A 72,089-nucleotide genomic window follows, 5' to 3' on the forward strand; every position below is an offset into this window, starting at 1 on the left:
CAGACTGTTAAATTTTATGTCCTGGTTTCAGCTGGGATAGAGTTGTTTTTTTTTTTCCTTCTAGTAGCTGACATAGTGCTGTGTTTTGGATTTAGGATGAGAATAATGCTGATAACACACTGATGTTTTAGTTGTTGCTAGGTAGTGCTTATGCTAGTCAAGGACTTTTCAGCTTCCCATGCTCTGACAGCGAGAAGCTGGGAAGGGGCACAGCCAGTACAGCTGACCCAAACTGGCCAAGGGGATCTTCCATACCATATGACATCATGCTCAGGATATATACTGGGGAGAGTTGGCCAGGGGGTGAACTGCTGCTCAAGAACTGGCTGGGCATCAGTCAGCAGGTGGTGAGCAATTGCATTGTGTATCACTTGTATATTATTATTATTATTATTATTATTATTATTATTATTATTATTATTATTGCTTCCTTTTCTGTCCTATTAAACTCTATTTATCTCAACATATGAATCTTACTTTTCCTACTGGGGGAGGGGGAGTGAGTGAACGGCTGTGTGGTGTTTAGCTGTCTGCCAGGTTAAACCACAACATTTCATTACATGCATATTATTTAATTGGTCTACATTATTATGCTTGAATTAAGAGTTTTGCTTCATTTTGGTTTTAATTTTGATGAAGTCTTGTTTGACTGAAACACAGTTACAGAAAAGAAGAATGTGAATATGGGATTTTTTTTTTGTTTTCCAGAGTGGTTTTATCTAATGCTTAAATGTAATTAAAAGCTACTCTAAACCAAATATTACTTCCATTTTTCTTTACAAAAGTCACAAAGACATCCTTAAAAAATCCATTTTATTTAGAAATAGCAGAAGTATAATACCAAAGTGAAATAGGAAATGTCATTATAAAGGTTTCTTCTTATAAGCTTTGTTCTTTCATAATAAAGTCTAATTGTCCTGGTTTTGGCTGGGATAGAGTTAATTTTCTTCCTAGTAGCTGGCATAGTGCTGTGGTTTGGATTTAGCATGAGAATAATGCTGATAACACACTGATGTTTCAGTTGTTGCTAGGTAGTGCTTACACCAGTCAAGGACTTTTCAGCTTCCCATGCTCTGCCAGGGGCACAAGAAACTGGGAGGGGGCACAGCCAGAGGAGTTGATCCATACTGACCAAAGGGCTATTCCATACCATATGACATCATGCTCAGTATATAAGCTGTGGGGAGCTGGCTGGGGGGCAGCAATCACTGCTCAGGGACTGGCTGGACGTCGTTTGGTAGGTGGTGAACAGATGCATCACTTACTTTTTTTTCCCCTGGGTTTTGTTTCTCTCTCTCATTGTTCTCCTTTTCATTACAATTTTTATTACTACTATTATTATTATTACTACTACTACTATTATTATTTTATTCCAATTACTAAACTCTTATCTCAACTCATGAGTTTTCTTACTTTTGCCCTTCCGATTCTCTCCTCCATGCCGCTGTGGGCGGAGGGTGAGCAGCTGGGTGGTGCTTGGTTGCTGACAGGGGCTAAACCACGACAATAATCCATCTTTCAAATGTATATATATTATGCATTATATTTATACATGTACACCATAATATACATTAACATGTCTGTTACTAAGTCAGAGAAAATGTCTGTTTATTCCAGTACTTCTCTGGCAGTGGCCTTTGACAGATATTTAAAAGAATACAGGAGTGGGGAAATGTACAGTGAAACTTCCCCCATTATACTCTTCTAGCTTCCACAAACTTGGAGCTTAGGGACCTCCCCAGAGGGTTTTTTTGTTAATAGCCCTTGGAGCTTTTCACCAGTGCATTGTCTAATTGTTTCCTGCAGTTATCCACAAAGCTGGCATTAGAAATCTAATACAGTGCTGGATTACATAGTTTAATGATGCATTATGTGAAAAGCAGTGTTTTAGAACTTCCTGGTAATTCAGTATGATTCCACTTACTTCTCACCATTATACCAGATTTATGTAGATAATTATCCATATTCCTACTCCTTCTTTTCACTATAGTTTCTCCTGTTGAAGTTGTTTACTTACCTATTGAGAATAATTTAATCCATTAAATCCTAGTATTAATAATTAGAGAATTTCATCCCTTTAATACCTGTAGAACATTTTTATGAATAAAATACAAAGATAGCAACTTCTTTTTTCAGTTTATAAGGTTATTCTCAAAACTTTTCAGCTGACACTTCAGTCTGAGACATTTGCTCTGATTTGTCTTTCATGGAGAATGGCACCACTGTGGGAACTTTCTTAACACCTGAACACATGTGCAAAGAATTGATTTAGCTTGACGGCTATGGCTTTACTTTCCTGGAAGGCTCCTTTTGCACACTAATCATTGCTTCTGCATGGGTGTTTTGTCATATTTCCTGTTTCTGTTGTGTTTTATTACTGGTTTAAATACCTTTAATAAGTTGTTTCTCTAAATTTGCTGACCCATCTTTTTGTGGCTATCCATTATCTTGTCAGAGTTTCCTAATTTCTACCTTGTCAAGGATATGTTCTGATAAATAATATACGTTAAATATGACCTTTTAACATAGCATCCTTAAACAGCTTTGTACTACCTGAAAGTATTATGTCCTTTTGCAAGTTTTTTTAATCTTCCCTCTAAAAGAAAGAAAGAAAGAAACAAAAAACTCCCAAACAAATAAACACAAAGGGGTTGTTTAGTGGTTTTTTTGTATTATACTGATTTTGAAGTTAGGTGTTACTGGGACAGATTTTTTTTAGGGCAGCTTTTCTTGTAACTATCACTAGATTATCTTCAGTATTACAGAGTGCAACAGTCACTTTTGAACCACGTTCCAGGCACTCCTCAGAAATAAATATTTTGTTTTCCTTTTGTTTGTATGTTTTCTGAATGGTTGCTCCAGCTGCTGTGACTTAAAAATCTGCTTTTTCATTATGATGTTGTTCCAGGCTACCAACAGGTTTCTGAAAGGCAATGATTTCTGCCCTCATTACACTGAATCTGCCATAGCCCTTTGTTGGTTACAGTGCCTGTGGTACCTTAGATGGACAACGACATGATGTTCATACCATGTATTTTTAAAGTTTTTCTTTTTAGTGTTTAACACAATCCATATTGCAGTTTCAGTATGCAGACAATCCATCATTTCCTGAAATTCCTCAGCATTTCATTTCTCATGTAATTCCACTTCTTCACTAGTGTATCTGTTTTGCCTTTCCTGTAAAGCATATACCATGTCATATGTGTATTTATGGAATATACCACAAATTGCCTTCCCACGCACTGCCTTGCTTCCACTAGACTTCTGAAATCTCCATTGTGTCTATGTCTTTGTTAGACAAAAGTTATTCCTCCTCTGGTATCTCAGATGGTTATCATTTGTATAAAGCATATAGTTTTTCTTCCTTCATGTAGTTTTAATATGCTTAAAGCAGGATTTGAACCACTGAATATGCTCTCATCTGGTTTTGACCAGAATTTTACCTTTTCAGAAGTCTTTTCTGTGTCTTGAGAACTCAAAATGTCTGTCTTTGCCTTCACTAAATGATTACTTCAAACTCGGTTGCTCTTCTGCATTTGTCTGCTTCTCCTCCAGTTTTCTTTCCAAACACTTAACCAAAAACCTCCTGAGGGGATTCCACCTACCTTTTCACAAGACAGATAGTTTTTCAGGCTTCCACTGGCCTTCAGAAGACACTGTAAATGTGAATCACCTGCCACGAATTGGCATATTATACTGTAGTATAACCATATAAATTACGAGGAGCAGAAATACTTTTTCCTCATCTTAATGACCGATGGCTCACTCCTAGAAAAGATATCATTTTTTCTACTGTTTATAAAATGAGACTAGGGTGACTGTTTCAGGGGCAGATGCACTGTATAGTTATACTTAAAATTTGTTGAGACACTCTCCTCATATCTGAAACACAGCTTTTGTAGAGAAAAACACATTATCTTTTGATCATGCTGGAAATCATATGTTGGGTTGATTCAACAGCTGACCTAAGGTTCACCCTAATTTTTCTTTCTTAATTTCTGAATTTAAGCCAGAAATTCCATCTATCAATGAAAGATGAAGGGGTTTTTTGTTTGATTGTTTCTGTTTTGTTTTCTAATGTGGCAGGTAAATTGCAAAAAATAAAAGCTTGTTTCCTTCTGTGCAAGCCATTGTGCATTTCCCTGATTGTGCTTGCCTTTACATGACTTGATATTGACAGCATGAGCCATCCTGAGTAGGTTGCTCTTCTGCAGCATTTAGTTTAGAAATTATCTTGAGACTCCAGACATTATGAAAATTTTTTGTGGTTCAGTTCTTGAATACTACGTGAAACAAATGGATTACCATTTATTTCCTCAAGAAATTTCATAAACATTTCCACTATCTACTTTAATTAACACATTTCTGACTTCAGGTTGCTTGTCTCCATTACACCCTTCTGAAGGCAGCTTATTAAAGCCCAATAATTTATATTTTGAGAAATTTTATATTCCCAGTCTTCTTACTGATATATATTGATGTATATTGTTATCCTCAACATTTTTCCTTATATTTCTGTCAACATTGTATAAACATCCAATATGATTCCACAGCAAGCAAAAATGGAAAGAGAGAGATTGATCTGAATAATATCTTCCACCCTTGTGTATATTTTTGGTTTTACTGAGTTGCTCCTAGAACTATACTTCTAACTAGGACCACCTAGATATGATATTATATAATCTATTTCTCCAGAAAAAAAAATTTAATGAGCCTGCCTATCTCCCATTAACTTTGCTTTGATTTGTAAGCATCCTGTGATCATCAAGAGATGAGTAATAACATTCACAAATATTCTGCATTTTAGTGGTTAAAACCATAAGAAACTAATCTGTCAACAAGTATAAAAGACATTAACATTTTTTTAAAGTATTTTAAAGGTAACTAATGAGAATTTGAACTCACACAATAATGACAAGTGTTAAATTCTAGAAATGGGGAGCCTTGTTTGTTTTGTTTTCAAAAGAGAATGACAAGATGCTGTCTTCTTCACAATATTCCAACAATTATTACTCTGCTGACTGAATTTTTCTTTTCCGTAATGTCTACCTTATCAGAGCTAATTGCTTTTGTTATGTGGAAAAGATAAAGGCACATAACCTCAGGATGGCCCTCCCACAGAATTTCCCTTAAGTTAAAGATAAATCATTCTAAAGCCTATAAATTTACTTTCATACGAGAGACGTTATTGAAAAGAAGTGACCATTCTTACCTCAGTTAGTCACTAGTGACTTACTTTGTATAACACCGTACCAATTCTAGGGAAATATCTCTGGAAAAAGTATTATTGTCCTAGTAACAGGGCTCACTCGTACAAATCATCAGCATTCCCTGAACATTTTCTATCATTTCTTTTAAAAATGAAAAGAGTGAAATAATAATGTATTTTACTACTTTATGGCAAAAATCTTTGCATATTTCTGTATTAGTAATATTTAAATGTTATTTAATTCTATTTTATTATTTGAGATATTTTAAATTATATTTTCTCATACCTATGCAATAACAGAATCCTAAAGATGAGATCAATCATAAAAGATAACAATATAATAAAATGTTCCATTTACGTTATTAATATACAACACTAGGTTGATTAAAATTGCACCATGACAGTAGAAATGCAATAAGACAAGCCATGTATAATGACATTTTAAAATCCTCAAACTTTCTTTACTGAGACTAAATGAAAAGAGATAAAATATACATATTTAATCAGGTCCTGAGCCTGCTAAGATTTTTGCATGTTTCTAACTTTGTGGCAGTAGTTCCATTCTCTTAAATATGACTGTTGAGCAAAACATTAAACACATGTATAAGCTTTGGCAAGATGAAAGATTAGAAACTGGCTTCCTTGAGATAGTAAGTCCCAGTTTTTCCTTCTGAAATCATGCAAAAAATGGCTGGTAAATATTAGGAGTAAACATTTTTTTTTTTTTTTTCCCACCCCTAAACTAGATGTGATTTAGTGATGGAATGAACAAAGAAAAAATTAACAGTCTTGGGAAATATACTGAGCAGAAGGCAAAGAGCAAGGTGATTAGGTGAAGACCATAACAGGTACAATAGCCTCACAGGCACAATGTAACAACACTTGGATCTTATGTTCTTTGTGTAGTAGTTTGTCTGAATATGAGTAAATTTCCTTTTGTTGTAATAACTCCTTCCAATCTGTGAGCTACAATTATTAATGATTCTGGAGATAAGTGTTTTGGGGGGCACAAATTGTGTGTGTGTGTGTGTGTAGGAAAATTTGATGGGAAGTGTTATTGAAGGAGTTATCTAACTTGCAAGAAAAGTAGCCTTGTGTTCCTTTCATAGTCAAAAGAAGGATGTATTTATTTTTCATGATTTGCATTCAAGAGCCCAGGCTAATTTCTCTCTTGATAAGCGTGTTTTTGGTCAGCATCTAACACTGGGTGGGGTAAATCTGCAACAGAAAGAGGGAAAAAAGAGATCGACATAGTACTGCTGAGGGAAAAAAAGCCTGATGGCCACTGAATGAACACAGCTGCTTCCTAATCTGCAGGAACTTCTGATTTCAAATCTTTTTTCTCTGTTCAGAGTAGTAACTTGGTCTAGCATAAATGTTTGGCTAAATGGGAGCCAATGTGCACACTATAAAATGGTAATATTGTAAGAAAATCACCTTTACCTTGAACTGGTATTAATTGATGCACAGGAGTATGACTTTTTCTTTACTCTCTGATCAGCCCTGAATGCACACGAACACTGCTCACCTTTGTGCATGGGCTCTCATTCTGAAAGGATTTCAGTGCCTTTAGAAGCTGCTGAAAAGTGTAAGCAGAACCAGGTAATTGCTCAATGATCTGTTATAGAGGATCTACAGAGCATGAGATAATTTTGGCAGAAAGGCAGCCAGTGGCTATCAAAAGCTTTTCTTCTCCTTTATCCTAGCTACTTTCTATTCAATGTGAGGATAGAAAGTACCTTCACTATAAATTAATAGGTACAGTCTACCTATAAAGAGTCTATTTGTTCTGAGGACATCTCTGTTAGTTCAATGTTACATCTAGGTATTAGGGTGAATCTTAAAAGACCTCTAGCAAATATCTGGTGAAAATCACTGTAATCCAATGTCTACAGTATGTGGCAGGAGACTTTTATTTATGGAATATTTCCCTACAATGCTTGAAAATGCTAAAGCATATAATTTCCTTGTGAATCTTGTAGTGCTACGTGTTTAATTAAAATAACGGTTCCTGGTGACCAGTAATTACCTGAGAATGTAAAGCAAAGGTATGTATATATAAAAACAGGTAAGTACATACACACATAAATTAGTTTTCAGCTTTCATTACTGCAAGGAAGACCCTAAAAATGTAACCTAGTTTCAACCTGTAGCCTCAAAACCCAAGAGATTAGTAAAACCTTTTCCATGTTATTCACCACTGATTTAAGGACAGCTACGTCCTGGCGGGTGCTACCATACAGCTTGGAGAAATACAGCAAAAGGTTCTTCTACCCCACTTTGGAAAACAGGCACCGGGAAAGCAGTGGCAGCAATGTCTCCTGGGCTGCCCTGGACACCTGGTTTTGCTCTGGTGTATGTCAGTCCCTGGCACACTTCTCCTGTTGTTGCCCTCAGCAGTCAAATTCTTCAAGTCTTTGGCACGCAGAGAAGTAGGGAGGTTATGGCTTTACCTTACCGGGTGTCGACACCCACAGCAGCTCCTTGTTTAGCTGTGTCTGGAGGTGGCCCCGGAGAGGCGGACTTGTGAGTTGCTACGTTTGAGAAACGTTGTGTGCCTGTACGAAAATACGATGTTTGGGCAACTGAAGAGGATTTAATTCTGCATCGATATTAAAACCAAAGCTAGACACATTACTTATGTCTCAGAAACTGTTTCAGATCGTTTGTGTGCATGTACATGACAATGCTCTGTTCTAGCTGCAGAATAGTTGCACAGCTCTGATTCTCACCATGGCAGACATATCACAAAGAGAAAAATGCATAATTTATGCAATTTCTATTGGCCAAATGAAGAAGTAAAAAATTTCATATGATCGGTTTCATCTTGATAAGCTCTATCTATGCCTTCCATATTTTCAAGGCTTTCTATTTTATAGGCTGTCTTTATTCTCACTTCTTACACTATTTTAAAAACATTTTGGATACATGGGTAATTTGTTTGTATTTCAGTAGTGAAGCTGCTTTTGTGTACCACAAAGGCTTAAACATTGACTTATCATTTTTAAGGCCCAACCTAACAATTACATTTTATAATTTGACAGTAACAACCACTGGTTTCTTCTGTTATAGTAGTAATTAAGCAGGCATCTGTCAGTTCTTTCACAAATACACTTCTAGCCCGGGCTTAAAGATAGGAAGTGCATTCTGCCTAAAAATAAATAGCTTGTCAAATTTGAAACAGGTATTTCCATCCTCATAATTTTCCATGGAGTTTCTGGTTTGCTTTTTTAAAAAAATGTTTTATTTAATACTTTCTTTTTTTTTTTAATTAAGGTTTCTTTAATAGACAGTCTTTTATCATTAAGCTAAAAATTGTCTTGACAAAGTGTATTTTCTTTTGTGAATGTCACCTTTTGAAAATGTTTTCCTTTACCTACAGAAAATATAGACAAAAATATCTCTTAATTCTCATACAAAATTTAGTCTTTTGATTTTTTTTTTTTTAAATTATGTTAATATATTAGTCCAACAAAATGTCCCTGAAGCTGCATGGAGGTTTACCTGTAGCTTGGGGAATACAACCACTATGTGAAAAAATCAAATGGCTGAAAAACCAAAATTTTGTGTCTCCTTTATTGTCAACACATTTAGTCTCATATTGACACTCATATTCTAATTATCTATTTTAAAAGTAGTATATTAATAAGAAATACCTGCAGCATCATCAAGTAAAACGTGTCACTATTGAGAAAACACGCTGACTTTATACTAGTAACCACTTTCTTAAAAATATTACAAGTTTGACCAGTAGGAAAAGGAATTAATCTTATTCAACAATAAAATTCAGTTCAGCACAGGAAAAGTCCTCAAGGTACTGTTGATAAATGAAGCATTATGAAAAGATTAAAGCTGTTTGGTACTTGCTGCACAGTGCCTTGAATCATCTGTTTTTCAGCCATCAGCATTAATTTTAATAGGTTTAATACTTTCACAGTGGTTGTAGAAGTAATTACACTAAGAGGGAAATAAAGATTTTTTTTTTTCCTTTTTTTTTTTTTTCCCCCCCTGTGCTTAATTTTCAGGAAGTTTTTCCATGGGTTTCCATTTAACACTTCTTGTGTTTTTTTTTTTTATTTTGTTTTTTTTTTTCCTTTCAACACATTGAAAATCAAATAGCTCTCAAAATGTCACGTAATAATGCTAAGATGGTGATTTGTATATGGAATAAGTGAAATATACATATCAGAAACAGCAGCAGGACCTTAGGAATAAAATATTGTCATAAGTCACTACCGAGAGTATAGTCTCAACCGTAGCAAATTCCTGGATTCCATGCAAATATGAGGAGACTGTTCAAAGGTAAAACAGACACTTTCATTTGGAGAATAACTCAGTTGTTAGAATTTTAGACAGGATTTAAGCAAATCTTCTTTTCCAAACTTCAGCTAAAAGAGTAGCCCCTCCATGTGGGGCAAGACCACATCCCTGGGCGCTGGACGCGCAGCAGCGGGCTGGGTCTGCAGTGGAGCTGTTACGCATGTAGGAGCTGGGCCCGCGGCTGGGACCCAGCAGGTTGAGTGGGCAGAGCAAGAACCCAACTCCCAGGTGTCCAAGTGGCACTGCAGGAGCAGGGCTCTTCACTGGTGTGTGTATGAGCCTGTGTGCACAGGCATGCACGCGTAGGTGAGTTAAGATAGAAATCTTTGGATAGAAATCACTATGCAGCTGAAAAAAACCCATCCTGCTGAGTAATTCCAGTTTACATATTGCTGGACAGTGTGCTGCTGTTCTTGTCGCCCCACCTAAACTTCACCTCGGCAAACAGTGCTGCGTTACAGACTCAGAGATTGTGTCAGACACAGCCCTTTGCATCCTGCTCTACAGCACCAAGCCTTTAACAATATCCACAGTGCTCTCATGAATGGTGAACATAGGATTTTGCTTATAAGATGCAATTTAGATGCTTAAAAGAAGACTGCTGCAGTATTAGACAGAAGGCTATAAAATCTGAATCTGATTGAAATAGTAATTGGACCATACTGATTTAATTATTGGTCCTGTGGTTGGAATTATAGATACACTAATTAAAACCATATTTTCCTGCTTACAACACACCATTCCTTCTTGAACCAGAGACTACTCTTAATGTCTTGAAGAGCAGCCAGTTTAACACATCTGTGCAATTACACTTCTAAAAAGGAGGAATACATTTTATAGCCTTGTCCTGGTTTCGGCTGGGATAGAGTTAATTTTCTTCCTAGCAGCAGGCATAGTGCTGTGTTTTGGATTTAGTAGGAGAAGAATGTTGATAACAGGCTGATGTTTTTAGTTGTTGCTGAGTACTGCTTACGCTAGTCAAGGACTTTTTCAGCTTCCCATGCTCTGCCAGGCGCACAAGAAACTGGGAGGGGGCACAGCCAGAATAGTTGATCCAAACTGACCAAAGGGCTATTCCATACCATATGACGTCATGCTCAGTATAGAAACTGGGGGGGGTTGGCCGGGGAGCAGCGATCGCTGCTCGGGAACTGTCTGGGTATCGGTCGGCGGGTGGTGAGCAATTGCATTGTGCATCACTTGCTTCGTGTATCATTATTATTATTATCATTATTATACTGTTACTATTAGCATTACTATTTTACTTTATTTCAATTATTAAACTGTTCTTATCTCAGCCCAGGAGTGTTTCTCACTCTTACTCCTCCAATTCTCTCCCCCATCCCATCAGGGTAGGGGGAGTGAGCGAGCGGCTGCGTGGTGCTTAGTTGCTGGCTGGGGCTAAACCACGACAGTCCTTTTTGGCGCCCAACGTGGGGCTTGAGATAACAACAGATTAACCAGAGTGTATTAAGGAGTCTGTTAACAGTTGCCGGTCACGATATTAGTTCTTCTGATCTGCACCATGTTCTTTTTTTTGCAGCACGCGTTAAAGCTTGCTGTCAGTTTGTGGAGTGTGCTATGCTCTGCAGTGATTCATGATCTTTTGCTTGGGAGGCTCCTTATCAAAGCCCTGACCTTGAGCATTCTTTGGTATTTGGGTTTCATACAGAAGTCACTACTGTACTTCGGGTACTACCTCATAGAGAGAGTTAGCAATTATACTTCTTACTCTGAGAGGCTTGTTGTGGAGGAAATACAGAATGGCACCTTTGCTGCTTTCTTCTATGATGTTTCCTCCTTCATTACAACAACTTTCCTGTATCTTGAACACCCCTGGGCAGTTAAGATACTTCTATTGATAATTCTTGGGAATGTTGTTTCCATTTTGATAAAGGTCAGTAAGCAGTTTAAAAATACCATCCAGAGATCTACCCCAAGGCTGGATAGTTATGAGTGGCAGGGTGTGTGGGATCATATGCGCAAGTACCTAGGGCAGTGGGGACCTCCAGTGTTTTGGAACTTCACCCCTGAACAAGTGCAGAATCCTGAAGAATTAGTAAAGTATTTGGAAGAAGTATGTTGTCACCCTGGTAGCTCCAGAGAGACACAAATCATTGCAACATGCTGGGGACTGGCCCATGCCTATCGAGCCGTGGTCAACACTAATCAGTACCCTCAAAAGAAAGAGAAGGTCTCTGGATCTGATGACAAAACAACAAGCACTGTGGCTACTCAAACCCCCACTACAGGCCCTGCGGCTACTCCAACCCCCACTACAGGCCTTGCAGCTACTCAAACCCCTGCCCCAGGCACTGTGGCTACTCCAGCCACAGCCATGAGCACTGCGGCTACTCAAACCCCAGTGACAGACACTGTGGCTAAACCAGAGAACCAACCTGCGCCGGTATCAGTTGCCCCTATACAGAAGAAAAAATACACGAGGAAATCAGTTCGTTTAGTAAGGGATGAAGATGAACCAGGGCCATCACGAGAACCAGAGGAGGAAGAACCCATAAATGAGATGGTGACCACCCGATCCCTATCCCTGAGTGAGCTGCGAGATATGCGAAAAGATTTCGGTCGTCATCCAGGCGAGCACATCATCACCTGGCTGCTCCGATGCTGGGATAATGGGGCCAGTAGCCTGGATTTAGAGGGTAGGGAAGCCAAGCAGCTGGGATCCCTTTCCAGGGAAGGGGGCATTGACAAAGCAATTGGAAAAGGGGCAAAACCGCTCAGCCTCTGGAGGCGACTTCTGTCAAGCGTGAAGGAAAGGTATCCCTTCAAGGAGGATGTTTTATACCGCCCAAGCAAATGGACCACCGTAGAGAAAGGTATCCAGTACCTGAGGGAATTAGGCGTGCTGGAGGTGATTTACAGTGACCTGAATGATGAGCGGTTAACCAAAGACCCAGATGAAGTCAGGTGCACACAATCCATGTGGCGGAAGGTGGTACGGAGCGCACCAGCATCGTATTCCAACTCGTTGGCAATACTAGCCTGGAAAGACGACGAGGCACCAACGGTGGATGAAGTGGCTAGACAACTCCGGGACTACGAAGAAAAGCTCTCTTCCTCCCTACGGGCCTGTGTCTCGGCTGTGGAAAAACTGTCTGAAAAAATATGCCAAGAGTTCCAACAACTCAGAGAGGATCTGTCCTACTCCCCACCTGCACGGACCAGTGTCTCAGCCATTAGGAGTCAACGTCCCTATGCTCAAGAGAGAGGATATAGAGGATACACACCACGGGGCACCCTGTGGTTTTACCTGCGTGATTATGGAGAGGACATGAGAAAGTGGGATGGAAAACCCACCTCAACCTTAGAGGCACGGGTGCGTGAGTTGCAAGGAAAAACTATTAGGAAAGGCGGTTCTCCCAGGAAGATTGCAGCTCCAGTTTCCAGTGAGCAGTTCCCGAGACAGAGTAAGAGGGCTAATTTTACTTCCGACCTTGATCAGGGGACTTTTGATTCACATTTACAGGAAGTGAACAGCGAATACTGTGACCAGTGTTAGAGGGGCCCTGCCTCCAGCCAGGTGGAGGAAAGGGACAACCGGGTTTACTGGACTGTGTGGATTCGATGGCCTGGAACGTCAGACCCACAGGAGTATAAGGCTCTAGTGGACACTGGTGCACAGTGCACGCTAATGCCATCAAACTATAGAGGGGCAGAACCCATTTGTATTTCTGGAGTGACAGGGGGATCCCAACAGCTAACTGTACTGGAAGCTGAAGTGAGCCTAACTGGGAATGAGTGGCAAAAGCACCCCATTGTGACTGGCCCAGATGCTCTGTGCATCCTTGGCATAGACTACCTCAGGAGAGGGTATTTCAAGGACCCAAAAGGGTACCGGTGGGCTTTTAGTATAGCTGCTTTGGAGACAGAGGAAATTAAACAGTTGTCCACCTTGCCCGGTCTCTCAGAGGACCCTTCGATTGTAGGGTTGCTGAAGGTTGAGGAACAACAGGTGCCGATTGCTACCACAACTGTGCACAGGCGGCAATATCGCACCAACCGAGACTCCCTGATTCCCATCCATAACCTGATTCGTCGACTGGAGAGCCAGGGAGTGATCAGCAAGACTCGCTCACCCTTTAACAGTCCCATATGGCCAGTGCGAAAGTCTAATGGGGAGTGGAGACTAACAGTGGACTATCGTGGCCTGAACGAAGTTACACCACCGCTGAGTGCTGCCGTGCCAGACATGCTAGAACTTCAATATGAACTGGAGTCAAAGGCAGCCAAGTGGTATGCCACAATTGATATTGCTAATGCATTTTTCTCCATCCCTTTGGCAGCAGAGTGCAGACCCCAGTTTGCTTTTACCTGGAGGGGTGTTCAGTACACCTGGAACCGACTGCCCCAGGGGTGGAAGCACAGCCCCACCATTTGCCATGGACTGATCCAGACAGCACTGGAACAGGGTGAAGCTCCAGAACATCTGCAGTACATTGATGACATCATTGTGTGGGGCAATACAGCAGAAGAAGTTTTTGAGAAGGGAAAGAAAATAGTCCAAATCCTTCTGAAGGCTGGTTTTGCCATAAAACAGAGTAAGGTCAAGGGGCCTGCACAGGAGATCCAGTTTTTAGGAGTAAAATGGCAAGATGGACGTCGTCAGATCCCAATGGATGTGATCAACAAAATAACAGCTATGTCCCCACCAACTAGCAAAAAGGAAACACAAGCTTTCTTAGGCGTTGTGGGGTTTTGGAGAATGCATATTCCAAATTACAGTCAGATCGTAAGCCCTCTCTATCAAGTGACCCGGAAGAAGAACGAATTCAAATGGGGCCCTGAGCAACAACAAGCCTTTGAACAAATTAAACGTGAGAGAGTTCATGCAGTAGCCCTTGGGCCAGTCCGGGCAGGGCAGGATATTAAAAATGTGCTCTACACCGCAGCCGGGGAGAATGGCCCTACCTGGAGCCTCTGGCAGAAAGCACCAGGGGAGACTCGAGGTCGACCCCTAGGGTTTTGGAGTCGGGGATACAGAGGATCCGAAGCCCGCTACACTCCAACTGAGAAAGAGATACTGGCAGCATATGAAGGGGTTCGAGCTGCTTCGGAAGTGGTTGGTACTGAAGCACAGCTCCTGCTGGCACCCCGACTGCCAGTGTTGGGCTGGATGTTCAAAGGGAGGGTCCCCTCTACACATCATGCAACTGATGCTACATGGAGTAAGTGGGTTGCATTGATCACACAACGGGCTCGAATACGAAACCCCAGTCGCCCAGGAATCTTGGAAGTGATCATGGACTGGCCAGAAGGAAAAAACATTAGAATATCACCAGAGGAAGAGGTGACACGTGCTGAAGAGGCCCCACTGTATAATAAATTGCCAGAAAATGAAAAGCAATATGCCCTGTTCACTGATGGGTCCTGTCGTCTCGTGGGAAAGCATCGGAGGTGGAAAGCTGCTGTATGGAGTCCTATACGACAAGTCGCAGAAACTGCTGAAGGAGAAGGGGAGTCGAGTCAGTTTGCAGAGGTGAAAGCCATCCAGCTGGCTTTAGATATTGCTGAAAGAGAAAAGTGGCCAGTCCTTTATCTCTGTACTGACTCATGGATGGTGGCAAATGCCCTGTGGGGGTGGCTGCAGCAATGGAAGCAGAGCAACTGGCAGCGCAGAGGCAAACCAATCTGGGCTGCCGCATTGTGGCAAGATATTGCTGCCCGGGTAGAGAACCTGGTTGTAAAAGTTCGTCATGTAGATGCTCATGTACCTAAGAGTCGGGCCACTGAAGAACATCAAAACAACCAGCAAGTAGATCAGGCTGCTAAGATTGAAGTGGCTCAGGTGGATTTGGACTGGCAACATAAGGGTGAATTATTTATAGCTCGGTGGGCCCATGATGCCTCAGGCCATCAAGGAAGGGATGCAACGTATAAATGGGCTCGTGATCGAGGGGTGGACTTAACTATGGACAGTATTGCACAGGTTATTCATGAGTGTGAAACATGCGCTGCAATCAAGCAAGCCAAGCAGTTCAAGCCCCTTGGGTATAGTGAACGATGGCTAAAATATAAATATGGGGAGGCCTGGCAGATTGATTACATCACGCTCCCACAGACCCGCCAGGGCAAGCGCTATGTGCTCACCATGGTGGAAGCAACCACTGGATGGCTGGAAACATATCCCGTGCCCCATGCCACCGCCCGGAACACCATCCTGGGCCTTGAAAAGCAAGTCCTGGGGCGACATGGCACCCCAGAAAGAATTGAGTCAGACAACGGGACTCATTTCCGAAACAACCTCATAGACACCTGGGCCAAAGAGCATGGCATTGAGTGGGTGTATCACATCCCTTACCATGCACCAGCCTCCGGGAAAATTGAGCGATACAATGGATTGTTAAAGACTACCCTGAGAGCAATGGGTGGTGGGACGTTTAAACATTGGGATACGCATTTAGCAAAAGCCACCTGGTTAGTCAACACCAGGGGATCTGCCAATCGAGCTGGCCCTGCCCAATCAAAGCTTTTACGTACTGTAGAAGGAGATAAAGTTCCTGTAGTGCACATGAAAAATATGCTGGGGAAGACAGTCTGGGTTACTTCCCCCTCTGGCAAAGGCAAACCCATTCGTGGGATTGCTTTTGCTCAAGGACCTGGGTGCACTTGGTGGGTGATGCGAAAGGATGGGGAAGCCCAATGTGTACCTCAAGGGAATTTGATTTTGGGTGAAAATAGCCAATGAACTGAATTGTATAATATTAATTGCTTTATAATACTGTATGTTATCTCTTAACGATATGTTATCTCTTAACTGCATGTTAATATAATAATATAGTAGGTTAATATTAAGTATATAATACTATATATTATGATTGCTATATGCCGCATCAATGGTATTGCAGTAAGAATTGCCCAGCCTAAGGAAAATGAACTTTGATGAAACCATGTTGGAATGAGAACTGACTTCAGCATGCAACAGTCCAACACTGCACACCACCTCTCCTGCTCTGAAAGACTGTGATGACAGATGGAACCCAAAGTCATGGGCTAAATGAACTCAATGGACGTTTTAGAGGGATGGGCCATAGACGAAGGGAATGATATCTGTGTGTATATCAAGATAGGGAAAGGGGTGGTGATTAATTGGAACACATTGGAAAGGGGAGGGCCTGTGCATGACGTAGATGGTATAGAATAAGGGGTGGATACTGTCCTGGTTTCGGCTGGGATAGAGTTAATTTTCTTCCTAGCAGCAGGCATAGTGCTGTGTTTTGGATTTAGTAGGAGAAGAATGTTGATAACAGGCTGATGTTTTTAGTTGTTGCTGAGTACTGCTTACGCTAGTCAAGGACTTTTTCAGCTTCCCATGCTCTGCCAGGCGCACAAGAAACTGGGAGGGGGCACAGCCAGAATAGTTGATCCAAACTGACCAAAGGGCTATTCCATACCATATGACGTCATGCTCAGTATATAAACTGGCGGGGGGGGTTGGCCGGGGAGCAGCGATCGCTGCTCGGGAACTGTCTGGGTATCGGTCGGCGGGTGGTGAGCAATTGCATTGTGCATCACTTGCTTCGTGTATCATTATTATTATTATCATTATTATACTGTTACTATTATCATTACTATTTTACTTTATTTCAATTATTAAACTGTTCTTATCTCAGCCCAGGAGTGTTTCTCACTCTTACTCCTCCAATTCTCTCCCCCATCCCATCGGGGTAGGGGGAGTGAGCGAGCGGCTGCGTGGTGCTTAGTTGCTGGCTGGGGCTAAACCACGACAAGCCTACATGATAAACACATCAATAAGCCTTTCCAAAAACCAACTAGAACAGAATGACAAGCTTTGAGTTAAAAGCTGAACAGACTTAATATAGCAAGTGAAGAATGGATATTATTCACAAAGTGGAAATAAATGGGAAATGCTTTTGTTCAAGTGCAACTGCTAACATCTGAACTGAGGATTTCACAAGCTCCACACTCAAAGCAGAGCTAGAGCATAGCCCATAAGATCATCTGCAAATATTTTTTTGTAGATACTTCAGGAGATTTGAAAAGCATAAAAGCCAGAACATGGATATCCTGCTTACAAAGCAAAGTTCAATTAATTAGACGTGGAGGAAGCCTGCATCTTAATATGTTCTAGGAAAACCTGTATTCCCAAAAACAATTTCAAAGCACTTTCCATTATAGTTTTTATTCCTCTTTTTCATTCCATTAAGAAGAGATGCAAAATAGAGTGGATGGCTTGGATACCTTCTGAGAGATATTATTATAACAGATATGAAGACTGAAGGGGCTGAATGCAGTTAGACAGCATGATAGATGAAAGAAGGATAGAGTATCTTCTTAACACAGAGTACATTTTAAAGGCTCCTTTTCAGATCCTTCTGAAGTATCTCCAGACAAACTTTTACTATCTATGCCTGCTTTTCAAGAAATGAACTTTGTATTTAAGAAAAAAAAAATTAGTAAACCAGAAATATTCTTTAGGGAAATGTAATTATTTTCTGGTCTTTTATCTGATCTTCACAGTCTGATTTATATGTTTGTATGTTTGTTTAGAAAAGAAGAGGAAAAGCGAAATAAGTCTTTGTCCAGTGAGTTAAAATAAGCTACTTGCATATAAAGTGTTTTCATTTTTTTAAGACTCATCAGCCAATGCAAACATGGTGTATCAAAATACACCAAATATTTTTAATTATCTCCTGAGATGTGAATGATGTGGTCCTTTGTAGTAAACAAAACACTTAAATATAAAGTGAATAGAGAGTTCAAACTAAATATCCCTTTGGTGATCAGTAATAAAAAGAACACTAAACACTGAACTATCAAAATGAAGAATCCATTCTCAACCCTGCATAATAACAAATAGATCATCAGAGAAAAAAACCCAATGCTTCCAAATTATTTCCTAGTCAGGCTAAATCCTGAAAATCGTAACCTTTATTATCATATTTTAAATAGCTCTAGTAACAAAGTATGGAGCTTTATTTATTTACTTACTGTAGCAAGTCAACTGCATCAAAGACTTATTGCAATCTGAGCATAATTTACTAACTATTATGAAATAAATCAGAGGAATAAACCAATTCTTAAGGAAAAGGTATGAAATGCCTGTTCTGAAGACTTTCAGGAGGGATTTTTGATTTTTTTCCCCCTAAACATAAAATCAAAATTGTCTAATTGTATATCTGTTTAGATGCAATTTAAGGAAAAGTTTTCAGAAAAGTATATTCATTTGAAAAGTTTTTCAGTTCTTTTTTCTGAATAATTTCACAACAAATGCAGAACACATAAATGGTTAATATTCATGGAAACCTTTTATATATTTTAGTTCTGAAAATATTCTACTCATTTTTACTTATACACATATGTAAATTCTGGTTTTGTACAGGAGGCAACCTGTTTTGCAAGTTCACATCGAGTACTAGTTTACAGATACTAATGCTGGAAAAAAATAACAAAAGGGTATTTGTAATCAATCAGCACTGGAAAAGATAAAATAAATCATCACTGCAGCTCTTAGGATTCATTCATTCATATACAATTCTGACATGCAATCCAGCTTACAATATTTTTTATACACTATTGAAACTATCAGCTATCTCTCTATATGTTCTAACCTACAACAAATACACAACAGGTCACACTTCTTCCACCAATAATGCATTTTAAATCACACTATATTTACCAACTGTCTGCACATAGGCAGCTATTGTGAAGTAGCTGACTTGTCTCTCTGTACGTATGCAGATTTTTACTGTACCTTGAGCACAAGGGACAGATGATATGGTGTACATTGTCATATCTTGTACATTGTCATATCTTATCAGAAGTTACCATACCTGTCTTGTCCCATTGCAGAAAGTAGCTCACACATTTTTGTCCATTATTAAAAGACACCTGACATACCCAAAGCTGTCTGAAAGGACCATGAACCTTACTGAAAGGACATCAAGCCCTGAAATGGTAGAAAATGCAAACATTTCACTTAAATGAGAGAACAGATGAAGCTGGAATAACCTAGCCAATATCGTTTTGTTTTTTCTTAGGAAAGAGAAGCCACTGAAAAAAAAGCCCAAAACAGAGCATTTGCTCAGCTGAACCAACAAATTAGAAATTTTCATAGGACAGTGAGGAAAAATTGTGAGCCAGCTGTATAGCTAAGCACACTGCGTTGAATGCTCAAGAGACAAACAGTGTCTCAGAGGGATGTTATACCTGAGGCACCGTTAACAACAACTCTGATGAAGATAGGCACCTGAACCATAGGGATAGAAGCACCCCCTTTTCAGGTCTGCTGTGCCTGATGTGCCTAAGCAGATGGTGTCAAACATATGGAAGCATCTCCTGCAATGCTCTCAGGTGGCTCTGAATGTGACACTGAGCATAAACACAGCTATCAGTGCAACTCAGCAAATACAGAATCATAGAATCATAGAATCGTTTAGGTTGGAAAAGACCTTTAAGATCATCCAGTCCAACAATCAACCTACACTACCAAGTCCACTCTAAACCAATCAAGGGTAGACTAGACTAAACCATGTCCCAAAGTGCCACATCTACCAATTTTTTGAACACTTCCAGGGATGGGGACTCCACCACCTCTCTGACCCATGATCCAGCCTGATCCATGCGGGGCAGCAGTTTGCACAACCCATACAGCAGCAGAACATTGCACATCTAAAATTTCAGAACTATGCCAAGTTAAAAACCAACCCATACCAGCAACATCTATTCTTCAGCCAAAAGAGCTGAGCTAAAGTAAAAATATTTTCATGTATGTTAAATATATTCTTACAAAACTACACCAGATCATGACATTTGAAAAGCTTAATTTGAAAGCCCTCCAGTATTGCACCATGAAATTTTTTGTGTAACAATGTTTCTGATCTGCTCTGTAGAGTTCTCATCCTAAAACACAAAGCTGAAATTATGCTGTCACTTACTGGTTTTACACAGGAGGAGTCAATTTTTCATGTGGTAATGTAATCTGACAGTCTGACAAAAACACTGAAAAAGGAATTATGTGTTCAGCTCTTGAGACAGTCAGAACCAGTGGAAAAGCAGATACTTTGCAAACTTTTCTAAATGGCAAACCCATTCCCAAGTAACATACTACAGGCTTGTGTCTTTCATAGTCACTGGAATCTCTTCTACCGACTTCCCGTGGCACCATATCAGGCCCAGAGAGGTAACTATATATCGCTTTATGCTATATGTATACCTGCACCAAGAATAGGCTGAGAATAGCAAGCATATTTTCAACTCTGGCCAAAAAGACTCCCCTCCTGTTTCCGAAAGGAAAACTAGTGCATTAATCCACTGTCCTTCATCCATCACCAGGGCTTGTTTTCAATCTTAACTTAATCTTATATACAGACTTCTTCCATAAGGACATATCACCCACTATATAGGTTTTTATTTAGGTACAGTACAGTCAAGTACATAATCTCTTTGGAAAAAGTGACTATGAAGAGTTCAGCACAATTAGATCACTTTATGTTCACTGCCAGTGCTATATTATTAAAAAGTAATTAATAAAATAATAATTTTATGGCAAATTTCAGTTGTTCTAATGGAGATTTAATCAGGTCCCCTATGCTATAAAAAAGAAAGAAATGAGGAAACATGGGATGCTAAGTGTATAGCTACCATCTTTTGACTTTCCCTGTATCTTTGGAAAATTTTCCTTCAAAGTAATGTTTTACAGTACTATCTTATTAACTTCCACTAGGTTAGATCAAACAATATAAAGATGTAAACTTTATATGTATTAGAGCTAAGGGCAGATATTGCAAAGTCAGTTTCACTGCTGTAAATCTAGTAAGGTGATACTTTTGGATTTTTTTATATCATTTCAGTCCATAGGAATGAATAACTCATCCCTACAAATAACAGTCCATACATGTGAATAACAGCTCTTTTACTTGCTGTGGCATTCCCTGACAATGCAGTCCACGAGCTTATTTTTTAAAATAGCTAGATTCCAAAGGTGGAAAGTCTCTGGAGAACTTATTCTATCATACTGTGGTGGATTGTCCCTGGCTGGCAGCTAAGCTCCCACCCAGCTGCTTGATCACTCGCCACAGGCAGGATGAGCGAGAGAATCAGAAGGGCAATGTGAGGGGAAAAACCAAACAATCAATCAATGAATGAAACAAAGGCCCTCAAGAGACTCATGGGCTGAGATAATGGCAGATTAATAAGTGAAAGCGGGTGCGGGGGGGAGGAAAACAAAAAAGTTATTCCAAAAGCAAGCACTTGCCACCAGCAGATGGATGCCCAGTCATTGCCCAAACAATGGCTACTTTGGAAGAACTTCTCCCTCCCTCCCCTTCCAAGTTTTATTCCTTAGCATGACTTTTCAGGAATATCTGTTTGGTCAGCTTCAGTCAGCTGTCCCAGCTGTGCCCCCTCCCAACCTTTTTCTCACCCTCAACCTACTTGCTGTGGGGGCAGCACGAGAACCAGAGCCTTGATGCTGTGCATGCACTGCTTAGCAATAGCTAAAACGTCCCTGTGTTATCAACACTGTTTTGGTAAGCAATTTAAAACACAGCACCATACAGGCTGCTGTGAAGAAATTTAACTTCATCCCAGCCAAACCCAGTACACATACACACTAAAAGAAAAGAAACAAAACAAAACTCACCCTCCCATCCTCCTGCCAAAAAAAGAAGTCTTGCTCAAAAATGAAGTTGTAATTTAGTAAAGTTATAAATCATTTCATATTTCTACAGTTTTTCCTGAAGAGATAGAACAGCAGCTAACAGAAAAGGGAATTATTATTATGATCTACTGAAGGCATATCTGTTCTGAATAATATCAATGCACTAAAACATACATATACATATTTTTGCACATGTTTTATGCCTTATTTGGAGTTCAAATGGACATATTCTTATCTGAATGCAGATATAAATGGAAAACGCAAAGAAATCATATTACTTCTTTACATTTAATACTGATTATTTCTGTAAGACACCATGGACCCTGAATTGTAGGTTATGTCTAGATTTAGAAGTTGGAGGAAAAATTCAGAAACCTCAGCTGGCTTTCAGCTGGACTTTATTTGATTATTTTATAAGGATCTTGTCCAAAGTGTAGCAAGCAGATACATAAAATTCAGTTACTTGTTTCTCTCTTCTCTTAATAAGATCATAATTCTTATTTTCTGCAGATTTCAACCACAAGAAATTATTTATTTTTATATAAAGAAGTGGGAGTGTGTGTGAGGTCTTGTCTCTGTTTTATTCTGCACCATTTTAGAAGTATTTTGGCATTTAATTTTAAAATGTCTATTCAACAGAAACTTTATGAAAGCAATAAAAGTAATTGTTTCTGAAAGTAGAAGGCTTTCTCTCACCTCACATATGCTGAGTAATGACTTCATATAGTCTCATTATAATGTGTAAGAGCAGTAGAAATCAAGGTAGACTGCATACAGAATCAACCATCTGCCATTATGTGTCTTTTGGTGCATTGTACTTTCTTACTGCTATGTGTTCTATCTGAATATATGAAGCACATATTAAAAAGAAAGATCGCAATGTCTTATCAGCCCAATTCAAATGGTAGCTTGACAACATAGAGTTCTTAGTGAAGAAATTATAGAATATAGTGTTGATGTTGGAGAGTTAATGTCATAACATCTTTCCGAATTTTGTTCATGTAGGCAGAGAGTTTACCTTTTGTGAGAATTCTCACAAGTAACTGAATTTAATGTGCAAAACTTCTGTGCCTTCAAGAATTCTTACAATTATATTTTTTTTTCTCCAGTTGCACTTTAAAATGTGTTGTCTGCTTATTAACCCCTCCTCTTTCATTCTCTTTTTAACTTTCTGAAAAAGATCACTTAATGCAGAACAGGAAATTATACAACACTTTCCAATGTTGTAAGGTCTTCCTAGATGTTTTTCATCTGGCCTTTTTCTCAGCCTTGCCATCTTCTGTATCTCCATTTCTACATGCTTAAAATGTGAGTAGTGATACTTCTATTGCAAAGCACCTTGAGAATTACTGATGTACATGATACATATCTGTATTTCTTTTTCTGTGCATTTCCTAAATATATATCTAATACTCATTATCCTAAGTCTTTTATTTAGTGGTTTCTCCTCATTAGGGTCTTAGAAGCATTTTTTTTCCCCACAATTTTATTTTTCTTACATTTTATATCTGAGTTCTCAGATAAGAAACTACGTCAACTATGAAGCCAAGATATTTCTCTTTGGTTTTCATATAAAATGTGTGAGTCTGTACTTGATAATTTTTTCCATACTTACAAGTGTAGAATTTGTTGCTGTAACACTTTTTTTGCCTATGTCAAAACAACACATTTATATAGCAACCTTTTGGATGCCACTTTATATATTTTTCAGCTTGGTCTTACACTAACATGTATTTTGAATCTGGAAATACAATTAGAAAAGGTATAGTGAATTAAGCAACAGCATTTTTAAAAAGGAATAAGCAACAAAGTAAAAAATAAATGAGAAAAGTTCATATTAATATAAAGTTTGTATTTTACTGTGGAGAAACTTTCTAAATTAGAGCTTCTGGGCAAAAATAATTTAAACATTTGAATGATCTGATCTTCATACATAAAAGGAATAAATCAAGAGAAGATCAAAAATCAGAGTAAAGAATATAGAGTGCAAGCCTAAGACAATAATCTCAATGAAAGAAAAGAAGACACAACTGAAAAAAAGTCAGGGGAATTTGCACATAAATTTCAGAGAATAGCAAAAAGTAGTCACTCAAATACAAGACTACTCTAAGACCTAATACTTTCAAAAATGCTATTTACAAGGGGAAAAAAAACTTAATTATTTTCTTTTTATGAATATTTATGTCTAGTTTTATTACAGCAGACCTTTTTTATCTCAAATTTTAGGAAAAAAATATTCATGTTGAAAACTTTCACAGGTATTTTTTGTCCAAAAATATAGTATGGAAGAGAAAGAAATTTTCTTTTTTTAAGATAAAACACTGTATTTTTCTGAAGTTAGTCCAATTTCATTTATTAGGAGAAATATTTTTTTAAAAAGAAAGAAATAGAGTGAACAAAACCAAGATCTTCCTTAGGAGAAGAAAGGAGAGGAGAGAATAATGACTAAACACGTTGGCTTAATCATGCACACAGAAATTTCTGGTTTGTGTTGAGTTTCCTACTCAGAGTTTCTCAGGGGTATTAAATAAGTTCCCATCACTCTTTTAGGAAGGAAGAGGATGTGAAACAGGTAACCTATTGCAGTTTTTCTTCAAGTTTCATGAGGAAAGACTACAGAATCAATCACCATGGAGCAGCTATTGTGGGATGTCCTGTTCCTACTTTGCCAGTCTGCATGTATTCGCTGTCACAAGCAGTAGCTTCCTTCTAAACAGTCTATGACCTTTGCTGGTTTTTAAATGCCTAAAGAGATCATTTTGTACTCAGGAAAGGGCAGTGTTACAAAAATCTTTTATTTGAAGGAGGCTTTATATATAAAAGCTTCTTTTATTTAATATATATAGATTCAGAGTATATATTAAAAAAAGGTTTTCTGGCAGGTGGGTAAAAGCAAGGAGATTTAAAAATCAAATTTAATATACAGCCTTGAAATTCTCAGTTGCAGAGTATGCTACCAGTGTATAAACTGCGCAACCAGCCTGTGAAGTTTTAGTAATATATAAGACAGTGTTTTTCAGCTATAGAATATTTCATTTTCTGAAACACTGCTTTTACTCTTTGCTATATTGCTACCTCTTAAATGGTAAAAAATATTTGAGTCATCTCATTCCTGACACAGTGGGAGAGCTACATTTTATGGCATTTGCTGGAAAGTTTTTGAACTCATCCTGTTTTCTTGCATCAAAAAATTCCATATAGGCTAGTCTGTTTATTGTTGTTTGATATGCTGTGAAGCTCACCTGTTAAAATAATAAACCCCAAATATTCCAGGAAGGAATCAGAATAAAACATTTGAAAACAGGAAGGTGAAAACAGGTAACTACTTGGGCTCTAAGTAAATGCTAATATTCATAGTATAAAGCTGCTTGATGCTCACAGCACTTTAGAAAATTAGAATAATTATGATCTAATGTAAGGGTACTTTTTTTTTTTTTTTTTTTTTTTTTTTTTAATGAGAGGAATAGTCTTGATCACATGATAACACAGCTACACCAAACTAAGTGCTAGGTCACAGACAGCTGAACCTGGGCTATGGTAGTGTTGGAGCACGACAGAAGTGTCGGTCTTTTATGTAGAATAAAATCAGATCAGCAACTCAGGGCTGCTAGTAACTTCACACTTCAAATACTCTTCAGAAACATTTTTTACTGAGTGGCTTCTGGCTTCTAGTTATGATATATCCATATATTTAGATGTGGGTATATGTGTCTAAAAAAGTTCCTGTCTGTTACTGAAAACATTTAGAACTTCACAATTTCAGTACAACAGCCAGTGATGCTCACTTTGCTCATCTGCAAAATACGATACAATCATAGCACAGTACAATCTTTTGGATGGTTACCTTCATAAGTGAGTCTGGAATATTTAGTTTCCTCATTGAATAATTTTCTAGAAGATGCAGTTTCAGACAACATGAAGCTATACATGAGAATCAGCAGTAAAATGTTAATAAAGTAGCATATTGTATTGAATTTAAGGAGGGGAAAAAAAAAAAAACCATGAAATTTTAAATAATTGAACACCTGGCAGCTAGCTGCAAGATTGTCTAGCAGAGCTATGTGCTCTTTAACTTGAAGCAAAAGAGAAGCTAAGATAGACCTACATGCATTAGTTAATCACAGGGCAACTGTGGGCCATAAGTAAGATTTAGGTTATTCCTGGCATCAGTTACAGGATAGCAAAAGAAATTTTCATCTGAAGTATTTTGAAGAGAGAGAGAAAAGTGTTAATGAAATCATACAGGACTTTAATGATAAAATTTTATATGGAACACTCACTGTGAGAAGTTCTGCTCTCTATATTCAGGAAAGATTTTCTCAAACTGAACTTGTGGAAAAAAGGCCTGTGAAGTGACCTTGTTTTGTGAGCAGAGCCTGGAAGAGTTTAACAGAATAATTGAAACCTAGAGGAAACACAGTTTTCTAAATACGAGTAACTATTTTAAGCATCTAAAAGAGACAAAAAAAAGTATTTAAGCTAAAAGAAAATGTTGGTACATCATTGTCCTGGTTCCAGCTGGGATAGAGTTAATTTTCTTCCTAGTAGCGGGCATAGTGCTGTGGTTTGGATTTAGCAGGAGAAGAATGTTGATAACACACTGATGTTTCAGTTGTTGCTGAGTACTGCTTATGCTGGTCAAGGACTTTTTAGCTTCCCATGCTCTGCCAGGTGCACAAGAAACTGGGAGGGGGCACAGCCAGAGGAGTTGATCCAAACTGACCAAAGGGCTATTCCATACCATATGACGTCATGCTCAGTATAGAAACTGGGGGGGGGGGGGGTTGGCCAGGGAGCAGCGATCGCTGCTCAGGAACTGTCTGGGTATCGGTCGGCGGGTGGTGAGCAATTGCATTGTGCATCACTTGCTTCGTATATTATTATTACTGTTGATTATTATATTGTTACTATTACTACTACTATTTTACTTTATTTTATTTCAATTCTTAAACTGTTCTTATCTCAACCCAGGAGTGTTTCTCAGTCTTCCGATTCTGTCCCCCATTCCCACCAGGGCAGGGAGAATGAGTGAGCAGCTGCGTGGTGCTTAGTTGCTGGCTGGGGTTAAACCACGACAATCAATACATTTCTAACTAACAAGGAACATCAAACTAATATGGAATAATTGTAGGTTAATATGGGAATAAAAACAGAAACTTGTCATCAGAAAGCTGAAGTTCTAAGCTTGAAGCAGCTTCTACTGTGTTGGGTAGTTACAAATTTTAATTACTTTGAAGTATATATGCAGAATTATATAATATGATCGTATGACAAAACAGAATGTTTTTCTTGTTGCCCTGCAAAAATCCTTATTGTATATATTCAAATGAAACAGCATTTTCAGAAGTTCTATAATTAATTATTTTGATTTTTACCTTACATTGCTTAGAGAGGATTTACTGAAAAGCACTGGAAACTAATTCCTCAGTGTCTGTTCCCTCTTTAAGAAGCCAGTGAGGGAAAAAAGTTACGTTGATAAAGTCTGATTTACTTCAAGCTGATGTGTCTTTGTCAGGAACATATTAACCCTCTTTAACACTTACAGGATTTTGAAGCACTGTTGACTCATATTTATTAATTCATAAATCTGTTATTATAAAAATAAAACTGTCAGAATAAATGAGAATCATTTAATGGGACATCAAAATAGCATCTTTTTTATCTTAAGAGAACTCATTTAACAAAAAAAAAAAGGTAAAAAAAAAAGTGTCCCATAAGTAAATAGTGAATACTTTTAAAAAAATAAGCTTTTTACAACATGCTAAAGAAGATTTCTGCCTCAGGTTAAAAAACTATGTGAAAGCAATTTAAAAAAAAAAAAAAGGTTTAGTTATTGTATCATTAAGAAAAAGCTGAGTTCTTTTCCAGAGTCTGTAAAACTGATTTTAATTTGGGTAAAAGGCCAAAGAATAGAAAACAGAGAAAATAATTTACATTACACAGTGTTTATTTGAATTAAACCTCTCTCTGGGCATACACATAAATGAGAGAAGAAAATTGAGAAAAATAAACTCATTTAACAAGATATTGATTCTTTTATATAAGGGATTTCAAGGAGAGAACAGTTCACCCCTCATGATAATGTGTTTGTGGTTTCTTTGTAGCCTTCCAGGTCTACATGAACTCATCACTGACATTTCTGGGATTAGCAGCAAGTTTTTCACAGTAAAAAGGCAGTTCAATTCTCACAAGGCAACTCTTGTAGGCTCAAAAGATCATGTATGGTGTCATGAATAGCATGACTAGGAGAAAACAGTGGTACCAAAAAACGTAGCAGAGTTGTTCCCCTGTTTAAGGTATAAATATGTGATCTGCTATGCTGTGGTAAATCTAAAGTAAATCTGCAAGGTCATGTAGTGGTTATCAATATCTATTGATTTGAGCTTCTGAGTCCTTGTAACTGGGCTTGACTTCTACCATTTTATTCAACCTTGGCAAAAGGTAAACAATAATTGTACTTATTATCTCCTTAAGAAAACAGAGATGGGCAGGTAACCAAGAAAGAACTGTAGGCATTGTGGTATTCAGTTCTGCAATTCCTACCATTAATATTCTAGTTTAGGCATAGAATTGCACAATACTTCTATCCTTTCCCTGCTGATTATACTGAAGAAAATAAGGCTTCACAGCACTCAGCATAATGAAGCTTGTTAAAATGGAAGAGAAAAGCCTGTTTCTGAAATTCTGCTTTCACCATAAACTTAGGTAATCTAGATTTCCCTTGTTGTTGCTGGTCTTCACCAAACAGGAGGGCTTCATTATAGTGTAATGAAGCAGGTATGCACATATAGTCCATTAAAGGTGAAAGATAGTTTGAGATCCTTTTTCTTGTTAGTTGTCTTCTGAGAAGTCGTAAATGAGGATGTGTATATCAGTCTTAATTTGTTACAGTATGCAGTTGAACTGTGATGACTTGAGCGCTCAACAGAAATTATTTTCTGATGCTCCAGCATCCTATGTGAGCTGCTGGAGTAAATTTTTTTTAAGGACACGCTAGAACAGACTAGGATCTTTCACACTGTCACTTACAAAGTCTGAGATGGCAGGTTGTAATTAATAGATGAAGGCAAGTAAGAAACGACTTCTTTATGTCTCCCTGCTGAACTGATTCACCTTTACTAAGTGATAATGCAATCAAGGGTGAAAAATTCTGCAACAAGACAGAACACGAATAAATGTTTCCCAGGCCAACAGAAACAAATGATTAACATAGATGAGTTTCAGGCATGACTGCAAGAATGGCAGGATAGCTGGTGCCTGAGACTGGGGTCAATGAAAAGGGGGAAGACCCCAGTGGTACAAACAAGGTACTGCTGCAGCCTGATTCCCAGCAAAGAGCTTGTCTTAAGTAGAAGCTTAATGCAATAAAATTTAGATTTTGATAGCCATAAAAACCATGCTATAGTTTTAATAACCATAGTAACCATATCCAAAATCAGGTAAAGACTTGAAAAATTTCATTCCAACATTTGTTTTCAAGTTAACCTAATTCACATGAACCTGGCTGCAGGCTGAGTCTGAACAAAATGGTATTCTGGTTGAGGTGCAATTTTCATGAACTTTGAATGGTGAGCTTCCTAGTGGGAGTTATTGAAAAAAGATAAAAAGCATTATTTTTATGCACAGATAGACTTTAGGCTACAAAACAGACAAGCCAGAACATGCAAAATAAGTCCATTTGATTTATTCAATGCCTTTATTGACCACTAGACTATGTGTTTTTCACCATTTGAAAATATCTGCTAGAAGCATTCAGGCCCTGTAATATCTAGGGATTTATGAACACAGAAGGTTTTCCTGAGATGTGTACCCCAAATATTCATTTTGCATTTACAGAGTGAGCCACATTCATCATGCTGACAGCCTCATAGAAATTCTGTACTTGTCTTTGGTTTGCTATTTTTTGTTTTGTTTTGGGTTTGGGTTTTCTGTTTGTTTGTGATGTTTTTTGGTTTTTTTTTTAATGTTCTTAGTACAATGATGAAACAAACATCATTGTATAATTTAAGAAATACAGTAGAAAGCTCTAACTGAGTTTGTCACATTTTCCATAAATTACTTGAGACACACAAGAAGGTAATCTGGTCTTGCAGTTTAATGCATGAGAAAGGGGACACAAATGTAAGTAAGATATGTGTCTCAAAGGAAGCAATTAGATAAACCAGACATAGTGTTCTTCTAATCCTATAAGGGACAATATGCATCCTTATCTGGGTCCATGCTGACTGCCAAGGACTTGAACATACAGCTCCCTGCGGCAGAAAAACAAGTTTGCCATTTCTCAGTATCTTGCTCAAAAAATAAATTTTACTGACTTGTTTTTTCTTTCTTTCTCTCTTGAATGATATATAAACTTTTAGTTTGCTCTGTATTAATGTTTCAAAGATCAATATTGTAATCAAAATAAAAAATACTTAAAAACTCAATACAAAACAGTATTTAACAGAAATTTCAGTGATATAGCACACAAACATAGTGAAAAAATATTTACAAAGGAAATGAAGAAAATATCTTTTTCTACCATTTGGAATTGCTTTTGAATTAATCCCAAATATACTCTCAACACTGTAAGATCTTTTTAGGTCCTCCTAAAAGGGAGGTCTCCTGTATCACAGAAACAGGAGAATTTATAAATACAGACTACCTAATGCCTGTTACAAAAAATCACTAAACCTTGCTCCTTGATAATTACCCAAGGAGGGAAGTACAAATAAGAAAAGGAAAGCACAACAATCCCCATTTTATGCTCCTGTCTTTATTCACATACAGAAAAGTTAAACAAAGAGGGGAAAAGAAAAGAAAAAAAAGCAGCAATAAACATACATCTTGCCAACTTCTTCTCTGCCATAGCTATCAGATTTATGTGAACCATAAACCACAATAGATTGTAACCCATATGGCAAATGCAGGAACACTTACATGACAGTTTTGAATTGTGGGTTTACAAAAGTCAATGGGAGAGTTTCAGTTAATTTCCATGAAGCCAGGATTCATCGGGCCACAGAAACATTGGTAGAAAGAGACCTCTGGAGGTCATGGAGTCCAGCCTTTTGCCTGAAGTGGGACTGATCAGATTTCTTACGGTGTGCCAGAGAGATAAAGTGAAGTCAGAAGAAGGTATGAGTGATTCCATTATCATGTATGGAAATATAGATTGTAAATACACATACTAGATGCAAAATGTCAGCATACTACCGGTACAAATTATACGATCATCACCCAGAACCTCCTGACTCATTTTACAACCGTGTTTCAGATATTTAAAAATTTCTTATTTTACTATCTTTTGGAATAAAAGCAAAACTAAGGTATTTACAATGGTCATTTGCTGTAACTGAAATGTAAGTGGATGATTTCCATTGATGATTGCTACTGGCAAACAAATATTTGGAAGTAGTTTTTCAAAAGAACTTAGACATTTACAAGCACTGAAAGTCCATTAGAGCTCCAAAGTTTCTAAATTAAGAGAATGAATTAAAAAAATAATTTTGAATGGAAAATTAATACATAGAAAGTCATCAAAACAAACATGAAAAAAAGAACTAATGACATGCCTAATTATCTTTGTGAACTACACTCAGGATTGGTTCAAAGTTTTAGCTTTTATTCATGACCTGATATTTTAAGTTGGAAATCGGGAGAGCCTAAGAATCTCTATTCTTGTCCATTTTCTCTCTTTCATCATATGCATTTGTTTGCATAATACAGAAGAGCAGCAGGGCAGAGTAATTACGGCAATCATTCTCTGAACTCATTAATCTGCTCTAAACTGCAGGGAGTAAATGATGCAGAAAGAAACCCAGCAGAGAAATATTACTTTTGTTTGTGGCAAATCTCATACCAAGTTTAAATCATGCAAGGGCAACTTGTAATTTATTTCATGGTTGCCTAGCTATCAGCAATTAAAGTACCTGGTAAAAATGTTTGATTTGAAGCGGCTTATAAAGCATTTAGTTTATGTTAGCTAATGAACATGCTATTGTAAACAATAACAAAGACTCCTCTTTGTTTACTTATGTGGAGAATAATTCTTGTTAATCACTATACTCTTCCAATAGACTGTAATTGAAGGTTTCCAATAGCAAATAAGATTTTTGTTTCTCCTTTCATTCCTTTCATTCTTGTTCTTATTTTGATTCTTACTCTCATTTCTTCTAGGTACTCTCCATAAAAATTTCAAGTCACTAAGAGCAAAGCTAAATTCATTTGGGAAAAAACAATACTCAAATCCCACCTACATAGAGATGAAATAATGTACCACTTTCATATCCAGTTGGTGGAATTTCACTGAATTTTCAGTGAAAAAGAGTAAGTGTGGTGGTTTTTTTTTTTTTTTAAATTTCCTTTTCTTTCTTTAAAATTATTTTTTAATTTGAATTTATTTTCATTAAACCTGCAAGAAAGAGATCACAGAAGGAAGAAAAATATTTTATATCAGAGTTAAAGATATAAAAAGTGCCATGAAATTTTTCATTTCATGCCAAACCAAATGACTTTTCAATCTCCCTAGTTCTCTGATTCAATTACAAGGTAACATTAAATTTTTGTGCAATGTTCAACTCTCTGCGCTCTTCAAATATCTCCCGTCTTTAGTTTTGCAGAGAAAATATTGTCCCATTAGTGTGAGGGATTTTGTTTTGTTCATTTTTCTAGAAAAAACCCAGCATATTTTCATAATCCAACAGAGTCATAATCCAACAGATTATGTCATAATAAGTCATAATCCAACAGAGCATTAGGTATAGAATTTTGGTGAGTCAGTGCTGATATTCTGTCCATGGATGCAAAAAGGATATACTTGTGTGCCTAACTTGGGAGAGAGCAACATTCTCTCCCTGCCCCCCATCATTAAAGCTAAATAATCATGTTTCTAATGAAGGAGTAGACCACTGAATGAAACAATAGAATATAGTAAAAGAACATTTAAGGGTTTTTATGCTTTAATGGCCTTTGAATGTACCCTGTGTTTCTAGCTATTTCAGAAATCTGAAAATGCTCACACTGAGCTAGTTATACATACAACTCATGTACAGAGTTACATAGCTTCTAATAAATGGTTTATAATAAGTAGCTTAAAGGAGGTTGAATGCTGTGTGTTCTCTCCTAACAAATCTGAATTTTCATGCTTACTTCACTTTAATTCATATTTTATTAGGGTTTTTTTCTGCATGTAAAGGACTTATGTAAACTATTGTCATGTTTATCATTGTTTTGGAACAATCACTTGATTTCACCCTTCCTCCCAAAGTAAATTGAAACATACAGAATAGGCAATATGCTAACAAAGGAAGACCGTGTCACATTAAACTGATATGTCACTTTGATAAAACAGCTGATTTACTAAACAAAGGAATACCAGTAGTACTATCTAGACTTTACTAAACCATTTGATTCAGTACTGAATGTTAGACTAGAAAGCTTTAGGATTTGCATAATAATTATAATGTATAAAATGAATGAAGAATTAAAAAAAAAAGGAAAGATAAGGTTGGAGAGAGGTTGCTAGTAGAGTTCCTGAAATGAACATAAGCCTTAGAAAAACTTGTAAACAATTCTTAATGACCACAACACTAAAAAGTAACATTATATTACTACATTTGCTGCTGTCATAAGTTTAAAGGAAGTATCATCACTGAAGAATGATACCAGAAAACAAAAAACGGAAAATGGTATGATTGTATTGAGGACTGATCACATAAATGAGAATACTTTTAACAGCAGAAAAAGCAAACTAGAAAAGAAAGTGGTGCTAAACCCAGGAATTCTTAATTTAGAAACAACGGAAGAGAATTTTGTAAGTATATTAGTTAATATTATATATATTATTGAAAACTAATGTAATCCATCTGCAGCCAAGAAAATAATGAATAGATGACATGTCAGGCATAGTACTTTCAGTAGTGAGTGCAAGGCATTAGTAATACATTATCTGTAATGTTTCCCACAGTTCTATCACTTATATATTAAAAAAATCAAGAAAGTGAATGCAGACTACAAATCTAAAAGACCTGCTTTCTCAGGCAGCAAAGACGACAGTGCAGGAATATGATTGCTATATATACATCTATACATCCAGTAGAGTAAATGTGGGAGGAAGAGCTTTGAAGACACAAAATATATTTGTGTTAGAACTTAAAGAATAAAACCTTTCTTAATGGAAAGACAGTTGGGTACTAGAATAGACTGCCTAGGAAAATTCTATCTCCAGCATTAGAGAGTTTTAAGAATAGACTGGCAAAAATCTCTCAAGATGATTTGGGACACCTGAACTTGTCATTGGGCAGGGAAGTGGAGAATATATCATGTCTAGGTCCCTCTTTTGATTCTCTGAAAAACTTGCTTTGAACAGGGTATCTTTTTGTTTCTAACTCTTCGGGTCAACTAACTGAGCCAAAAAAAAAAAGAAGTTCCAGCTTGTTATAACTTGGTTTCATTCACTGTTTATTGCAGCGCTCCTCTAAAACCAAGTTTTACTTCATCAAAACCTCCAACAGTGAAGAATGCAGACCATACACCTCCATCACAGCTTGGTTCATGATCTGCATCCTTCACTATCATTCCCTTACTGTAGATCACTATGCTATGATACAAGACAGTGGGTCTAATGCCACTCAAACCTTTCACATCCTAATGTACAAATTGTGTCATTTCTTTATCAGGATCATGCTTCATCTATCCTCTTTGGTTAATCTGAATTCTGCTTTAATGTGAGGGTAGTGATAAGAACAGTTGGAGTAACTTCCTGGGCTTACCTGAGTCCCAAAAAACACAACACTTGATAAAAACCTTGTTGCCACAGGTCATATTACATGTGACCTTACTGAAGACTCATGACTGAAAGAAGGTATTTGCTCCATTGACAACTGAGTGGAGAAGTCTTAAAAATAATCAAATATAGCCTATGAACTTTGCTATTTGCGTTGTCTTGGCATATAAATAACTTATTAATAATGTTATGAATATAATTCTGAATTTTTAATTCTATGCCCTTATGCATATACTGTTGTATTAAATTAAAAGAAACACAAAAATTCGTATCTAAATGAAACTTCATAGAAAGAGTAAAGTGGCTCTATAAAGGACAAAATGATGGAATGAGGAAAGTTCCTTATGGTTTTGGCAAAGAAAACTCAAGCATACTCAGAAATACCTTGCTATTGACTTTATAAGACCAGAAACATTGGTTACTGTGAAAACCATTGTTCAAAGAAGCTGTTGGGCTCAAAACTCTGCATGCTTCCCTGATACACTCTTACATACCATTGCCTATATAATACCTATAATGCCTATGTAATGCCTCTACCGGTATGTCTCACAAGGGCTGATAATTCAGCCGGGTGGCTGGATGTCACTGGCTCAGCCCTGTGAACAATGCAGGCGACAGACCACTCGCCAGAACTTGTCAGAGCTCTTGGTAAAGCAGTGAGCGGAGAGCAAGTGTTAGACCCGTGCTTCAGGTGTGAGACCAAAGTCACACCTGTGAACTGAAGAGGAAAGACCATAGGAGATACCACACAAAATGCTCAAAGAAAGCCTTCAGCTCTGTCAAGAACTATGTTCAGGGACAGTCTGCTAAAATGGTCAATTTATCAAATTGCTGTTAATGTAAGCATCATTCAAAGGCATTGAGATGAAAATATCAATAACTATAACTGTTTAACATAACAATAAACAAAAAAACTTAAATGGACAGTGCTGTAAGAAAGAGGCACTGGGCAGGGAAGGTGGAAATCTTAAAAATGGAATCTTAAACAAACTGTATAACAATATTTATATGTTAGCCTGCAACAGTCTATGGCTTTAAGATCAGGAATGCTACATCATTTTATCCTGAAAATAGTAATAAGCTGTTAACTGAGCAAAAATAATTGGATCTCAAGCACAAACATTTCAAGAGTGCATTAAACCATCTGTTTGCCATCTCTGAGGAAGTATTAAATAAAATTCTACATTTCCCACACAGAGCAGCTGGTAGCAACAACCAGATATACTAGAGTGTTTTACATCTCCTGTGTGGATGCTTCAGGAAATGGAATCACAAGCCTAAAACATACTTGCTAAAATACTGAGAGATGAACGTGCTGTGAAAACTGACCTTTTACAGTTTACCTAAGGGGAAGCTTAATATTCTCAGTAATGATAGAGCGGCACAGACTGTCTATAGATAGCTATAGATATTTTTCTCATAGAATTACAATAGTAATAATAAAAATGAAGACCATTGACTCATATTTTATTTGTATAGTACATAGTTATACTCTTGCACTTTTTGCAGTTCAGTACTAAGTACTGAAAATCAGTCTTCAGCTTTTTGAGCATGCAGAAATGTATGAAGCTTAAAATTAGGATATCTGCTAGTACAAGTAGCACGTTGAAATCTATGTCTCCTTTTGGGAACTATTTTCACTGCAAGCTGAACATATCTGGTAGCAAAGGCTTGCTATTCTCATCCCTTTTGGATTCTTACTTTCAAGTGGGAGGATAGATTGGATGGATTTTTTTTCCCCCTGGAAAAAGAAATAAGATGGACTTGTTGTAAAGCTGCAAGAAGCAATTGCAGTTGGAAAAGAAATGTCAGAATCAATTAACAACTGAAGAAAGTGAACAGAGCTCTGACTTAGAAGGAGGAAAAAAAAAAAGGATCTCATAGATCTCATATTAGAGAAGAGTGGCCTTTGCAATATTTGAGAAAACGGGAGAAATGAAAGTTGAGTTCTGAAGGTTTTAAATGTATATATGCTGGCTACACAGTGAACTTTAAACTGGGCTTTACAGGTGTAAGTTTTAAGGTACTGCACTTACGGCTGTCCTTTATATAGGAGATTCCTATTCACATTTTGAAGAATAAGGACGTAGTCTTGCACAGGCATGTAAAATTTAGTTTGCAATATGAATGTCCACTGGAAAGCCCATGGACTAGCCAGGGCAGAATTGCAATTTACACCCTATTTCCCAAATGAATAGACAGGACAAAGTATTTCAGTTGCAGACCAAAGAATAAAGGTATCTACTGCTTTGTGCTTTCAGATGAAAGAAACTGTCCAGAGCAGTATATGCTTCAAGCTGTGATACACTGGAGGGTTTTTTCTGTTGTTCTTCATTGGCTTTTCCCCATATTTCCCCATACACTTAAGCACATAATGCCTTCTGATTTCCAAGCACCTTTTAGAAGAAAAATTTCTAATGTTTACAGTAATCATGACAGAACATGATAAACTGTAAAAAGTAAAATAAAAGCACCAAATGAACAAACCTGAAAAGCAGAGACATTTTCTGTTAAGAGTTATGATTTCCTTGCATAGCTGGGAGAAAACATGGAGTATTCTAATCCATAGTTGTGCTTAACAAGACTAGTTTGCTGTGACTGAAAGCAGTTATTTATCTATGCATGATGGAACAGGAATCAGGTTTAGAAGAAAATGGCCTAGCAAAATGTTTCACAGAGATGAGAAACAATGCTAAGCCCAGCTTCAAACTAGGTTTCTGTTGTGTATTTCATTTTCCCACCATTCAAATGTTTGGGAGTTTGGGGATTAAAGGTAGAAGACTTTTAGGCATAGTTATGCTTCATCTCTACCACATATGGTTAATTTCTTATTTAAAGAACCACCACAATAATACAAAGTTATAAAACCATTTTAGATATGGGCCAATGGACACGTGGGCAATTTCTGTTTTCACTTAGTCTGGATTCACAGGATTAAGAGGCAACCTTTCAAACTAGCTGTGGATAGGAAAAATGAGAAAGAAGCCAGTTTGCCTTCACATAAAGGAATCTTCCCCTTTGCAGTTGTTATAAAGCATATGTCACACTTGGCCCAGTCATACATACTTCTTACAAACAATATTGCTTAGCATGGGAACCACATAACACATCTAAAGAAATTATCTATTACTGTTCGTTCCTTTCCAGGGAACTATGGCAAACAGCAGTAATGCTGAGCATTTCACTTCATGCTTTTTAGTAAATTCAATTCAGAGTGCAGAGTTGCTTCCTGGGAGCATGCTGGCTGGGGAAGGGATCAATGAGAGACCTGAGAGGTGTAAGATATGGCCTATATTTAAGGACTGGAGTAAATTAATTAGTTACAGTACTGAATGCCTCAGATCTACCTCATGAATTACTCCTTTAATGGGAAATAGTCATGCATATCCCCTAAGTTGTACTAGGCTTGATGGAGAAGAAGAGTAGCATAACAAGTAATAATTGATTTATAGATTTGATTGACACATGGTGGAGACTCACACAATTAAGGGTTAACCACTGTGTCCCTATATGAATTATTAAATTAACATTAATTAATTATTTCCTGTTAACTTATTATTTCTTTCTTGAGGGCACTCTGTGCACATGTAAGTTTGGTCTCAGCATTGGGATACAATCATATTATTTCTAATGTTAAGTACAGTAATGGTGATGATAACTAATTGAACTGACTTCTGGCCTGTTCTAAACAGACTGCACTTGATGGACAGATGAGCATAGAAATGGTTTTCTATTAGTTACAGGAAGTAAGAAATAAACTGTATACATAGTCTGAACATTTTAAAATTTTCTTTCTGGCTTTCTTAATTCTTCAAAGGCTGTTTGACAGTGCTGAAGTCTTTGTTTATTTCTGTAACAGACAAAAATGACTGAAGACAGAAATTCACCCTAATACAGATCCTGATATAATCTCTGACATTAAAAATGGTAACAATAATGGGCATCCTAAATACCAGAATTCCTGGTGAGTCGTTTGGTCCTTACTTGGATACAATGTTAAATGCAGGAACAGCTTACTGATTAGGAGCAACTATTTGCATCTACTGATCTGTACTGCTGTGTTCATGTTTGTATTTGCTGTAGAGTTCAGTAGGAACCTTTACAATATTTTACAGAGATTTAGCTCTGCATTCATGATCCTATTTCAGGACTGAAGTGTGCTTGTAAAGGAGTAATCAAAGCAGAGGTGGCCCCAGGCTAAAGGACATCTGTGGTCATTTGGAAACCCAAACTATTAGGTAACTATGTCTGCTATATTTTTCAACTTCAGGTCCAAAAATTCACTGATAATTCATCTGTCTTCTATGAAAAAATACTGCATTGTCATAAAACACCTTGATATAACAGACTTTTCATTTCCATATACATCTGTCTTTACCAATCAGACTCACGTTTCAGCTTTGTTGAGTACATATGGCAGAGAGAGGATTTTAAAAAGAAATGCATGTTGTGCAGTTAATGAATTCAAGGAATGTTGGCTTTCTCCTTCAGATCTGGACAAATGAAAGAGTTACTCTGGGCACCAGGTTGTACTGACCAGCAAAACAGAGGTGGTTTCTCATCCTGCTGTACAGGAGGAAAATCCAGGCTGGCTGCTGCCCAGGAAAGGCGTTATGTGTGTGGAGTGATGGAAAAATAGCAACAGCAAATCTTCTTTTCCAGGGCTCCTCTTCTGGTAATCTCTTTTGTTATTGTTGTAGTTTAACCCAGCAGACAACTAAACACCACACAGCCATTCACTCACTCCCCCTTCAGTGGGATGGGGGAGAGTATCGGAAAAAAAGGTAAAACTCATGGGTTGAGATAAAGTCAATTTAATACGACAGAAAAGGAAGGGAAAATAAAAATAATAATAATAAAAGAATATACAAAATAAGTGATGCACAATGCAACTGCTCATCACCTGCTGACCAATGCCCAGCCAGATCCTGAGCAGTGGCCCTGCCCCCCCAGCCAACATTCCTAGTTTTTGTTCAACATGGCATCATATGGCATGGAATATCCCTTTTGGCCAGTTTCGGTCAGCTGTCCTGTCTGTGTCCCCTCCCAGATTCTTGTGCACCTCCAGAATCCTTGTTAGCAAGGCAGTATGAGAAGCTGAAAAGTCTTTGACTTAGTGTAAGTGCTGCTCAGCAACAAATAAAACATCAGTGTGTTATCAACATTATTCTACTAAATCCAAAACACATCACTATGTCAGCTACTAGGAAGAAAATTAACCTTATCCCACCTGAAACTAGGACAGTTATTTATACCTCTGAGAAATTTGAACCAGCTCTGAAAGTCTTGAGTCCTACCTGCCAAACCAAAGCCTAAAAATGGCATCTGGGGGAAGGCAAAAGCCAGAATATTACTTTATTTCTGCTACAGAATTCATCACATGTTTCTGGATGTCACATGTCATTTTTATGACATACATTTCTTTTACACTTACATGGTGCATTGTTAAATTAGGAATGCTTTACTTCCTTATGACCATCATGATAACGAGTCATGAGTCTTATGTTAATTCACATAGCAATTGAAAATAAGGCAAAAGCCAGTGTTCTAGCCTGCAATCCAATTCATTCAATTTCTCTAATCTTAGACATAAAATTTATTAGATTTAGTGAACAGATCCCATTTTTGGCCAGGAATCACGAAGGCTCAATGCCAGTTCATTATTCCTATCATTCAATCATAAAAACTAGTATATGCTATTAATATGCTATTCACAGATACTGGATGCCAGAAATAATCCTGGTGTTAAATCAGTCTTCTTGCATTATTCATGATGTCCTCTGTAATATTATTTTTGCGACTCAGAGAGAAACAAGCAGTACTGCTGCTTTGGGAAATAAGTCGTATGCAACAGTATTTGCCTTTTAGGGCCATGTGATTAAATTTCTAAGCTTTAATATAATTAAAAGCAAAGATCTATGTTACTGCAATGCTGAGCTTAAATTTCATGTGGAGAAACTAATTAAAATGACCAAAAAAGTACACCAAAATCTCTTCAAGATGTCCCTTCTAATGCTTCTGATCCTTAAAGCAAGGTTCACCAATCTATGTCATGAAGAAAATATATTTTGCAGAATATAGTTTTTAAAACACAGAATTTAAGCAATTAAAATGTCATCTGACTTGGGGTTAGTCACTTGGCTAGTGTGATTAAAAATCTGCAGTCAGCAACAGAAAAGGGAGCAATATGTCTGGCAAGAAATCTAATGTTTGACTCTTGAGTCCAAATGAATGTATATCACTCAGCTGACCACCAGTAATTTCTACCTAAATCTGCAGTGTTATTCTTACATTCCCCTGGCCAGCAGAACAGCACTGTGTCTGTTGCTATATCCCATAACTTGAGTTTTGTCTTACACAAGACCATATTTCCAATACATGTGTGAAAACTCATTAGCTTTCTCAGTGGGACTGTAAATGTAGTATTTAAGACCTGTATTGTTAGTAGTAGCATTTTTAACCAAGAAAAGTATTTTTTATCATTATGGTTATTTGGTTTAACTCACTGTTAGTGCAGTCAAAATCAATTCATATATGCTACTATCTGTATATGCATAAGAAGGCTGTGTTTTAGAGTCTAATTATTTTTAACTCAAAGCATCAATGAAATTTCATATTGGAAAGTCTTTTTATTTGTTTCTCTTTTCCTCCAGAAAGTGTGTATTCATTAAGCAGAAAAAATTAATAACTGAAAGGCATTGGTGCAGAAAAGTGAAAAAAGGTCTTCTTGAAAGTAGCTTTCATGCTCTGAACAAGCTTTCTGTTTCAATTTCTTTTCCTTCCCTCCTCCCATTTTCAAATCATTAGAAGGATAAGGTTATTTGTGGTCTTATCAAATGCTTCCTGCAATACTGACTGTGATGTATTTCCTAACCTTTACTCTGGCTTTGACTGGGTGATCCCAGCCACTGCATCAAGGGAATGGCTCTTCTGCAGCAAAATTAAATTCTGTCATACCCAGTTGTTTGGTTTCACATTGTGATAAACTAATCAAAAAGTTTATGCATTTTTAATAGAAGTCAGGAAACAGTGAAATTCATGGAATCAAAGGAAATTTAAGATATAAAAAAAAACACTGATCATTTGCCAATTGTTATTTTTTTCCCCATCACGGCTGTTGACTCGTTCCAACACATTCCTAGCATAACCTTTGCAGGCACATATTTTAATGTATTTCTCTATTTTCTTTTGTGACACTGTGTCATGGTTTAGCTCCAGCCAGCATCTAAGCACCATGCAGCCGCTCGCTCACTCCCCCTGCCCTGGTGGGAATGGGGCACACAATCGGGAGACTGAGAAACACTCCTGGGTTGAGATAAGAACAGTTTAAGAATTGAAATAAAGTAAAATAGTAATTATAACAATACAATAATGATAATGATGATGATGATGATGATGATGATGATGATGATGATGATGATGATGATAATAATAATAATAATAATAATAATAATATACAAAGCAAGTGATGCACAATGCAATTGCTCACCACCCACCGACCGATACCCAGACAGTTCCTGAGCAGCGATCGCTGCTCCCTGGCCAACCCCCCCCCAGTTTCTATACTGAGCATGACGTCATATGGTATGGAATAGCCCTTTGGTCAGTTTGGATCAACTCTTCTGGCTGTGCCCCTTCCCAGTTTCTTGTGCACCTGGCAGAGCATGGGAAGATGAAAAGTCCTTGACTAGCACAGGCAGTACTTAGCAGCAACTGAAACATCAGTGTGTTATCAGCATTATTCTCATGCTAAATCCAAACCACAGCACTATGCCTGCTACTAGGAAGAAAATTAACTCTATCCCAGCTGAAACCAGGACAGTATGGCAGCTACTCCAACCCCCGTCACAGGCACTGACTGTACAATGTTATTAGATAAAAAAAATGTTTCTGGGTGTTTAAAAAGCTGAGCAATAGGCCAATGGGGGAAAAAAAAAATAGAATAAAGATGGTCAGCTGCTTATTGTGTAAGTTCTACATGACTGTAGCAGGATCATTTGACAGTGCCTTATCTATCTGCAAATGAACCACACTAGACATGCAAAGATTTCATCAGCACTGAAATAAAGAAAATGGAATGGGAAAAGGAAAAAGAATATGATGTCATAACTATATTGCACAAACACTCCTGCTCAACATTTTTTTTACTGTAATTCTAGTTTTTATTATTTATAACATCTTTAAAACCAGGAAAAAACTAAACCAGAACATTTCAGAATTTAGGCTGCAATGAAAAACACATTAAAAAAAAAAGAAAAAAAAAGAGGACCTGATAACTTGTAGAAGATGTAGAAGATTCCCTACCTGTATTTCAAAGGAAAGGCATCTCATAAAAGGTCTTTTGGTACCAGTACATTTAGCAACTAAGTATTCCTGAAAACTGTATTCCAGTTTCCTTTCAGACAGAATAAAGTCAAGAGTCATCTGGAAACCATCAGTGAAAAGTCTTTTATTTCTCTGTCGCTTGCATTTTGTAAGATTTGTAACAGGCAAATGTATTTCTGTTTACACACAAGCTTAGCAAAAATTCATTTCAAAGAAGCAGTTGTAAGTTACAGTTACTGCCAGTTGCTGGCTGTGTTCATGCTGAAAATCACTTTATTCAATGCCTGATGTAAGTGAGTGTGACCATGTTTGTTAGTGCCTATACTGTTTGCCATAGCAGAGCACAAATGTCTGCTGAAGTTAAGCCCACCACCATTTCATCCTGCAAAGGCCTCAAAGTCTGTTTGGAGTCAGACAACTGTGTTGACACTATGCTCCAGCTGTCTCATGCCTGTTAGTGCTTTCCAATAAAATACTCCCACTTGCCTTCTGCACACCCAGCAGGGAATGGAGAGTGGTCATGCCACTCCTACACTGACTTCCAGTGTTTGGTCTGAATTTATCCAGAGACACATATGAGAAGACTTGTGATCAGGAAGAGGTATATCTCAGGACCATCTACATTTTCTGCAAGGGAAGTAAGCCCTTGGCACTGATACAAGGAATACCTCCTATCTCATTCACTCTCAGATAAGTTTGAGTAAAAAGTAAAGCAACAGGAAGGCTAACAAGAAGTAATACTGTGCGTGTGGAGTATAGGGAAGTTAGTTGGATGCTACTGAGACAATTGGCAATTGAGGTCAAAATTTCCAGTATGTATTTGGATATCTAAGTGAAACTCTGTCACTGCATATTGTCACATGAGAAACTCGTTCACCATTCCTCTCTTTGTTGCCCTGCGTTTGACACATATTGCATAAAGAAAACTTCAATAAAAGTCTACAAAAGCCATTTAGATAAGAGGTTGGAATGCCTTTCCTGCCACAGTCAGCCCCCATTTTGGTCCCCTGGGCTTGAGGATGACTGAGGGCTAGACCTGGATTTGTCAATGAGGGAGTCTCAGCCTTAGGGCTCTAGCAAGTGATATTTCAAGGCTGTTAGCAGCCAGAGGTAGTGGTGGTTTCCTACAAAGATCTCATGTAGACTTTTGTAATGGGGAAAGATTTTAAAATCTGTCTTATGCACTTGATGCAGTAAGAAAATAACCCAACACATTCAGCTTTTTAAAATTCAACAGTGTTGGCCCCAGTGAAGCTAAAGACAGCCTGGAATATCTCCTGCCTGATGGCAGCATACTGCTAAAGAAAAAAAAATATTTCAATAGAAATGTGAAGCCAGGTCTAGGACTTGCAAATACTCACAAGGTACCAAATAAATCTGCATTTTGAAAGGCTGGAAGATGAGTTCTCTGAAATGAAGATATTTTTCTTGGTTTCCCAACTATTACCTTTTACAGTAGGATGCTACAGAAAGTACATTTCAATATTAAAACATGTCATGAAGTCTTGGAGGAGTGGGTAAAATTTCAGGGTTGCAGGGAAACGTGCAAATTGCTACCAGCAACCCAGCAGGAAGCACAGGTGGAACAAGGCACCTCCACTAGGTCATGGTAAAAGATTAGGTCATGCAGCTCACCCGCTTCCATCACTGAGTACTTTTGTCAATGGAAAATTGAATTTCTAGCCATTTGCACCAACATGCAAACAGTGCTACAAAGTGGGAAATAAAACACATGTGAAATCAGAAGAGCAACAACATAATATGGATAAAGGTAAAGTGTCAGCTCTGTCAAGGGAAGTTGAATACAGTGGTCTTTGGGGAGAGGTGATTGCTCCTTCCAGGCCCACTGGAGCCAGTGGCGTTCATCGCTCAAGCTCAAGCCAAGGGGATTTCTCCCACTCCAGTCCCATACAGCCAGGCTGTTGCAATTCTCTCTCCCTAGGTCCTACCAGCAGCGAGGCTGAGTGCATATTACCACGAGGCACATACACAAACAATATGCAAACAAGGCTGGCTGCATAAAGCAGCACAGAGCGCAATGCCTTTGCTGGCACTTTAGACGTGTGGAGACTGACATCCCTACCAAATGGCTGGGGCAGGGACCCATGGCCCTATGGGCTGAAACAGGGTTCTGGGCCCGCAGGGCCGGGGGAGCTCCACTGCGGGACTGAGCAGGGACAGTCAGGCTGTGCCCTCAGGGCCCTGACAAGTACAAAATGGAAATATTTATTTCTCTGAAGTCTTATATATATATGCTTAAAGGTTATTTGTCCTTTTTCTAGAGAGGTAGATAATGTCAGGAACAACTACTTCTCTCAGCCAAATAAGGTGCCAATAAATGCTAACAATAAGACCTACAGTACTGTAAGCCAACTCTTAAAAGGTACATGCATCACTAGGCTTTATGCTCAACAGATACTGTTTAAATAACACCCATATAAAGAGAACATCTATATTACATCACCAGCCATCAGAAAATTACTGTTCTTCAGTCTGCTACAAAAAGTGAGACTCTAATGGCACTCATTTGACATTAAGCATGATCCATTCTTGGGCTAATAAAGACATTTTCAGTATTAATGAAACTAATCCAACACTACAGATTTCTGCCTGCTCATTAAAATAATTTATTCATAAAGTGTTCAGTTGTTCCTGTAAGACCTTGATGGAGAGTTGTACCCAGCAGAGACATTTCTAGGAGCACTTCTAAACTGGTCTCCAGCTTCTCTCTGGTTCTTTCCCTTGCTGTCCCTGTTAAGCTTCTTCAAGCAGCCAAAAATCTGCAAACAGGAGCCTACTCTAATATTTTCTATAATGAGTCCATGATCTGTGGGGACACAAATCTTTAATTCTTCACATTTATGTGTTTTCCGTTCAGCATTTCTCTGGCTATCAGAGAGTTTGTAAGACAGGCTGAGGGAATACTGACATAGACTAAATAATAAAACAGAAATGAAAATAAGCAATAAAGCCAGGGTTTATTAGTAATTTGAAAAGATTTGTTAAAACTGTTCACACCTTCCAGCTGGAAATACCAGACAGAAGAGAATTTGAGCAGCTATTTTTAAATAATCACTTACAAGAAAAAAAAAAATAAAAAAAAACACTTTGAAACTGGTGCAAAGTTTACATAAGAGAACCATGGCCAACAAGACAATAGGTATGACTATGAAGTCAAAACAGAAAAGTGACATTGCAATAACTTAGATCACCAAACATGAATATTTTTAGGTCAACTGCCTCTCTGTCTCCCATTCGCATGCCTAACTGGTCATGGGGCAACCCTCCATCTCCCAACACTTTACCAGAAAAGTAACATGTTGCTATTGCTGCTCAGTGGTGTACATCTAATAGACATGACAGTGGGTTTCCTTACTCCAGTTTTTCCAGCAGCCTGGTTTTGGCACCCTGCTGATCAGGAATCATGCTGCTGTGAGTCTTTTTCCTTGCATCTAATACTGTTGCTTGGGGATACATTGAGAACCCAGCCACATACATGTGTGTTCATTAGCTGCACTCTCAGATCCAGGTGCTTAAACATTTAGAATGACAATGCTCGGTGTCACTATGCCTTAAAATAATTTTTGGTTCCTGACCAAAGTGTGAATTATCTTCTAGTGCAGTGCTAAACTGTCTCTTGCTCCTTTTCTCTCTCTCTTATGCTACCTCTTTTACTTTTTTTTTACGCTTTATACAACTTCTTTAATAGTTTCTTATTCTTTTTCTTAACATTACACTGGAATTGTCATTGTAAAATGCAGTTTAGACAATTTTTCCAGTATTATGCTTTATTCTAGAGCTCTGGATATCAAACAACAATTCAATTCATGTAATTCTTTCTTTACACTGAAAGAACTCAAAGAAAAAATAATATGTGTCAAATCTAGATTCTTCATGAGCTCTAATTCTCATGAAATATTCTAAATTTTCACCTAAACCCCAAGAATAAAATGTTGTCCTTTCTGAAATGAATAGTAAATCTTTCTTGGGTCTGTCAATATTAACCTTGAATTATAAGAATGCATATAAGAATGTATATAAGAATTATATTAAAGAACTGAATCTTACTTTGTAATGGGGTGCAGTATCCTTTAAAAATCCCACAAAGGAAACCTTAGGAGAAAAAAAGATTTATCTTCCTAAGCAAATATTCAGAGGAACTAACTTGGCATTCTTAGGTGAAGAACGAATAGCCTTACTGTTACAAAAACTTCCACAATTAAGGAATTAATCAGTGATATATTAGTCTTGATTAACACAAGTCACTTCTATATTCAGTGAAGTCTTTCAGACTATTCTGACTGAATTAAGCTTGACACTATGCTATTTTTTTTTTTCTTCTAGGAGTATATCCAGTTTTAGATTACTCAACATTAAATCACTCTTCATTATTACCCCTTTCATTTTCTCCCAGCATCCAGGCTCCCTCACCCAACCTTGAGAATTTTCAGTGTCCAAGGTGATCCCTTTCCTCCCATGAATTTAAGAGGAATTACTACTGTATAAGTTGAAAATAAAGATTAGAAATTGCTAATTAATCTGCTCAACATCTTTGACATTTAAATTTAAATGTAAATTTATTTGACTTCACTTGCAGTTGATACTTGTGTAATTGTTACGAAATTAACTTCATGTGTCTGAGGGTGTCAACCTGAAGAAGTCTGCTGTCTATATTTCAGTTGAGTATGTAAATTAAGTGGAATGGACTACAGCCTGGCAGTTGGCTTTCACTGGTATTGTTCACACTTCTGACACACTTTAATCAGCTAAATTTGGAAAAATGTCTTTCCATTCTGAGCTTTCTCAGAGCAAGGCGAGCAGGTGGTAAAATTGTACTACCTATAGAGTCGTGGTTGTTGCTGCTGCTGTTGTTGTTGTTGTTGTTGTTGTTATTGTTGTTGTTATTATTATTATTATAGAGTTTCTTTAAACATACAAATCCAGTCTTGTCATATTGCTTAACAGTCTGCTGAAAGGCACTTTGAGAGTATGCAGATGAAGATAAGAACTTGATGGATAAGAATATCATGTCAGTAATCAAGACATTATCTGTTTCTCAGAAACTGCTGAAGAAGAGGTCTTTATATAAACAGACAGAAAATATAATGGGACAAAACACTGGGTGCCATATCCACAAAAACATCAAAAATGGGACTGAGGAGGAAAGGGATGCTTAAATTCCAGAATATTGTCTAAAAATCCTAGCACATTGGTACAGAAATAAAGGATTAAATGAAATGAAAGAAATTTTTGGCTTGTTTATCCGAACTTTTCAACATCAGAGAATGCTACAACTTCAGATGAGGAACAGCACGTATCAGCAAAAGAGAGCTACAAAGTAAATTCCAGGGAGTATATCTTATTAGTGGATCCTTTGAGTTCCTTTTAACTGGGGAATAACTTACAGAATCTCTTTGGGGGCTTTACCTTTTGGTTTTGTTTGATTTTTGTTTCTGTGAATGCTACTGCTGTTAAGTATTGGGAGTTAATAACTCTATTCAGCATTGTGGGCCTGCTCTGTCATCATTCATTCCAACTTGTAGGCACCTGTTTTATTTATGGAGTTGTGCAGCAGACCTTATGCATTCTAAAAAGTGTTCATTGTTAAACAGCGCACGATTCATTGAAGATTCGCAGTCAATATTTCCCAAAACACACAGCCATAAAACACATGCATCATTTGCAGTCTTTTTTAGATGTAAAACATTTTGCTGTATTTGTATATAAAATGTTGAAAATAGCAAAGGTATATCCTGAGCAATCGTATTTTAAATACTTTCTTGGATGCCTGCCACTGATGCCAATTTTAAGAAAATGTATGCATTGATTAGTTGCCATGATAATAGCATCTATAAATTGATTTAAACAGCAATGAGTGACAGACTGGCTTTTTCTTAAATTGTCTCCAATGGTTATTTGAACAGATCCTGTTGCTAGAAAGCCAATGGCAGATGTTATTTTCTAACTACAAGTAAAGCCTCTCTTCTCTGCGCAGCACTTATTAAATCCCCTTTAAGCTTCCAGCAGAGCTCTAATAAGGTTTATAAAATCTGTATCTTTTAAAAAATTTACTCGTTTTATGGTAAAAAAATTACTGCCTAAACCTCTAAGTCCTTACAGATGGATAACAAAATGTTTCCTTTGGTGTTTTTTAGTTCACAATATCATATATGCTTTTTTCAAAAAAAAAAAAAAGAGAATGATAAAAAATTCTCTTACTTTTTATAACAATAATGTATGAATTTACATAATTTTAGAATAATAAATGTTCTATGTAAGTATTTTATAGTATTTAATTATTTATGTTAAATAATTACATTTTCCCAAAAATAATTGTAATTCCAGCAATATCTGAGCATTTCTAAAAGGCAAAGAATCTATTTGCATCTACACATATATGTTCCATTTATGGTATTGTATTGCTATGAAAATACAGGATATACATGCCTAACTTTTTAAATCATATAACATAGAGCACTCTTTTTTTGTGATCAGTTTTAATATTATGTTTCCTCACCAAAAGTTTGCTTGTAAAATTTATTTTCACTGCGTTTTAAGCTGTAGTCTTTGCAGTGTAAGGTATACAATACACAAACATTAGAGATATTGAAGCTAAGGAATTTGTAACATTGTCAGACATTAGAACCAGTATATCCTTATTAGTTGTTGTTCTATCTGTTCCATATAGTCTCTTTTTCCTTATATTAAATTAGCATCAGAACAGCACTGATGACATGCTTGACCTGCTCTATGGTGTAGTTCAGTCACTACTTCATGCAGCATAAAATATCATTGTTGTTCTACCACACATATTAAATAATATCACACATATATCTCATGAACTATGGAGATGAACACTGTCTTTTAAAGCTTTCATCAAAGCCAAGTATTCAGAAATTGATTAAAGCCAAGAACTCAGACACTAAATAAAGCAGATATTTGTCAAATTTCTAATGATTCTGTAACATAAATAGCTGCTCAGCATAGTATGGGTCTTTCGAAAACCTCTTAAAAATACACTGGTAGAAGTATGTCAATCCAAACTAATGAAAAAAAGTAACACAAAAGATACAATTATTGTTTAAAAACTCAAAGCTTAAGTAATATAAATTAAAATCCTGGAGAAAATAACTATAAAGAGGGGGGCGGGGGGAACAGGGTAGTTTTCTGCTAGAGCATGAACCATTCTATTGCACTTGATTTCTGGGCAATAGTGAGGAGAATGATGTGATATAATAGAAAAGGAGCCTTCTAAAAGTTGAGGAGGGATGAAAAGTCATGCATCAAGGGGAGGGCCATTAGGTGTCTTTTCACAAGAATTAAGCTGAGCCAACCCTGTTATTTCTGTGGCACTATACAGGCACCTTCTCAAATCTTGGCTTTATGTTATGCAAAAGATTTACTGATTTCCTCACGAGGAGGTAGTTCACACAACCATTTGTGTGGTACATTTAAGACTCAGATGCTTGGAATGCACGACCACATTGAAGCCCCTTCTTGGAGCAGGAGGTTGGGCTAGAAACCTCCTGAAGTCTCTTCCAACCTGGACTACTCTCTGATACTGTGATATGGAAAAAACTGGAATCCCCTCAGGTCTTGAGAACATTTGATGACTAGTTGTATTCACATTGAAAAATTTCCACTTACATCAATAAACCTAAATCCATCGCTTATTCTATCTGAATCTTTATCATCATTAAAACTGTAAATGTGTAATTTTTTTTTTTTCCATACTTACTTTTAAGGTAGACCTTGGATGGTCCAGAAGATGCTGCTAAGGAAAAGTAGCTTATAATAGAAAAGAAATCTCTCTTACAGAGACATGCACAGTCTAACACATTTAAATACATACAAGACAACATATCTGTCAAACACGGAATACAGTAATGGTATGCCACATAGACACATAGGATCACAATACTAAGAGATAGAAAATATCCCTATTTAGTGTGTAGGGCCAACGTTTTATCTACCGATCCGAATAAGAACAATACAATTCCAGCAGACTTACCAGCATGTACTGGCTGTTTTTTTCCCCTACCATCTGCAGCATATGCAAACACATTGCAAGAAAAACACAAATCACCCACTGAGGTAATTTTTCTTTGTCTCTCCTGCTTGCTTAGGGGTACATAACCTATCACCAGGTAGCATAATAAAGAGTCTCTACTTCTGTTGTAAGTTGCCTTTTATTTTGGGCAGCTGGCACCAAATCAAAGAGCTGATTTAAGTACTAATTATTAACCAGATCAATGAAGACTCCAACACTGTAAATATGTTAATTGCTTAACAGCCACAGATGTATGCAGCACAACAGACAAAATTCAGTGACACTTTCTTCCTGGAAAGAGATTATATATGATTTGATTTTTTTTACTTTGCTGTTTGCCTGCTGAATATTGGTGTATCTTTGCACAAAGTGATACCATGTTTCAGCATAAATGGCAAGCTCTAGACCCATAACAAATTCAGCAAATGAATAAAACTCATTCCTTGAGCATAAAGGTTAGTCTGACTCTAGATTGTGGTGCTTGTCACTTCATGAGGCATCCTTATGTTCTTCATGGGTGTAGAAACCTGCAAGAGTAGTCTATGGATTTTTGCATGCTTACTACAGGAATATTAAAATGAGCCCAATAGGTACTGTGAAGTTTCTTAGCCAGTAGTTATTACTGCAAAGTCAATCCTCTATTTAGATGTTGAATGTGCTTAGCGTGTATATGTTTCATATGTATACATCTAGACTGTCTTTAGTGCTGAACTCATGTAGGTACTGAAAGTCAGCTGTAATGCTTACTTTTGTTGACAGAAGAACTGCCAGTGAATGCAGGACGGATCTTGACAACTAACACCTTTTCAATCTATCTTCTCAGCATTGCCTAGACCTTCCCAGTATGTGGAGGATGCTATTCTACCCTTACAGTGACCAGACAGTTTTGCCTCCTAATTAGATTTTTCATTCTTTGAATACGCTGTTCTCTGAGAGACAGACCTTATTCCCTTCTCGTTTTCTAGCACATCCTCTGGAGAGGTAGCGCTGGCAGTAGCCTAGGGTGGAAGAGTCCCTGCAACAGAGCTAATCAGTCTGTTACTGTGCATGTTCCATATAGGAGTAATTCAGATAAAGAGGCCACTTACACATTCTTGCAAATACAATCTTGATATTTCTTTTTCTATATCACTCACCTGTTCTACTTGCACTTTAAAATGAGGAAGGCCATAAATATAAAATGGCTCTAATAGTAATAACATCCCTGCAGTTGCCAGGAACAGTTTGTACCAAGGAAACACTGGGCATATGTTGACTTGACAGCCATTGGCAGGGCTTGGTTGCATATGCTGCACTGTCAAAACACCTTTTTAACTAGCTCAGAGGGATTGTGCTATTTTCTTTCTCATTTTGAAATAAAATTTGCAAAACAAATGAGCTTCTGCAAAGTTTCAAATAGGTGTTCTTATCCAGGAACCACAGTGAATTATGCTTTTTATTTTTTAATAATTTTTAGTATCCTATTCCTCTGTGCATGAGATCTGACTCAATTTCTTTCATGGTAATATATATAATATTATAATTATATAATTATTTTATCATAACTATAGATTGATAGCCTGGATACCTAAAGTGATTATGATTGGGTGTTCCATAGATTTAAATACTTTTCATTCATTAGAAGTGAGAAGAAGAACACAGAATGCTTTCATTCATGTAATAAAGATTTAGACAAATTATATGCATGTGTGCACTTGAGTTTTTGTATGTACTACTACTCTGTGTATGTGTGTATAAACATATACACACACAAACACATTTAATGTCTTTAACTATCATGTTTACAAATATTAATGAAACTGAAAATAAACTTACCAGATTTCCCCAGCAAGACATTTTCTCATTTGTCCTTGAAGAAAACAAAACAAAACAAAGCAAACCTAAACATAAAATGCAGACCCAGTCTTGAAAACACTTTCTTTTTCCAAAACTCTTGGAAAAGGGACGAGTTTAGCAGCTTACCCAAATGACAAAGGGATACATCCAAATCCCATTAGAGTCAGAGAGGTTATTTCAATTAACTAAAATAGGTTTTGGATGAGGCCCGTATCACACATGTTTTCAGTGATTTCTACTAAAAATTTGAAAGACACAACAGCAACACATTAAAATTACATACTGAAAATGTGCTTTTGTGTTATACTAAAAATAGCAGCTAGATCATCTTTAAAGAGAGAGCTCATCGAGGTTGTTGAATAACCAGAATAATAGCTGTCCAGATGCCATAATGAGATTTATGTAAAATATTACGTGGACAGAAATTATAATTGCTTGCTTTGTTGTTGTCACAGAAGAAAAGTTTTCTTTTTTCAATTTCCAGGCTTGTGAAGTTCAGTTAACAGGCAGAAATTACAGTTTAACTTCAGGTTATCACCACCTATATGGCAACTGCATATATAAAAAATGTATGCACATCTGGCAGCAAAAATTCCAAGCCTTATCCTGTTATCAGATGATACAAATATTTTTGTGATATGCATTGTGAAATTCGGGGGTTATGAACACTAAATGCTTTTCTGTTTTAAACTTTATATTTCACACTAATGATACTGTCTCTCAATATTAATTTAAAAAAAATCATCTGAAAGATAATACTTTAATTAAAATGAATGTTCTTGACAGCTGTTTGAAGAGAATTACCTAACTATGCTGAACTGATAGTGAGATAATTCACAGTATGAAAAAAAAAAAAGCAGAGGCACAGTTTTTTATACCAGCTGTGTACCTCCTTAGAGAAACAGAAGACTTCTTGTGGAGAAGAGAAACATACAAAATATGCCTAGGCAGCTCTTAGATTAATTTCTCTAGTATCTTCTCAAATACCTCCTGTTTATGATGGAGACACCTCAGCTTCACTTTAGCCTTACTATAATCTCAATCATTTACATTTGGAAATTGCAGATTGCTTTATTTCATAGTTTGGAGGGCTGGAACTCCTATCCTATGAAGAAAGGTTGAGTAAGGGTTGTTCAGCCTGGAGAAGAGAAGGCTCCAGGGAGACCTTATTGAAGCCTTTCAATACTTAAAGTGGGCTTATAAGACAGACAGAGAGAGACTTGTAATGACAGGAACAAGGGGTAGTGGTTTTAAACTGAAAGGGGGTAGGTTTAGACTGGACATAAAGAAGACTTTTTTTATGATGGGGATGGTGAGACACTGGAACAGGTTGCCCAGAGAAGGTATGGATGCCGCATTATTGGAACTGTTCAAGGTCAGGTTGGATAGGGCTTTGAGCAACCTGATCTAGTGAAAAATGTTCCTGCTCACGGTGGGGGGTTGGACTAGTTGATCTTTGAAGGTCCCTTCCAAGTCAAACCATTCTGTGATTCTGTGGTTCTATGACAGTTGAAACTGATGTCTAAGCCTTGTCTGTCTGACCTATAGAATCTTTTATGGACATCCTTCCCCTACAATTTTGTACACTTATGTAGTAACTGTGGTTGCAACCCTTGAAGGTAAACTATTTATTGTAAAAAAGCTTAGATCAGTAGTAGAGAAATTTGTATACAGATCAATATATCACATGAGGAGAGATTAAAAGGGCTAAATCACTGCTGACATAGAAGTTGGAAGTTCCACCTTGAAAGTTTTAAAACTGTTTGGTTTTTTTAAAATTGTACATTTTTTTCTTCCCTTCCAATACATTACCCAGTCTTGGGATAAAAAAGTTGCTAAAATATCTGCCAGTGTGATAGCATCTCTGTAGCACAGGCAGCTCAGCAGGAACAAGCATTTCTGATAGGAATCCACAGATTAATCAGAAAAAGTAGAAAGGTTAGAACTTCTCAAGGCACAGAATACTATGGTAGCAGTAGGTTATACACGTACAACTTCTCATTACCAAAGCTTTTTCTCTTTACCACTGTAATAAGTATATGTCACTGCTATCTACACAAGTGATTTTATATTTACCACTGAAGAGCAAATGAGGTGTTAGAACAAGTAATTGGATTTCCTTTTTTTTCTTATGCATTACCAGTAGAATTAGGAACTGTTTTCCATGCATGCTACCAAAATCTACATTGATTAACGTTGATATAAATCCAAAGTGGACATATGTACGACTACTTAATATCAAAGATTTTGCATATAGAAGACATAAGTTACTATCTGATCCACATAATCTTCTTTCTGATGGTACCACATGAGAAAGAGAGAGTGAAACAGCAAAAAGGAAAGTAAGAGGGAGAGAGGAAGAAAGAGAGAAAGGAAGGACGGGAGGGCAGGAGGGCAGAAGGAAGGGAGGGAGGGAAAAGAAACTCTTTTTGAAGGTCTTCTCTGAATGGGATTTTATGGAGGACAGTTAAGAAAAAAATATTCACCAGAGTCTTTTCCTCAGTGCTAACAAGTTTTCTGACACAATTGCAACATTTGCAGTGGATGGAGCTTCAGGAGGAGAGAGAAAAATATTATTACAGACCATTGAGGGTCTTTGTAATGGTTAGATTTCTGAGTTCAGATAAATTGCACTATTCAGAAGTGGTGAAGACACAATGCTGTTGTAATCATCATCAAAAAATCTGTTGCTGAAACCTTCATACACTAGCATAAATATATATGGCTATTATGCTATATATGTTGCAAACACATTTAAAAAAGTAAAAACTTAAAAAGAGCAGTGAAGATTAATGTCACCATTTCTGTATAAATTTTGATATCTGTATTGTAGCAGTCCTCCACAGTCCAAATTATGTTACAGCCCATTCAGGGAAGTTGAGTATTAAATGACATTCCTTGCTTCCATTTCTTCACTGGGTATTTTACTCTATTCATAGTGGTACCATATCTGAGTACAGACAAGCTTTGTTTGAAGTCCAAATAATGTATATAGGATACAGAGAAAATAAACATTATTCTAAAAAATTAATAACATTATTAATTAAATGTGATCTTTGAAAATATTTTCAAATTAGATGAAGTTCTTCAGAAGGTCTACCCAAAGTTAAACTAGTAAATGTCTCTTTTCTATGGGCAGTACCTTAAACTTCCTTTTTTGCCAATCCTTACCATGCAGTGCACATTTTGTTAGGGAGAAATATCTCTATTCGGGGCAAATGCAGAAAAGATTGTTCTAGCAAAAAACTTTAAATTTATGGGATGAAAGTCTACATGCAATAGTTTATTAAGGTATGGCTACTTCTTTTTTATCTTAATTTAATGAAGAAGTAGATTCCAGGTCACTGTGAAGCTTGCATTTCTCATAAATGTGTTTCAAAAATTAACCAGTGGGGAACCCCTAAATTGAATCCGATAAACAGCGTTTGAAATTACATTTTCAGACGGCTCAGCAACAAATTATTTTTAATTGTTTATATTGACCTTGCTTTTCCAATAAAAAATCCTCTTACAATGCATAATGTTTCCCTGAATAGAAAAGACTTAATTAGCCTTAATTTGCACAATCAGGAATCATAAACAGATTATAATTTGCATTGCAAAACTGTGGAGAACCATTAAGGTTACATTTGGTATGGTAGTTATAAGAAAATGTATTGAATAAATATCTGCAGCCTAAGGTCAAAGAGTATAATGAAAATAGAAATCCTTATCTGAAAACATAATTTTTTTTTTTCCTGGATATTGCTGTCCACTGTAGAAAAGTTGCAGAGATACAGCTACTTCCATATATATATGATCGGTATTTTAATCTGTTATTACTTAATCATTTTGAAGAACCATATGATTGAAATATTTCCGTGTTTTATTATACAGGATTATTAAAAGTACTCTCAATAAGTCACTTGTGGTGGGAGCTGGGCTTAAAGAAGAAAAAAAATCATTTATTGTGAGTCAGCTGTTGGTAGCTGTCACTGTTCTTGTTTTACTTTGTTTACTACTGTCAGATAAAAATCTTTTTAGTAGCATGAAAACATTTTTTGATAAACAGTATACTTAGAAAATATCCTCTTTCTAATTATATTACATATACTTAAAATACTCCTCTGAATTATTTGTTAATTGGAAACAGTGTTCATAGACAAGCAATTTTGTTACTATACTTCTTTGCTCATCAACTTTTTAAATGCAGGGGAGAGAGAAGGGGAAAATATGTAGCATTGTCAAATACTTCTTCAAACATGAATGTTGTACCTACAAAAATGACTAAGTGACTCAGCACCTTAGCATGATGTTTCTCTCATCTTCAAATCTAAATAATAGAAAATGCTTTTTTGGTACATAGAATGATAATCACCAGTGGAGGTATCAATAAAGAGTACTAACAGAAGTGCTGATGCATGAAGACAGATACAGCAAGGTATCTTACATCCTCACGTCTTCATGTTTACATTGAAGGAGCTCTTTTGAGATCAAACATAAAAAAAAAATTAAAATCTGAGTTTCCACTGGGTAAAGATTCCCTCTGGTGATCCACAGAATGAGTGGAAATAATAGGGATCTCTATTCATACTTTCTGGATCTGTACCCAAAACAACAACTTTTTCCACTACTGGCTGACACACTTAGCAAGGAAGAGAAAGAGGTTGTAATGAGATTTCAAAGGGTTGGTCTCTGAAATCTTTTGCCCTTCACCTGTCAGTCCTAAGAATTGGAGACTACAGGAATGCAAAATTGCTTGGGTTATGAGAACTGATTTTCCCATCACTACTGAAAACATTTTAGTTCCACTTGGAAAATACCTGAATATATGTTCAGCTAGATCTAAGTTTTGTCCAGCAAAACACTGTCTATTCAATATGTAGAGGAGTATGCATTCAGCAAAGGCTGAAAAATAAATAACAAATCTTGGTTGCAGTTACGCCATGCTGATTTGATGCAAAGTTTGATGGCTTCAGAAATGTTGCTTCCAATAATATGCATTCAATTCCACGAAGTACGTTATATTTATTCATAGCAGAATAGCAGATGCTGCTGTATTGTGTTAGCTTGAATGGATATATATTGTGTGGAAATATGCATTAGATGGGCAAGTACTTCTGACTGGAAAAAGCTGGAGTTGAGAAATAAATGTATTGATGTAAATGAAAAAGTATTGACTTTGACAAAAAGTTACTGGCTTCTATAAATATATGTTTTGAAAGAAAACGTATTTATATATAAAAGTATAATTCTATCAGTTGAAAAGTACTGTTATTGATTTCAGAAACAATTGACAATGTATTAGATTCAGCAAAATGACATTGGTTTCAGTGTGTATTGCATTTATTTCCCTGAAATTGCACTGTGTTGAAAAATAAACCAAACGCAAATCCAACTCAAATATTTCCAGTCTCAAAAACTTTGTAGATGAACCCTGTCAGTCTTTATCAAACCATGAGGATTTATTTTGTATTCTTTAATTTTCAGTTGTCTTTATCTACATTTCTGAGACTTCCATTTCAGTAATTGATGAGCTGCCCTTTGTTCACAGCTCTTTGATTTCTAATTGATGCACTTTATTCACAGATATGCCTTTGCGTGAATTAACTCCATAAGCCATGTTTTACAGACTTATTCTTCCAAACTTTCATTCAGAGGAGACTTGAAAATTGGACCTTTTTCCCCCCAGTTACGTTATATGTATGGTTAGTTACCATATTATAAGGGATTTTATCTTAAATAACAATTTTCAAAAGTGTTTAAGTTTGTTAAATTTTAAAATATTTTGACAAAATATTTAAAATTTATTTTTCAAATGCTGTCACATTTTTTCTGCACCTCATGTCCCATTGCAAAACCAGTTTCTGTGATCTCCAATTTCCTAGATTGCTAGCTTTCACCTCCCAAAACATACTGCTTGATATCTTACCTCCTAATTCCTGTATGTACTTATTTATTGACAGGTTATTTGATCCCCATGTCTTCTTTCTTTTCTTTCTACTGTTTCTTTGCCTTTCTGCAAGCTTCCTATTTAGCTACTTTAAGAACACCATTAAAACCAGAGAGGCAGCACTCTCCCCTCCCTTGCAATGAACTGACTCAGTTCTTGGACAAGAGTCCTGACAAAAATAAATAGGAACACTCAGTTACACTATATTTCAATCTTCTATGGTTAGAAATTCCTGCCACTAAGTAAAACTCTCAAATAGAATAGAACAGATTATCAGCATGTTGAACTTTGGCAGTGGATTTTATATAATTACCCTAAGGAACAGGTGGATTTTATGTACTTACCCAAAGGAGCAGCATAAGCAGTTTACGAGCATCTGAAGCACTGCACAATATGTAGAGAAACTGAACAGCAGACGTAGAAAGCAACATTAGTATCATTTACTTAGATGATCTTAGAACTAGGATAATCAGCTTAGTCCTGTTTCTGGCAGATGGGAATCCTCAATTCACTGACTACTAACTGGTGCCAAGAGGTCAAAAATGTAAACTGAGCTTGTACAATGAAGGAAAAAAAAAAAAGCACTAAAATGAAAATACGAATATTTCAGATCATGTTTGTATAATTAAAACGTGCTGTATTAAGGAAGTTTGAAGAAAGTTAAGGTACAATTTCCAGTGTATTCCTGTTGCTGGCTTGCTTAGAATCTCCTCAAGCACAAATCTCAAGAATGGACTAGAGTGGTAATTACAGAGTTGAAAACTGGTGGAAGCAGAGTGGTCAAAACCATTCATTCTCTATACTAGTCTCCATATTTCAAATTAAGGAAAAAAAAGCAGTATTCTTTGGGTAGCTTGGTATCTTGGCTGAGAAATTTTTTGGACGTATTTCAATGAAGATAAAGGAAATATAAAGAAAAACAAAAGAATAAAAAAAATATAAAAGAGTAACACTTGAATTTACAATAAAATTCACCTGAGAAATCCATTCTGCACATTCTGTCTGTTAAAAGTACGAATGGCATGCTGAGCTTGTTTTGATAGCTCAATGAAAAAAATGCTATTTATGAAGGCATAGAGGAAAACAAATTATTGAAGAGCCAGGACCACTTTCACTTATGTGTGTAGCTAAATATAATTAAAATAGAAATGAAAGTTGCATTAAAATAATTATAGCGATCATGAAAAAATGTTGTGAAATATATCATTATATGCACACAGGTACCCATATAAAACATCCGGTCAAAACATCAGCTAGTTGCAGATTGTTTGTTCAGTTAAATGTAAATACTTAAGCAAGAAAAAGAAGATTATACTGGCAAGAGGGCAGGAGGTGAAGACGGGAAACTATTTTTCCTTACCATCAAACAGAGTTACAGTATAAATAATTTCAAGCTCTTCTGGAACGTTTGAAACAGCTGTATTCTTCTGTTTTTAAAGAGAACAAGAAAATACCTTGCTGACCATAACTAGTAGCACACTGGTGATGTTACTCGTGATGACAAAGTCAGGTTCTTCTGATTGCAATGAGGGACTTCAACGTGAGACTATTTCTGTCAGATTTGTGTCAGAAGCTTTGACCTGTAGAGACACCTTTTGTTCCCCTTCTGCCAAAGACTATTTATACGAAGTAGAGCAGTTCCGATCGGAAGGACTGAAAGTTCATCACTTTCTCCTCAAAAAAGAAATAGGTCTCACTACAAGCAGGAAGGCTAAGTTGAGGTATTGTTTCTGACTGAGATAGGTATTCAGTTCTGGATTTGACCTGAATTTATTAAGCACTGGGCTACTGCTTTTGCTGAAAAATTGCTGGAACTGTGATCCTTTCACCAATTAAAATTATGCTCAAACTAATATGTTCCCACAAAAAGAGTATTTTGGGGAAGCTACCATTTTCCATCAATGTGTATGTAACAATAATCTCAAAAAAATTCTGATGAACATAATAAAAATTGTGTAACCATATCCTCTGATTAATTCATAAGGAATTAATTTTATGTGTGCCTTCAGAGCTACTACTGAAATTCATGTACTACTAGGTTCATCCTATGAGGTCACATTTCTTGCCTTTTTTAGGGTTCTCTTTCTGTGGGTTCTCAGAACCACAATAGTTTGGAATTAATATTTTTTGTGTGTTTTTAAGAGGGCTTATGAAGTGTAGGGTACAGTGTTTGGAAAACTGAACAGACTTTACTGCAACAAAATGAGAGAAGATTTGAAGAAAGAAAATTCAGCTCAGAACCTACTCTTCAAATGATAGTGTGCTGCATAAATGGATTTAAAACCTTGATCTTTTGCTTTCCATCTGAAAATTTTTGTCTCGGTTCACAATGAAATCTGAAAAAAAAAAAGAAAAAGCTTAACATAGCAAAATAAGAACAACTGCTTGTAAGGACCTGTAGACTTTGATTTCAAAAAAAGAGATATTAAGACCATGTAAGGAAAATATGTGGACCATATAAGTAAATAGTACATGAGTTATACTGTTTCTATTCCTGTTCTGACAGCATATTCTTTGGTAGGTCCACTGCATTACTTAAGACAAATAACAGAACAATGTCTATCACTGGCTGTTCATAAGTTTGTAAGAGCTTTTTTTTGTGTGTGTGTTACGTAGAATAAAATACCAATGAGGATAATAGCTTTATTAAAATAACTTTGTTAGGTTTACAAAGAGACTCCCCTGTTAGATTTTTGGAGAACATGTAATACATTTTCTTTTTTAAGAGCCAAATGAGGGTCTATATAAGTACATAAAAGTAATAATAGTAATAATTAATGAATGCAAATAAAATAATAGCAACAGAAGCACAAAGGGAATAGTGATGCAACAGCAGTTGAGCATTAAAGCAGTAAGTCACAATGCTCTAGTTTCCTGAACTCTGGAGAGAAATGTTAAGGTTTGCTACAGTCTCGTAATGAACCCTGGAGTCATACCTGATGAAGATTCAAAATTGCCCTCTTGGGAGAAATAAGCCAGTGGTAGCTATGTGTTCAACATCCTCCCCATGCCCTAAAAGTTACGCAAAAGACCAGGTGACTGAGCATGGTCTGAGGGTCTGCTAGCATGGAAATTTTTGTCATTGCATAGCCATTCTGTAAGCTAATTACTTTTGAGATTGTGTGTTGCTAAGAAGTCTTGTTCATTCTGAGCTACAGATGATGTGCAGCACATTTTCTTCACTGTAAATAAACATGTGCTCCAGCAACTTCTGAGCAATCTGTAGAATGTAAATAAGAAAAGCGTATCACTTTGGGAGAAGCTTCCATTTGTTATGTGGGAGTTTCACAGCTACAAAGGGTAACTTTCAGGGAATCAGCAAATCTAGAGATTGAAACTGACTGTCCTAAATCTATGTTTCAGGAGATGAGTGACTTGTGGTAAAAGGAAGCAAGATGAAATACAGAAATGTTTTTTTGATTAAAAAAACAGGATGTCCCCCAGTATTTGTACGTATTCCTAAGTGGTACTATTTTGATTTCATTAGTTCTTGCTCTTTTCATAGTGCAGATTACCAGTAAAGCACATTCCTACATACAAAAGGGTTATACTATGCTGAACTAAAATATCTTTATACAGTTAAAAGGGCATCCCCATAAGTATGCAGTACTGTAAGAAACTTGTCTTAAAAGTAGTATCATTTCAGGTTTCCAAAGCAGTTTGCACATAAAAGCTGATGACAACCACAACAACAACAAAAAACCAGAATAAAACATCTGTAGAAAGTAACACAGGGGAAGAAAATTAGGCACACAGTGAAGTTTTCAAAAAAAGAGAACAACAAAGGACCACATTCAAAATAATCCCTGGTTTTGTTAAAAGCAGGGTGGGAGTTCACCATCTGCTTTATATTATTTTAATAGTCAGGTTTTATTCCATTGTATTTTGGATTGGGTAGGTAATGACCTGTATTTTGACTTCTTCATTTCTTTCTTTCCATGTTCCTTCTTCCCTCTCTGCACCACTTCCCATTACAAAAAGAACTAAAAGATACATATATATATAAACCTATACATACATAGATATATTTAGAGATATATATAAACCCATCATTTTCTGTAATCTAATGGCGAGCAGACTGAAATGTTCATAATGTAGCTGCCCTGAAAGCTTGTTCCTGCTGCATTCTTTGCCTGAAGACACCTGTTCAGTAATTATGTGGTCAGCAGTACATTAGCCACATTGTCTGCTGGATTGCAGGTGTTTGAATCTATAGGGAGAATGTCATTACGTTACCATTTCTCTCCATCTGGCCCTAAGAAAGCAAGGTGTATGAGGGCCACTGAGACTCATCACTTCAGAGGATGTGTCTCTGTCCATTTATCATTGAACAACACATGCCACACTTCCTGAATTTCTAAGATGCCAGCCATTATGAATTTCTATTTGTGAGGCTTATTAAAAATAGTACCGCTCCAGGTAAATCGATTTACTCCTGAGTGTACATACATACTAACAATAGTACCTCCAAATTCCTGCATGTGCATTCCACTTATTTGCCTGTTTTACTGTAACTTAAAATAAAATGTTCCCTGGAGACAGGGGGTTTGGACCTGGAGTTTTACATCTCCTGCTGATGTCAGTCTGACATTAGAAAGGTTGGTACTGTAGACAGCCATGAGGCACACGAGACAGATATTCCTAGATAATGCCCTACTAAATGTGCATGGGCAGCAGTATTTCTGCATACCTTTCTTTGTTGAACTTGTTTGTTTGAGATACATATAAACTAGAAGGGAAAAAACAGAGGAGGCGTGTTTTAACTTCGCCAAACCATGTTAGTGTAGCATTTTTTCTATAAATTCATTGAAAGGTAATCATTAACGAGGAAGGAAAACTACTTCAGCCACAGATTTCTTACTGGAAATCTGCTGGCAGCTTGCCACTGGGCAATCCAGCAGTGAGTCTGAAAGCTTTTTATTATGCTTACAACTGCCCAAGTATCTCCCACTGTTTCTATGAAAATCCAGATATGCAACTAAGCAGACTGCTATAGGTATGCTTTGTGTGTACAGAAAGGAGAAAATTTCCTATGGGGAGAAGTTGAACAGCCCCAAATTACAAATAAGTAATGGGTTTTAATGAATTTTCTTGGCTGAAAATCAGACTAATATTTTTGACCCTTTAGATAGACAGATATCGGAGCAACTTGTAAAGATGTAGTGGGGGGTTATATGGAGAATCAATGTATTTATGGATATTGCAGTATGATGTATTTGGCTACAGCAGACAAGGACTCAAACCCAACAATCCAGAACACCCTTTGCAGTCTTGTCTTCTTAGAGAGTCAATAAACAAAATAGAATGATTTCACTGTGCTGCTGTTCTCAGAGGGAAATATAGGTTAATGGTTGGACTGGATGATCTTAAAGGCCTTTTCCAACCTAAACGATTCTATGATTTGGCCTACCTAGTTTTATGTTCCCACTGATTTCACAGAACCACAGAATGGTTGAGGTTGGAAGGGACCTCCTGAGGTCATCGTGTCAAACCCTACTGTTCTAGCAGGGCCATGTAGGACAGACTGCCTCGGTCCATTTCCAGGTGGTTTTTAAATACTTCTGAGGATGAAGACTCCACAGCCTCTCTGGGCAACCTGTCACCATCACAGTAAAAATGTCTTTCCTTATGTTCAGACAAAACCTCCCATGTTTCCTTTTGTGCCCATTGCCTTTTGTACTGCCAAGGATGCTAGTGACTGTTGAAACACAAAAAATTAGTAACAGAAATGAATCAGGGGAACATTTATGCAGAATATTTATCCAGTGTAAAGCTACTTGTAAAACATTTCTCTTTCTTCCTTTCTGTGTCTCGATGGACATGATTTTACGAGCATATGCATAAAATAAGAAACACTTTTCTTGGATATAAATATTAAAATACAAATTTAGCTATGGAAAAAAAGTTTTGCTCTTGATATGTGTCATGTTTTAACCCCAGTAGGCAACTAAGCACCACCCAGCTGCTCACTCCCTCCCTGCTGTGGGATGGGGGAGAGAATCAGAAGGGTAAAAGTGAGAAAACTGATGAGTTGAGATAAAGACAGTTTAATAGGTAAAGAAAAGCTTCTTGTACAAGCAAAGCAAAATAAGGAATTCATTCTCTGCTTCCCATTAGCAGGTGTTGAACCATTGCCAGGAAACCAGGGATCCATCACACACAACAGTTACTTGGGAAGACAAATGTCATCACTCCAAACATCCCCCCTTCCTCCTTCTTCCCTCAGCTTTTATTGCTGAGCATGACATCATATGGCATGAGATATCCCTTTGGTCATTTGGGGTCAGCTGTCCCGGCTGTGTCCCCTCCCAGCTTCTTGTGCACCCCCAGCCTACTCACTGGGGGTGTCAGTGTGAGAAGCAGAAAAGGCCTTGACTCTGTGTAAGCATTGCTCAGCAATAATGAAAAACATCCCTGTGTTATTAACACTGGTTTTGTCACGACTCCAAAACATAGCACCATACGACCTTCTATGAAGAAAATCATCCCAGCCAAAGCTGGAAAACAGTACAATATGTTTCAATAGAACAAAACTTTCAACTGTGCAAGGAAACCCAGAAAATTCTTATAAAATCTTTTCAATGGCCTTAATTTTCCAATAGAAAACTTTACCTTTTTCTTCTTTTCTTTTTTCTTTTTTTCTTTTATTTCTTTTTTCCTTATTTATTTTTTCTTTTCTTTTTTCCTGTTTCCTTTCTTTTTCTTTTTTCCTTTTCCTTTTTTGCCATTTATCATTGTAGCCCTGATAGAGTAGTATTAAGGAGCTATGTAGACCAACTGAGGTTTTTCACAATCAGTTCTGCTGTATAAAATGTAAGATCCCTGTCTACAAGACATGTAACAATAGAATATTGTCTCTTTTGAAGTCTGCGGAGGTAAAAGACTCATTTAGTTCTTAAAATAAGGTGGAACGAATCCAGATATTTTACAGTTCTGACATCAATCTAATAAGATTTGGGGGCATACTTAAGATCATATGCTCTTCTAATCATGTATTGTTTATGTGAAAGAGGTCACTTGTTACATTGGTTTTGATTTTTTATTTTTAAACTAAACATTTTTTCCTCTAAGAAATTATTAGTAATAATATTAGTAATAATAACAGGGTTGCAAAAATTTGAACAAGAGAAACTTTTACTTCCAGGAGGAACCACTTTACAACAAACTAGTACTTTTGAAAAAAGGATGAGGAATGCAAAACAAAACAGATGTTCAGCTTTTTATTCACTCAGGTGTTTTAGGAGGGGTTTGAGGAAAAGGAGGAGGAACTGGATGAGAAGGAGACAGGAAAAGAGGAACAGGGGGAAGAACACAGGAAGGTGAAATAAAAGGAAAAGAATGAAGATGAACAAAATCAGGAGGAATTGTTTAGCAAAAGAACAGAAGAAATAAAAACTGGAAGAAAAAGAGGAAGAAGAGGAGGAAAAGAGGAAAAAGGAGTAGGAGAAGGAACAGGACGAAGAAGAACAGGAAGACTGGGAGAAGTGGTTGGGCTTGATGAGCTTAAGTGTCTTTTCCAACCTAAATGATTATATGATTCTATCTTCTGTCAACAAAATATGATCACTGTCTTCAGAACAAATCCTCAAAATTTAATGGAATTAAATAATGAATAGAAATGCTATGCTTTCATTATGTTGTGACCAAAACTTTTCTTGATGTAATTTTTTCCTATCTTTCCATGTTAGGTTCACATTGACCTGTCTGTACTGCTAACACTCTGGCTATGTCTTGGCAAGATGCACGTAGGCATGAAAAAAGATGTGACTCATTCAAGGAAAAAAGAAAGAAATACAAGGAAGAAGTAAGAGAACAGTAAATGGAAATAGATCTGATATGAAGGGAATTAATGTAAAAAGAGCTTGGCACTTGTGTAGCATGATTTGGTGGAGTCGATGCAGAAGCCACTTTGGGAAGTAGTGGAATGGTAACAAACAAAATACAAACAAAATTTGCTTTACAACAACAAAACAACCAGATGCCAAAAGACAGAGTGTTAGAGTTTATAAGGTTTTAACACTATAAAAGATATGTGTTAGTGAGGGTGACCAAAAATGCTACTTTTTTTTAGTGTGTGTTCATCTCTTTTTTCTTATTTTGTGGTTGAATTTAAAAGACATAAATAGGAGAAACTTTAGCTGAACCATTTGCCTGACGTTACCTGACACTGAGGTTCAATTACTGAAAGCTTATTAAATTAAGTTAATTTTGCACTAGTTTAATTTGATAGAAAATGAAGAAAAAGACTTTGACACTGCTTAGCTGTCAGTATTTTGACGTGTGCTGTTTAAATTTGTAGTGACTAGTTCTTGTGATTTTTTCTATTTCATAATATGCAACGGAATAAAAACTGCATAAGACATAATAGAAAACTAATTCAACTATAATACTTTGAATGATTTAAAAGTATTAAACATTTTTCATTTCAGTATCTGTTTGTGTTGCCATTTATAACATAATCCAAATGCTGAAGTCATAAAATACTTTGCAAATTAAAGTTTCCTTTCACTAAAAACATCAGACGTGTAAAAAAAATGTTCTGATTCGAACTCCCTCAGCTGCCTTTAAGACTGTTAACTTTAAAGGTGTTCAAGTCTTATTTAAAAAGATGTGTATGAGATTATGATTTAATATGCCAATGACTTCTGGTTTTTGTTATAGTTACAGATTCTTATGTAGATGCACCATAGCTTTCTTATTTGTAAGTGCAGTGATTGCAGAAAATGTCAGTAAGTATGGAATACATGGGAATTTTGATGTGGAATGAGGTAAAAAGAGACATTACATAGGAAGAAGACCAGAAGACTATAGTTTACTCAAAAAAAAAAAAAAATACCGATCTTTTAGGAACTTTTAAACATATCAATGAAAAGTTAATAAAATAGCATCAGTGGACATATTTTGCTTAGGGTTTGAACATGTTTCATGCAGGATGTAACTAACATAGACAAAGGGGTGAGAAGCAAAGTCTTTCATAGAGTAAAAATGGTCAGGAAAACAGAAAGTGATAAAGGATCAGTTTGGATAATGTGAAAAACCAGACAACAAACCTTTTTTGTCTTTTGAGAAAACCACTGCTTTAGAAATAGTTATTTAGTTAACTCTTTGCCAGAGACAGGTCATGAATCAATTTCAACCAATAAACGCCTTCATCCAGAACTTTCAGGTCTAGGCAGGGGAGAAAGAGGCAGCATCTCATATTCAGTTGCAAAATTTGATAAAACACTTATTTTGTGACTATATTACATATTTTACAGGTGCCTGGCAAGTTTCTAATGTTCAGAACATAACCAAAATGCTACAGGAATGAAAAAAAAAAAGCCATCTGTGTGTTATAGCTTCATTTTCCCTTTATAACTTGTATGCTGGATTGCAGGGTATGAAATCTGTGTAGATGGGGTTTCTGTATGAAGTGAGACTTCCAATTTCAGTACCTCTTTGTCAACTTGCGGGTTCTACCTGTTCAGATGGAAGGAGCAATTCAGCCATGAGAAATCTCAGAGCTGAATTTACACTTCAGTTGCTACTCCAGCCTCATTTGCTCGCTGAACAAGCAGGGCAGGCAGAAGTCAGGGCGGGAGGGTGGCGGAGTCAGTGTGGGGAGAGGCAGTGAGACAGAAGCACTGGGGGGATCTGGTTTTGTCTCTCAGATGCTGTCTGGTCAGACAAGTCTTCAAAGGGCTTAAAACACAGACAAACAAATGTCTTTCACTCGTCTTAAAATTAGAGGCTCTATGCTTATTTTAACAAATAATGTGAAGACATGATTGTGCTTGGTACAGTAAAACGTGAGCTGTGATACATCAGTATCTGTAATGCCTTCACTTCTAAAAGCATAGAAAACCCACAAATTCTTTAGTCTGTATATGTAATCCTGAATCCTTACTTCTTTTAGTACCCTTCAGTTCTATTTAATAGAGAGTGATCAAAACAGTAAGTATTTTGATGCAATTTTATAGTGTTCATAATCTTGTCTATCTTTCTGCCTATTAGATTCCATATATGCTGCTGAATACTACCTTAAACCCAAAACACCCTTGTGATTGATTACTTTATTCTTGCACACTTAACTGTTATATTTGTTGAACCTATTTCTAATTCTCCAAACCTTTATCCAATTTTCAACGTTTTGGTTTTTTCCCAGAAAGCAATCTCATACAAAACCACACTCTGGCACTAGGAATTTTGTACAAAAACATACTCTGGCACTAGCATCTTCTTAAATTTAATACAGGGGTTTCCCCACAATTACAGCTTTACATCAAAAGCGTGACACCGCTGCTTTAGCAATGAGATCCACTCTTTTTACAAAAAGAGAAAATCCAGCAATGTACATATGCTAACATATCTATGCACACTGTTTCTACTGCTTCATGTGTTTATTCTAAAATAAAAGCAAAAGGATAGAAATAATTTTTTAATTACTTGTCACTTATCTCTAGGCTGTGTGCAGGTAACAACATTCTTTGCTGTTTAGTTCTTCAGGCATGCTTAACTTTTCGTTGATGAAATCTCAAGTCCAGTCCTCCATACTCTTTTCATACTTGATCCAACTACAGATAATTAAAAATATCCCCTTTTTCTCACCATATGCCCTTTTTCTCACCAGGTGTTTTGCCCCTTCAGTGAGCTCTGTGCCCACCATAGTGCAATCCAAATGTCTCAATAGTAATACGTATTAAACTTTCAAATAAGCTTTCCCTTTGCTCCTATAAATGTACTCCGGTTTTTTATCATATTGTTACATGCATCTAGGTACTAACTAGACATTTACCAAAGTTTTACCAAACAATATTTTCTAAAACTGTTGTTTTGACTTGTGAGAAATTCTCTCTTATGAGATTTTCAGCCAAAATTTGCTTATAAAGCTATTTTGAAAAGTTCAGAGTGAGCAAAATGAACCATCAGACCTCCTGTGGGCATAACAGGAATGTGAATTAATGTTGCTTGTAGGTTTTAGTGGCTGAGTTATGACATAACCAGTTTGAACTGTTGCTTAATGGTTAGACATGCATTTGGAAGACAGAAGCTGGAAGTCTGAAACTTGTCAGACTGAAAACTGAAGCCTCCCATATCTTAAGTGAGTACTATAAACATGGTCTGTTAAAGAAAACAAGAACAATAACACCTTTTTCCTTGCCTTTGATAGAAAGGCTACAATAGATTTTATAACAAGATGTACTCCATCATCTTATAGCCAGATCCTACAGCTGGGCAATTTAAGTCATGCCATCCACTGAGGTAAATCTCTGGTAACTTTGCTGAGATCCCAGAGTAGTGCAAGGTCAATTCTTAGTAGCTAATTATGGAACAAGATCTTAGATTTGCAAGCATTTTGGATAGGAAAATATATTTTATTTGGTGCTCAGTGTAGCAAGACCATAATCTTTCAGATCAGATAATGATAAATAGATTTTATAACTGTGAATGACTGTAACTTAATTTATTCAAAATTAAACCAGTAAAAAAAAACTATTTACAAAAAAGATTTTTTAATTAAATACATCTTAATTAAGAAATGCTTGTGCAAACCAAACTTTCAGAAATTGTGGAATGCCAGCTAGTCTTTCATGAACTACATAGAAAGTATATTCAGAACCTTTTGTATTTTACACAAGCTATTTAAAAATTATTCTTCCATTTTGGGAAAATAATTAATATTTTAGCTGCCAAATTTCATTACTTTCTTAACACAAATATGACTACTGTATTTTTTATAATTTTCTGTAGACATTGCATCTGAAGCAAATGCAAAATAATATGCTATTTATTTCTATTTTGACACAGACTAATAAATTATATTTTCATAATAAATAAAATAACAAAAAAGTTAACTGAAAAAATCAGGTGAGCAAAGCACAGTAAAACTACGAACGATAATGTCTGTACTTAGTATTATGTCATTGTCTTGTATGGTCTGGCCAGAACTATGCACAAAATATTAAACTTTTGGTTCACTGTTCAACTCAGAAAAAAAGTTAAGGTCAAATCTGAAGAAGTTTTTAGTTAAACCATGTATTTCATTTGACATCTTCTCCCTGCAGTGCTTATTTCTGTTTCCTCTGCACTTCTATCACGTTAAAGAAAGAAATCACAGTATTTTAAATAAAATGTACCAGACTTGTTCTTCATCCAAATGCATTTCAAAATATGATTCACTTCAATACCTTAAGTTTCTTTCTTGTCCTGTGATTTACATGTGGCTAGAACAATTCATTGCTCACCTGTGGATGATTCAGGTGACTAAATTATAGATTTTCTGAGTTACAAGTCTTAGCCTTGGTCTGAAACTGATACAGTCAGAATTAACCCTGATCCTCCTGACAGTTTTAATTTAAGTGAAACAAGTTGTATTACTAGTATTATGAGTAGTATTAGTATTTTAATATTGGGGTTTATTTAATAACTTGTTTTTAATAGCTTGCTTTCATTGTCATTATCTTGTTTGTCACATTTCTGGTTTCTGGCAAAGGTAGAAGTTAGGCATTCCAGAGACAGACAAACTTCCTAAGAAGTCCGACCCTTGGCCAGGGTTGTCTAAGAAATTCTTTTGTTCATCAGGTCCTATGCCAAAGCAGGAACACAAAGCAGGTTTTCAGGTGGTAGAAGACAGATTTTGCACCATTAAGCAGCTGCAGGGTTGTGATGTTAATCACGTCTGAGGAAAGCTGTATCACCCTACTTGGAAGATCTGAGATGTCAGGATTGGGACGCCAGAGCAGGAGAGGAGACTAGAAGGAGGAATAAAGTCTTGTCAAACCATCCAGTGCATCTGACGTTTAAATATATTTTGATTTGTGATAAGAGATGTGTGTACTCATGTGAGACTGGGCCGTGGAGCCTTCATATCATTTACTTGGCAATATGGAGGTCTCATCTGGTTTCAGTCATTTTTCTCCCTCAGAGGAACCTCTCATTAATTAGATTAGAGTGGCTCCTTAAATAGTTGTTGTTTGTACAACTAGAGAAAAGATCTTCAAAGAGCAAATCATCTACCTATAAGCTTACCTG

The sequence above is a fragment of the Pelecanus crispus genome, chromosome 1, assembly GCF_030463565.1.
Source record: "Pelecanus crispus isolate bPelCri1 chromosome 1, bPelCri1.pri, whole genome shotgun sequence".
Classification (NCBI taxonomy): Eukaryota; Metazoa; Chordata; class Aves; order Pelecaniformes; family Pelecanidae; genus Pelecanus; species Pelecanus crispus.